Consider the following 72089-nt stretch of genomic DNA (forward strand, 5'->3'; position numbering starts at 1 on the left):
AGTAAGAGTTGGTGTTAAAAGATCAATCTGGTGATAATCAGATTATTATCCACTAATTTTCTATTAGTGTGTTTTAATTCACTTTCTTTGACACCATGACAGGCCTGTTTCCATTGCCCGCTCCTCTGCCGCTGCACTCCAGAGGTTTAAAGTCGTCCCACCTTGCTTGTAGTCTTTTGTGTCCGTCCGTGTAGCTCCGAGCTGAGCAGAGGACAATCAGAGGCCTCGGACAGCAGATCAAAGCAGCCGTCTCCCTGGAGAAGCTCCAAACAAAGACAGATATGGTGAGTGTGTGCGCTGTGATGTGGAGGCTGCAGTAATTAGAGCAGACAGCCCACCTAAAGGCACATTACACCTCACTTCCACCTCTTTTAACTTATGCAAAGAGAGACAGACACTGCAGGTAATTTAGTGTTTTTACAAAGAGCTGAGTGAGCACTTCAAACAGGACCACACACAGGCTGACAGGTACACACACACACACCTGCTGGGCATCTGCTGACATCTGCTGGACGAGAGAAGTACGACCTGAAGAAGCAGCAGTTTTAATGAAGTTAAAGTAGCAATACCACAGTTTAGAAGTAATACCTTCTTATAATTAGGGTAAAATTCTCCATAGAAATTAGATTTAAATAGTAAGTATATAAGTTTGAGCATTAAAATGTACTTCAACTACCAGATGATCAGCAATTTCAGGATATTGAATGCAACACTTTTAATGTAAATCTTAATGTGAATGTTGCAGCTGGTAAAAGTGGACCTGATTAATTCCCACTTTCCAGATTTTCCCAAGGCTTCACCACTTGACTCTTTTCTATCTCCTCCCTCTTCTGCTGAGGGTATGGTGTCACATTTATATAACCTTATTATCTCATTGCGCTCAGTTTCTTTACGCCGGCTAAGAACTCAGTGGGAAGACGACGTGGGGGAGATTTCTGAGGAGCAGTGGGGCCTGTCGGGTTCACACCTCATCTATCTGCGCGAGACATGGTCTGACCCAATGTAAAATTCTGCATCGCGTACACTTCACCAAAGTCAGGCTGTCTAAGATTTATGATGATGTTGATCCCATGTCTGACAGATGTCGTCAGGCACCTGCTACCTATATCCATATGTTGTGGTCGTGCCCCTCATTACACACTTATTGGTTGGAAGTTTTTAATTCCATTTCAATTTGTATCATTACTCCATTTGAACCAACAGTACTATCTGCACTGTTTGGGGTTTTGCCCCCTAATCTATCTATTCCAAAACACAAAGCGGATTTTGTGGCATTTGTTACTCTATTGGCCCGGCGTCTGATATTAATGAGGTGGAAATCATCCTCCCCCCCTCTCCCACTCTTCTTGGATCAAAGATATACTCAATTTTGTCAAAGTGGAGAAAATACGATGTACAATAAATGGTTCGCTTGCTAAATTTGATAAAACTTGGGGACCTTTCTTTGCACATGTGGACAGTTTGGTGTTTCCTACTATCCCAGAGTGACTGCTGCATCTGTATACCTTTTGGTTTATTTATCTACCTGCGGTGGGTGTGAAAGGTTACTTATTTATTTATTTAAGGTTTCTTTTACTAGGTGGGTGTATGTCTGACTTTAAGTAACTTTGGATGACCAACGCATATGTTCTACTATTTTGTTTTTTTGCGTTTGTGTATTATGACACTGTTCAATCATTGCTCTTGACTTTCTTGTACAGGTCCAGATTTTATGCTGACTTGTTTTATCTTATCACTTAATGCTGGTGCTGGAGCTGTACCTGTCTACTTGTTACCATGTCTTAAAATTCAATAAACAAATCTGTGAAAAAAAGAAAGTGGACCTGATTTCAATTACTTTAGTTACTCCTGGACAACCCGAACTCTCCCTTCAATCTGTAATGTTGCTTCAGAATTTATAATTTGGTTCATATTTTGTATTTACAAATTGAATCTAAAATTACTTCTAAGTGTAAAAGTGGCACAAACTGGTAAAAAATTAAATACAACTTCCTTATTGGACTTCAGAGCTGAACTTGAGTAAATGTGCGTCATAACATTTCACAAATGTTACCCAGATATGTCTGGATATGGATAAGTAAGATAAGATATGGAATGGTAAGGGGTTAATAGTTTTAAATTCACAACATGATAAAAGGACTTCTCAAAATTATAAATAGTTGGGAAAAGAACACATAACTATGATAAATAAAGGAAGAAAGACAGAACAAAGTAAGGGGATTAAAAACAAACATATAAATATAAACAAGGACCAAGACTTCAGCAGACTTTCTGTGTGGAAAGAAGGAGACCCTTTTCACTGCAGTTTTTCTGCCTTAAAAAAACCCCACAAATGTCATTGATCAGATTATTGATGGCTGTCATTGGCCATGCAGCTGCACTCTGATTCACCTCCTGACCACCATAATGTCTCTTTTCTAAAACTAGAAATAAAATGGAGCTCAGTTTAAAGAGACTGTCGATTAGATTTGTTGATCTGTTTGGATAAAAAGATCAACAACAACAAGACTTTATTTCACCATGATCATGTAGACAGAGTTATATTGTTCATGACAATAAGCACATTAATATTTGTGTCTTGTGTAACATTAAAAAACAGAAGGACACAGGGGTAAAGAAGGAGCAGAACTCATAGTTTTAAAAACTCAACACTGCCCCCATGTGTCCACTTAATAAAATTACAAGTTTTTAAAGCTTCACCTCCTCGTAATATAAAACGTCTCGTTTTCAGTATATTTATGTATATCTATAATGCTGTGTTGATTTGTTCCACTATTTGTTAGGTGTGTGCGTATATTTTCTGTTCTACTCTGGTCAAGGAAGCTTTATTGATTATTTTTATAAAGTTAATATAATTAAAGAATTGATTTATTCCGTTCAATGTCCTGACTAAACTAAAGGTTTTTCTGTTTTGTTATTTCAAATCATTCATTCATCATTTAATTCTGATTTAAGACATTATAATCATCACTGCACATCTGCACTTTTCTTTAAGCGCTGGGAAGTCCCCATTTTTGTAGTCCAGAACATATTGTAGTTCTATTCCTGATTCCCCCCCCAGAGCTGCGGTCTCACAAATGACCAGCAGGTGGCACCATATTATAAATTAACACTGTGAAGGTGCTGTACTGTAAATGTGACGCTGACTCATATGTGTGCATTTCATTCAGTGTCTGATATAAGAATTACTGTATGAAACTTTTTTTCCATGAAATCAAATCAAATCAAATTAATTTGTCTCCAAGAGGTCATTGTGGAGGATTACAAAGTACATGAGTGACAGAACACAGGAAATACACGTTTAAAATGTAGCACTGCTGATTAAAAGTTACAATAGACAAATATTAGTACTGCACTTTACACAGTTAAAATAATGACACATCATTAGGCTACAGTGGATGGATGAGGTGCAGGGCCAAAGACAGATTTGACAGCAGCTTGCTGTCACAGGGGTGCCTTCGTGTCTTCTTATATCACTATTCAAAGAGCACCTCAAACTCCGGCCCAGGAACCATCCTATCCTTACATGAATCCATTTTTAAAGTTGTTAATATCATCTAAAGATGCTTAAAGAACAGCGGGGTGTTTCAGGATTTCAGGCAGTGATGTGGTGTCTCCGTGAAATACACATGAATCCAGTCTTACTTTAATGGTGTCTAACTCTCTGAAGAAGTCTGAGAGGACATGTCCTCTGACCTGTAACCCTCCTCTGTGCGCCTCCTTTACACGCGGCATGTATAAAGTGATACCTGATGTTCGACCCCTGCAGGGCGGAGTGACATCACAGCCAATTAATCCAGCATTAATAAAGCATCAGTCAGCTGGGACGTGGCGGTAAAGTGCTGCTAATTGTTGAGCTGATGAACATTTAATAACGTCACCTTTGATACTTGTTGAACTTATTAACTTTTAATCCCTGACCTCCTGCATGATTAATAAACTCTGTCTGATCCTCTTTAACACCAGGCCCGGCGCTGCCTCTGACAGATGGACGGCCCAACTGCTGCCAACTGCTTTCCATGCAATATTCAGAATGTATGTGACACACACACACACACACACACACACACACGTGCCCATCACTCATATTAGCAGTCAGACAAAGGGGGAGTCACACCGCCACACAAGCTGAACAGGAAGTCTTTCAGTTGGTCAGAAACACAGAAAGTGATTAACATGAGAAAAGCAGGCAGGTACAATAGAGTGAGAACTAATTAAAGTTCATGTTTTAGACGTTAAACTGCGTCTCTGAGGAGCAGGCATGAAACTAAATAAAGTCTGGACTATCTCCCAGGATATTTGTAGCGATTTGTTTTGATTAGTTGATTATGAATTATATGAAAATAAAGTGCGTCTTCTGGTTACACACGACCAAAAACTGCTCTACCTGTGTGTATTTTAGTACATCTCTCTCCTTTGAACATCACGTCAACTTCATCGCCAAAACTGCCTTCTTCCATCCATAGCATTCTTTATGGCACATCCTCCAAAATCCTCAACAAACTGCAATACATCCAAAACTCTGCCGCCCGTCTGCTCACCCACTCTCGCACCAGAGACCACATCGCCCCTGTCCTACGGCGCCTCCACTGGCTTCCCATCAAATTCAGAATCCTACTAATCACCTACAAGGCCCTTCACAATCTTGCCCCCTCCTACCTCGCTGACCTCCTTCTCCAATACACCCCCACCCGCAACCTAAGATCTACCCATGCCAACCTCCTCACCCCTCTCACCCGAACCAAACACCGGACCTGGGGGGACAGCGCCTTTTACAGTGCTGCCCCCTCCCTCTGGAACTCTCTCCCCCAACACCTCAGACACTCTCCTTCACTCCCGTCCTTTAAAACCACATTCAAATCCCACCTTTTTCAATCTGTTTTCAATCTATGATCTATTTCTTTTTAACTTTCTCTTACCTTTATATACATCTTTTATTTAACTTATGTTCTTAATGTATTTGCTATTGTTGCTTCTGTTCTTTCGTTCATGTAAAGTGCCTTTGAGCACCTTTAAAAGCGCTATATAAATAAAATGTATTATTATTATTATTATTATTATTATTATTACATGAAAGTAAGTAAATCCTGATTAAGATTTAATTAAACTTTATCTCAACCAAAACATCCTCACTTTAACTGCTAAATGCTGAATTATGTCAGACTGGACTATCACATCATACACAAGCGGCAGTAAAAATAAATACTATTATTACAGTAATGAAAGTGCATATAAAGATATTTGAAGGAGCTAAATACATGGTACTGATAAAAGAGGAGATGTAACTGAAAGCTGTCACTGAAACTGAAAGCAGAGGCGGGGGAACACCCTCCTGATCGCCGGTCAATCACAGGGCTGACACAGACAACCTTTCACGCTCACACTCACACCTACGTGCAGTTTTAGAGTCACCAATGAACCTAATGAGCATGTCTTTGGACTGTGGGAGGAAGCCGGAAGGGAACCCACGCATGCACAGGGAGAACATGCAAACTCCACACAGAAAGGCCCACCATGTCCAAAACCAGGATTCGAAGCAGTGACGTTAACCACTTCACCGTCGGCCCTCATTTACACTCATAGGTGGAAGTATAATTGATGAAATATGCATTAAAGCTCCTGTGAGGAGTTTTTCAGCTGGTTATGAAACAGACTAAAATTAATTCTGATGACTCTATATGACCTACAGAAGCAAACCAGACCATAAGCGACAAGACTGATTCCTTCTTTATAGTTATTTTTCATGTCTCAGACCGCTGGCGGGGGGGTAGCTGTCAGACGAAGCGGTTAACTGCACGCTGCCTTTGTTTACATTTTCCAGGGCAAACATTTTAAATGAGTGATACATGTGACAGGATGAGATTTTTGTTAAAAACCTCCACTTAAGCATGAACAGGACAGAATCAGCAAAGAGATCAGAGGTGCAGCTTTGTCCACAGGGGGCGCCAAAATCAACACAAACCCAAAGTTCCTCACAGGAGCTTTAAAAACACTGAAGAGCAGTTTAAATTGCCCTTGTATTTGCTTTCATTGAAATAAGCAGGTGTCATGAACAATTACTTTTTCCAGTGGATAGAGAGTGGGGGATGGCACGCAGCAAGGGGCCGAGGTTGGAGTTGTACCCACGGCCGCTGCATGGAGAACTGTGGCCTCTGTACATGAACTGAAATATTACCAGCACAGGGTTTGCTTCAATATTTTATTACATTTTGTTGCCATGAAAGGTGTGGCTTAAGAGTCGTTGGAGCTCCTGATCATAAAAGTGTATAAAACTGCTGCTGATCTCAGAGGCTGTATAGATTAAGATCAGCTAATTAAAGGCTCCAAACAGACAAAGAGACACACACAGTTTGGAGCGGGAATAAACTGACTGACACTCAACAAGCTGCTCAACACAAAGACAAACACAACACAAAACACAGCAAACCTCCATGTTTCACAGCAGAGAGAGCGGAAATTCATCTAGCCTGCTCTGTTCTGTACTTACCATTAATGAGTCTTTGTATTTCATGCAGAGGCTAATCTCTGAGCTGACAGCTATAGCTCCTTTTTAAGTTAAGTACGTCATACATTTGTTTAAAAAAAGTAATGATAAGATGATAAAACACACACAATATATGTGTATATTCCATTTTTACTGGTGTTGATGTTTAGGTGCTAATTTTAACAGCTACGTCACATCGTATTCTTTCTTTCCTTCGTTTTGTGACGATGAGTGTGGGTTTAATAGTTTATTGAGCTTGAGAAGCACAAAAAATGTATCAAGGAGGAGAGGAAAATGTATTAATAGGAATATTGTATATTATATTTGTAACAATATCATAAAAAGTATGGTTTATATCTGATCGTGTTGGTTGTGAAACACCTTTTGTCTCATTTCTGATTCCTTAATTCTTGAATTCATCAGTAAAAAAATCAAATCAGGCCATTTTGAGATACTTACTACTTAATAAAAAGTATATTTGCCTCTAAGATGTGGTTGACTCGAAGTATAAAGATCCAGAAATGGAATAAACACAGATTTGTACTTAAGAGAATGTACTTATTTTGACTGCGCCGATGGATTTTTTAATACCTAAATTATCACCTGACACTTTAAAGTATCCTCAAAGCCTTGTCAGTTATGTCACTGCACTCTATAAACCTCCTTCCTCTCTTTGACCCCCACATACATCCAGCACAGCCTCCCGTCTTCGTCCCCTCCTCGTCTTTTGTCCTCCTTTCCCTCCAGAATTCCTGGCCAGAGGCTGGAGCTGCTCCCTCTGGGCTGTCGTCCATCTGTCGGCCGCCGGAGCCTCCTCCACCAGCAGATGTGCTCTCCTTCTCCCTCGACCTGAGCCCCGGAGGAGGTGGAGGGGTGACCTACACCAGAGGAGAGTCTGCATTGACACGAGAGGAGACAATAAGAGGGAACAATGGTATGGATGAACACCAGGGAGGCGGTGGGGGGAAGCAGTGGCTGACTGAGCGTCTCCATGCAAACAAACCCTTCAGTCCTCTGTGAAAGGAGGGATTATATATACAGGAGAAAAGTCTGTGTGGTTATATAACTTAGAGAGCATAGAGAAACCTCATGACAGCAGGACTCATCAGTGGGAGGGAAAATTAAAACATATTGTGAATGAATAAATCAATAATCCTAACCTTCTCTCATATACGTGCATGCAAACTTCTCCAGTGTACATTACTTTTCTTGATCAATATCCACCTCAGAAAAGGGACAAGACACTCAGATCTTTGACCAAAACAAGGCTAAATAATACGACTTAGATAGCTGCTAGCTAATGCGACAATAAATGCTGTTAGCTTTGCATATGTTGGCCTTTTCCTGCTTTGGTTTGCTATAGGAAGAGAAGAAACACAATGTTTTGGCAACGTATCTGCTTCAGCTCACTTTGCATTGTTTATCTTTATAATCCTCTTATCTGAAAAGTCTTCAGGCGGGAAACCAGAAATCCTGTGATAAGAAATTCCTCCTGACAGCAGAGCAAAGCACTGAGACACTATATTAAGCTAGCTCTGTCATTGTAGTCGCAGAAGCAGTTCAATATTTGAGAGATAGCTGTACTGTCTATCTTGCTGAGAGAGAGATAAGAAGTATCTCTGTCTCTGAGCTGAATGTGAAGATACATCCAGCAAGGGAATAGCTTAGCTTGGCTTACAGAGCAGAAACAAGGGGAAAACAGCTAGCATGGCTCTGTTCAAAGACCAACACGCAATCAAAATGATATGTCTAATTTCCTCAATAGTCTTAGTTCATTTTTTATTTCAAAGAGGTCTTATCAAAGACCAAAATGACTCCAGACACTAAAACACAACAAAACTTAAGACGAAGCAGTAGGCTGCTAAGCTAGGTAGCTAGTTCCATCATCCAATTCATATGGCTTTAAGTTCTACATAATACACAGGTTTGGCATGGCATGATTATTAAGAAGGCAACGCTTGAGATAGCACTTGTACATAAACTAATATTCGATTTGTTAAATACTGACTGAATAGCAGTCAGTCATAATAAACCTGATTAAACTCGCCTTATAGCTACTGGATAAAAAGTTAGATTAAAGGTTGAAGGGGAATTTGAATGAGAGGGGGACCAAGAGCATTTGCCAGCTAGCAGATAAAACATGGTGCAGGCTGGAGCTAGCAAGAAATCTTCCAGCGTCTCAAAGTAAGACCAATACTTTCCAGGTTTACATACTAAATATAATGTGATTAATTAATCTTGTGCTGGTAGGCAAACGCTTTTAACTTTGGATAGGAAGCTAGGCTAGCTGTTCTCCCTGCTCCTATGCTTGTAACATTAGCTTATAACATGCTAGCTGTAGCTTCTTTTTTACTGTACCGTAATAAGGGTGACTTCTGATTCATGCTAAGAGACTTTTCAGATATTTTCAAGAACTGAGTTGATGCACAAATGTTAGCAAAATATTTAGAGTATGTTATTTTTAACCTGTGAAAGGGGCATGCTAGTTGTTCCCCTAGTAGCTGTCATGTTTGGCTAATCACCAGCTAGCCTTAGCCTAGCTTATTTTTTACTGTAGAGACGCGAAAGTGATACCATCATCTCTAATTCTTCACAAGAAATAAGCACATTTTTCAAAATTGAAAAGTTAAATCAAGACTATTCATCTCAACATCTCTAATCTGGTATTCAAAATGTTTTAACTGCAGTTTATTCACTCATCTTTTTATCACGTAAAGCTAAGAGGGCTACTTTCATGGACCAAACGTTGATCGCTGTGTGTAATAGCAGTGGCTCGTGTTTGTGGCAAATGTACAACTTTTTGGCTCGTATGTCTGGTGTCTCATAGTCACAGTTAGTTGCACACCTAGTGCAACTAACTGCACTGCACTGTTTTAGTTGCACTTCACACTCGAGAAAGGTCATAAATAGAAGACATCATTACACACTGCTGTGGAATGAAGTTGTTCTTGTGAGCGAGCTTGTGAGGTTACAGGAATTACCCGGCTGTATGGTGTCCTCGGTTTGTGTTACTAAACTGTCTCCTCTGCCCTCGTGACAGTCTGGGTGCTCTGTAATGCAGCTGCCTCTGAGTCTGCATTAATGACCTGTTTGAACTAGTGTCAATGTTAATGCAGCTGCGACAATTCATTTACAGATAAGACGAATGCAAATGCACGAGTAAGTGTGCAATCAACTGCTCATTGCCCTTTCTCCAATCAGGACCTTCAGGTTGAGTTTGAGGTTGTCTGACAGTTGTCCATTGTTAATGAGAAGGTCCTTACTCGACTTACAAAACTCTACTGGGCTACATTTGTGTGTTTGCGTGTGTGCGTGTGTGTGTGTGTGTGTGTGTAAAACCCTTCCTCCTGTGCAGCTACACCCTCTACAAACAGCTGAAGATGGAGGGACTTTTTGGAGGGAAAACAGCACAAAGTATTGAGGCCAGTGGTGGGGACGTATCAATTATCAGTATCCTAATCACAGCGAACAACAATCCAACAAAACAAACTGCCTGCAGATAAACTGTTTAAGCCATATAAAGACAGATAGGAGTGGGTGTGACAATATTACAGTGAATTAATGAACTTTGGAGCACTTTTTATTGCAGCATGTACCTAAGTCTGAACGGCGGTAATGGTTTTATTACTGTTTGCAGTTTGTTTGAAAGCCTTGAGGCTGGTTGGTAAAAATATCCTACCACTTGATAAGTTGCAGTTTCTAAACCACACATAACCTTCTTATACTTCAAAATTTCTTGATATGTTTCTGCACCTTCTGAAAAAGTCCTGAAGATGAAATTCGGTTTCGTTACGAGTCACAGTGAACAAGTCAATTCTGCTTTAATTCTGGTCTTCGTTGCATAATTTTAAAGCATTTAAATGCAGTTTAAAAGCATGTTACTTAACCAGCGGGCTCACATTGAATTAAAGTCGTAATCCTTTCTGCAAGGACGACAGTTACAAGGTTTTATGCAAAAACAAAGAAATAAAATACAGAAAGAATTCAGTCACAGGTAAAACAGTACAAAAAAATTAAACTTGAGTATGGTAGACACTTCTTTAGGGTTTACAAAAATATCAAAGGCTGCAACTAATGATTATTGCCATTCTCTGTTAGCCTTATGCTATTTTTCTTCCGAGTTATTGTGTTAACTAAAACAAAGCAAAGCAAATTCTCGGTGTAAAGACAGCAACATGATCTCTCTGAAATATGTTTGCAGAGGTATAAAAAAGTTTGCTCGGAGCGGTTTTATGAATAATCTACTAATGACTCAGCTGACTTATAGACGGAGAAGATGGCCAACCAACCCTTGAATACAACGCAAAATGATGAGCATGGATAAGGAAATCTAGCAAGAGCAGAAGCATAAAAGAACAGTAGCTTGACACCTGTTTTGTATTTTATGGTGTCTTTTAAGCATCATTAGTTTGTGAATCTTGACACCTTTTTATGTGTGCTGGTGTGAGCTTGTGTAAAGAGGAAATCAGGGGGCTGTGGGGGTTCAGTGCGCGTGTGGTGGGAAAAGAAGGTGTCGGGAGGTTTTATTCGAGGTGAGTCGCCGTCTCTCTCTCCACCTTTTGTCTCCTCTTTTGAGATGTGGGGTGGGGAGCCCGGAGTCGGAGGCCCGCGCTCATGGCTCTCCAGGGAAGTTCATTAAGCTTCATTTACATTCGTGATGCCAATCAAACAGATACTTTACCTGAACAAAGCCTGTTGCGGTGAACAGTGGTTTTTCCACAGGCCAAAGGTCAGTACACCCCAGTGTTAACAACTCCGGGTTGGCTAAAAATGATACTGAAAGAGCTTCTCGTTGGAATGCTAAGGTGCTGTTGTTGTGTTAAAGTGGGTGCTGCCTGCCTGATAAGATAACAGACTCAGGATTACACATAACTGCACATTCAGCATTGTAAGTACAGTAAGGGCTGCACTTCAGAGACATGCACTTTGAAGGAATTTAAAGAGGAATCAAACAGAAACTTTGCAGAACAACAAACACAAACCTCAAATGAAGCTAAAGGCAGAGAGCTGAGGTGTGTCCACTGGCAACATCTCTCTGGTTTTGTCAGTTGGACTGCCTCTCGATCTGGTTGAACTAGTTACAGGCAAGTGCGTGTTTTCTGGTCAGCAAATTTGGATTGTACTCTACAAACACGAGTTTTTTTCTCTGTTTGCTGAGTGAGTTTACACTTAAGCCCCTGGGACCAGAGAATATGACATGAGTGCTTGATTAAAGGTATTAAGTATTCCACAAATGCTCTGAAACTGAACTGTTAGATGCAACTTATAAGATTGCTTCTTCATATTAATTTATATTACATGCTTTTAGTTTAAGGATACCAGAGAAGCAGTGTTTCTGTCTTTGAATCAAGACCTTATTCTGACACTTTTTTTTTTACCTTGTTTCCGAGACTTAAGCTGCAATTTCTCTCACGTAGGAGACAGGAAGTGAAATTTGATGTACCAAAGAAGAACTAAAACCACTTTAAAATGTGTCTACTTCCACACCAACTCATACATAAAACCACAAATGCAAACTACAAACATTTACATCTAAACACATTCAGCCACAGCAAGCATATTGTACTACAGTTACACAGGGGTGGACAGCATCGGAGTAAATGTACTTAAGTAAATTTTTTGAGTATCTGTACTTTACTTGAGTATTATTTTTCGGGGAAACGTATTACTCACTGCTTTTGCTCTGACGGTGCTCTGTGGTTTGTCTAAGTGGTATTTCCATACCTGTACCTCGCACGTCTCTATGGTTGAACGCAAACGCAGAGCAAACGTCACTCAGATCAGGCCGTTTATTTAGTGGTGGTCATCGTGGCTTTGGCTGACATTTTGGTTGTTCCCATTATTGAGCTGCAAATCTGGAAATCTGCAGCATTTGAGTTTAAAAATATAAATGATGTTTTCTAAATAAACATAACGTAGCAGAATGTCCACCCATGTGTTCTTGACTGCATTTTTTAAAAAGAAGTTTGAATACTTTAACTCAAGTTATAATTTGACTGAGCAACTTTCACTTGTATTGGAGTAATATTTGAGTATCTATATTTTGACTCAAGTATGAATTTGTGTACTTTGTCCACCACTACAGTTACATCTCATTACATAATGTTGGGCCATCTGTTGTCCTTACTGTGTCTCACATTTAGTTATATTTATTTATTTGTATTTGATACAATTAAAGACAGGGGAGAATGTGTGGCATATGGGTCCAAACTACTAACACTTTGTGCGGAAGGCTTATGAGCTTAATAAGCATGAAATAAAATGAAGCAATACTCTTTTATTTTTGCATATATAATTCAGTTAAACATCAATTTAGATGATTTTCCTGTGTTTTAAATTGGTGTTGTTTTTATTCTTGGTTATACATACTTGGAAAGCAGCCATTTTGTCATTTCAAGGAGATTTTGCCTTTTTTTCCTCCAAATCTCCTGTTTGCAAACTATGTTCCCCCCACATAATTAAACAGAAATTGTGTGATAAAATATGCTATATTTGGCATTAAAAAAGTAACTATTTCTGACGCATTAATTGCTTATAGTAAGGGCTCATAGCTGAAAGTCTGGGAACAAAAGATATTTGAGAAGAAAGATGAACATTTTAAAGGATTGTGTCACATCCTTCTTCTTCTCCCCCATCCGGTGGAAGGACAACAGCGGAGACTAGTAACGCGCTCTGATTGGTCGACCTGATGTAACAATCGCGCTGATTGGCTGAGAGATTGCCGCTCCGAAGCTTCTATTTTGAACATAAATACGAGCAGCTCCAGTGTCCTTTTCTCAGAAACCAGGGGCTGTCAGAGAGGGAGTACGCTGTGCTGCAGCTCTCCGACAGGAACAACAACTATGATACTTTAGTACCTTAGCAAGACTGAATGAAAGTTTCACTCCACACGGAACCGCAGACTCACTTCCAGCCGGTGTTTGGGAGCGTATCTTTGGAAATGTTGCCTTAAATTGTTGCTACTTGTTAGCTTCCGGGTTAGCTAGAAGTTTGGACCGTCTTGCTAATTGTCACCTTCCGACCCGAAATTCAAACAAAATCGAACAAAAGCAATATCAGCTGCAGGATTTATACAAATTGGACAGCTAAAGATGGAGTCGGTCAATGGTTTTGGTAACACAAGTCCTGTTAACATCGGTTTGAAAAGAAGGCCCGACGGCATCCCGGGACTTTCCTCGCTCTCTCTGCCCGAGCTGAGCACGAAGAACGCGCACTGCAAGAATCTGTTCTCCCCTGGACCCGCGACCGTGCTGTCCCCTGTCACCAACTTGGCTCTCGACATGGACAATTTAGTTGTGCTCGGAAGGTATTAATCTTGTGCCTCGTGTGTTATTTCTTCTATTTATTTGTACTGAATTAAACTGCTACTAAATGCAAGCCGGAGACGACACTTGATGTATTCCAGACATTTCCAAGCATGCCAAGTCTTGTTTACGGTGCATGTAATTGATTTCCCACTTTTATCTTTTTCCCACACAGCCAATGTGATACCCCGAAAAGGAGAAAGCATGCACCCCTGGAGAAGGTTCCCTCCTTTGCTTCTGACGTCTCATCTGATGCTGGTGAGACCCCCTAAAAAGCTATTGTTTGTGCTAATTGATGCTAGTAGAATTGATGCCTGCGGGCCCAGTGTTAATCTATATCTGCATCTCATATAATAGTCAATTCTCCTTTATTTTAGACATGCTGTGTGTTTGAATATTTCCCGATTTGAAATACTGTTTTATCCGCTTTGTGATATTTTGTTTGTGTTTGTTCGACCCAAAAAGCATAAGAAATAAGACTTTTTAACACAACAATCATTTGAAATTTAATCAGTGATAAAAAAAGTATTCTTTACTTGCAGTCCTATCTATTTTTAAACATTAATATTAAACTTTTTTTTGTAATCAATTCAACTCTGAACTTGCTGCAATGTTCCTGTTAAATGTGAAGAATCCACCAGCCACAGCTCTAGTCCAATGGTATTCAGCTGGTTGTTCATCATGCACTGTACCACCTGATGCTTGTATTGATCTGCGACACAAATCTCTTCCTTCAGGCCTCGGTATGGATCTCCCCAGCCCCATGGATGAAATGGAGGACACGTAAGTTGCACTGTCTTTCTCATGTCTGTTCTAATCAATCAGCCTGCGAGATGTGCCCCTCTGCTTACCCCATTGGACCCCCTTCTCCACCCCCACCCTGCGCTTGGGCTCAGCTGAGGCAAGCACAATCTCATCTGTAGGATTATTATCCCAACCGTTGGCTTTAAAGCAACGGCTTCACTCATTTTGTTCTGAGAAGATTAGCTACCAGGGGCTAGTAAGCTTAACTTTCTTTAAGTTATGACGTGAAAAAGACTTTGTGTTGGCTACATAACCTGATTGCAGCCCCGCTTTGTTATCTTAACAAGTTTGTCAGCATATCATCAGCTGTCTAATCTTGGGTGGCCCCTTTTCTTAATTCTTAGTTGGGTTTGTCTCTGCAAACATCTGCCGCTGTCTGATGTGCGAGTTCCTTTACAGCAGCATTTGGTCCTGAAGACCTCATTCACCTCCTTTACAGCTGCTCCGTTGCTAGGAGTTTCAGATTGGGGGGAGGACGTGCCCTGCGCTTGGGTTTAATGATAGCCCACCCCCTCTGGGTTTTGGCACACTCTTCCTATGCACTGTTATTTCAATAGGAAAAGGGGGGCTGGAGTTTTTCTCTGCGTCAGGGCCATTGAAATGAGGGCACCCCTAGAGAACAACTGCCCCCCCTTCTTGTGGTCTGCATTGAGTGAGACACGCTCTCTCCTCGACAGACAAAGGGCTCTTGCAGAAAAGAGGTTGGCGGCGTTGGCTCCAGCAGGCATATGGTAGATTAGCTGATCTCTGCATCCCTTCTCCTGCCCCCCCCCCTCCCTCCGCCCCCCCTCTTGAGCTGCACACTGAGCCCTCAACCTCATTTAGCATACAGGTGGGCATTACTCCAAATGCAAAGACAACCTCTTGCCTCTGTGCATTCACCCAACTTCCTCTTTTCCAACCGTTCCTCTCGCTTTCTCAATAGAGCTCCAGGTTCTTTGTCTTTGTAGTTTATGAGCACAAGGTGTTCTCGGAAAGGCGACGTCGCCTTCCAGCTTCTTTTCTTTGCAGGTTTTAGTATAAAGACATTTTACTTTTATCAGGGCTAAATAAGATTCAACTGAAGTAAACGGTTTGCAAAAAATCGCATTACAACTTCCCATTCTTTCCCAGCACTTTGTTAGAATATCTTTTGTATTTTACATAATTTGTCATGTCTTCTGTTACAGATTTGAAAGAGCCATCCAACAGTCGAGCAGAGTTTTCAACGAGTAAGTTCCGTTCTTGTCAGTAATCTGAAATCATTACCAGGGCTTCGGTTATTGTTGCTCTCCAAGGAGTAATTCACTCCACCAACCGGTCTGCCTGATTTGATTTGTATTGACTGCAACGTCTTTCTCTGCCTTCTGTCAATTACAGGAAGATGCCGATTCGAAGAAACAACTCGCTACCGGTGAGCAGATTTCTCTTTTTTTAAATGGCCAGATATTATGCAGATGTTCGTGGCAGACAGGTGCTGTGAGAATGTGTCCTGTTGTATGCTAACTTGAGCCATCGAGCAGGCCAGAAAAGCTCTAGAACTAAATTTCTTTTGTTCGTTTTCTGATCTTTTTTACTTTAAACTACGTGAAATATTTTGGGATATGATTATTTAAGTATTTGCTTTCAAGCCTCATTAAATTTGTAGCTCACTTTGTGCAAGAAGATTTTGTCCTGATTTTGTTCACATGTTAAGTGTTCAAACATCCTCCATTGTGAAAACCTACCACAGTGCTGCTTGTTCATAGTTACTGAGCCTCTGCCTTCCTCTCACCCTCCCTCAGGTCCAGCTCCTGAGCTTCAGTCCATCTATGAAAGGACAGGAAACAGATTCCCACCGTTACGGAATATTCGGCCAACAACCCTCGCAAATACCCGCCTCCTCTGGCTCCCAACGTGAGAACAAGGAGAACCTGCCCGAGGTTAGTTCTTCACTTGTTCTCGTTTAGAACATCTAGATTGTTTAGCACCGAAGATGGAACTTAAATAATGCTCGAAAATCTGATTTGTTGCCGTGGTAAAGGCATCGCATCATTTTGCTTACTTTTGTAACACTTACAGCAAATGTTAGAACAATTTTGGTAAAAGGAGATCAACTCCACCGTAGGATGTTAGTTCAGACAGTCAATGCCAGCGGAAAATATTGTATAGCAGCAGATTATTAGCCATTAAGTTTGAAGAAATTGGGAAAGGTTTTTATTTTCTTTTTTTAAATAGAGACATTGGATGCTTTGAATGACTTCTGTAAAGCTGTTGGGCACTGATTAACTTTCGACATGTTCCTCTTTTTATCAGGAGGGCTTTGAATTCAAGAAACCAACCAAGCCGGCATCGCGGTGCCGCATTCGCTCCTTCAACGGCGGCCATTCAAAGGACGCGTTTGCCCGCCGCCCCAGCTCAGCCCCCGCCCTCATGGTGTGTGAACACAAAACACCCAGCCAGTCTTGGTGCACAAAGTTTTCACCTGTCCTCAGAAAGATGCTAACGCTTTTTTATCTATTCCCTCTTTTTCAGTTTTCTTCACCTCCCCCGATCCAGCAGCTCGACTTTCAGGACTCCAGCCCCATGTTCCTCAGACGCTCCTCCCTCACTTCCTCTCTGAACGACGACGATGACGACGGCTTCCTGGAAGTGCTCGATGACAACATGGAGGTGAGGCCCTGTCGCTTACATAGACGAGTTGAATTGCATGCCAATGAAAAATATCGAGTTGAGTCCTTGTCTTGGGAGAGTTCAGAAGATCAGACTTGATGAAATCGCGACATTATTTGACTTACCTGTACGACACTCGTCTGACACCGCCTTCTTATCTTACAGAACGACTCTGGGATGCCGATGGGAATGGCCAGCCTGCTCCACGCCCCGCTGGTGTCTGACCGCATAGGAGAAGACTCTGTAAGTCTAAATGAACAGGCTGAAATGTTTACATTTGCTCTTATTAAAATGTGTACCTACCAAAAAGAGTCTTTAAAATTCAAAGAGGGTATTGAGTTTTATATTTTGTGTCCTTCAGCCTGTGACTCGCTGCCGGCCGCGCAGTCTGTTTCGCTCCCCCTCCATGCCCAGCCCAGTGTCTCGCCCCTCAGCGAAGCGTCCTGACTGCCCTGGAGACGAAAACACGCCTGTCAGAGTGAAGCGGCGACGCAGCCTGGCAGGGACGCAGGTCACCACCCTGGAACAAAACGCAGAATCCCCAAGACCGGTGAGTCCCTGCTGCCTAGTACACCCATCAGTATTTATCAAACCCACTGTGCTACCTCGTATAATCATCAAGCAGGACTGTTGGAAGAAAGGTCTTAAGCTTGACCTTAAGTTTGACCTTCCACACTTGAATAGAAACCTGTCTTAAGTCTCTCCTCTTCTTCCCCCAGAGCTGCTCGCTGCTGCAGAGGTCCAAGTCCTTCTGCCAGGCCGACATTGAGAAGGTGCTGGACGGTGAGGACGGCTCGAATGAGCTTATCGGAGATTTCACCAAGGTAAGAGAGGCTGCTGTGTTTCTTACACTCATAACTGAATTGTTCTAATTTGCTCTTCTAACACAATCTCTTTCTATGTCTCTTTAGCCTTTCGTGCTACCCACAGTGGACGGCAAACATCAAGACCTCAAGTACATTAACCAGGAAGTGGTGAGTAGAGGCACTTTGTTGGATTTCTTTTGCTGTTTTTTATAACCCGTTCTTGGTCTTTTTCATACAAGTAGTGAAAAAAAACATGATGAACATGCTCCCCAAAATAAGTATATTAAAATATCGCCATTACAGTCTGAATGCTGCGCGTTAACTTGCATGCAAACAGGCATCTGTTGTCGGACTGTTTTGTACTTGTGCTATGGACCTCACGCTGTGTCCTTAATAAAGTCTTATTATTATTATTATTATTATTATTATTATTATTATTACTCAGTTAAGTCCAACCTGTAAAAACAAACAGCTGTGCAAATAAATGAACTGGAAGTCCCTTTTAAAAGTTCACGTTGAGCCCTTTTTGCTAACCTGAATACTCAACTGTGTTCTGTGTTCCTCAGATGGTTGCAGCTCTGTCCGGCCAGTTTAACCAGCTAGTGGAGCGAGTCATCGTCCTCGACTGCCGCTACCCCTACGAGTTCGAGGGAGGACACATCAAGGTGAGCGGGAACCTCCAAACATGTTTGTCTTTCAAAGGTTCAAATATAAAATGACCATTTTCCTTCAGAAGTCTGTAGAGGTTTACATTTTAAACCATTTTAAGATCTTAGTATTGACACTGAGCACAAGAGAGCAAAGGTTTCGTGTTCACTTCTTGACTTTGTAAACTAAGTGGTTGTGTTCTTCTGTCCCCTCAGGGAGCTCTGAACCTGCATCAGGAAGACCAGGTGGAAGATTACCTCCTCAAAACACCCGTCATCCCGTCCTGCCCGGAGAAACGCGTCGTCATCATCTTCCACTGCGAGTTCTCGTCGGAGCGCGGCCCTCGCATGTGCCGCTTCGTCAGGAAGCAAGACCGCGCCATGAACGAGTATCCCAAACTCCACTACCCCGAGCTCTACATCCTCAAGGGCGGATACAAAGACTTCTTTCCTCATTTCCAGGTATGTTGTGCTTCAAGATTCCTTTTTCTCTGACATCTGGGCTTTAAAAAAACACCGTAAACTTCGTACACAAGGTCTCTGTTTCGATCTTATCAGTTAATTGTTGACCTACAATTACTGGCCGTTATATTGGGAGACGGTGCTGGTTTGTTTATAGCTGTTTTATCGAGAAGTTTCTGATCCTACAAGTAACACTTGTTTACCGACGCTATTAAGCAACAGCTAGCTTTTATTAGCTTTCTCTAAACTTGTCGTCTTTGGTCTGTGATGGCTCATTCAGGGCCGTGAGTTGAGATGATTTTAAACTTTTTTTAAAGAGGTTATTTTGTCACAGCCTACATCCCGCTCTGTATCAGACATTGAGCGAGTATTTCTCCCACATAGTAGTTTTTAATAACACATTTAATGGCTCTTCAGTGGTTTGAACTCGTCTCCTTCTCTTCCTGCGCAGTCACAATGTGAACCTCAGTCCTACCGGCCCATGCACCACGAGGACTTCAAAGACGACCTGAGGACGTTCCGCCTCAAGAGTCGCACCTGGGCCGGCGAGCGCAGCAAGAGAGACATGTACAGTCGACTGAAGAAGCTGTGAGCTCCTCCTCCTCGTCCTCCTTAAACTGCCTCCAAAAACACACCACCTCTCCCCCCCGAACAGACTGAGTACAATCTCCTCTCAGAGCCTGAGGCCTCCCCGCCCACGAGGAAATACCTTTCGGGATTGCGCCAACACATGGGGATTTTACAAAGTCTCACTCAACTATAGCAAAGTTATTTATGCAAATTTTAAAGAGGGAAGATGTGAGATGAACGCTTGACCTTCAGATTTCATGAAGCAATGTGCTCGTTTAAAACCACTTGGACCTACCTGCCTGTTTTACCTTTCTTATGACACTGGCATGTACAGAAGAAATCACTGCCACATTGCAATAACACAACCAAACCACACTGCCAAGTCTGTTTCAGTCTCCTCTCTGTATATTTTGATTTTCCCATCCTTATTTAAGCACTTAATTTAAATATCTTGAAATGGTGCTGTGCTTTTTTTTATATTGTTTTTGATATTTTTTTTCATTGAATTGTTTACCCCCATGTTATGGATTGATTTGCTCCCAGCATGCCTTTCTCTAGGCGTCCCAACATGCAAATTGTAAAGTACAAACTAAATGCAGAGCTTTTATTTTTGTCTTCCTTCCTGATCAGTTGCAGTACTTGGTAACTCTTTTTTCTGGGTAAGAAGATACCAAAGCAAACCAACTACCTGTTAACTTTGCAGTGAGATTTTTTTCTGATGCTGCAGGTCAGCAAGTGAGAGGATTTTTGATTCAAGAAAAGTGTTTTCTTTGTTTTGCCTAATTTTGGGAGAGCTGATTTCTTCCCCTCTGCTCATGTTGTCAGTTTCTAATGAATTGGGTGGTTTGGATATTTTCAGGCTCGTGGGGGAGCTGCTGAAATAAAGAGCCAGTGTGTGTTCAAATGTGATGTAAAGCATCTTCTTTTCAAAAGGCCACATTTTGTTTTTGTGCTGCAAATGTGTTCGAAGGTTTTCATACTGTTGACAACAAAGTGCCATGTTTCTCTACAGATATTTGACAGGTAATTTATTGGTGCTACTTACCGTCTCAAATTTTAATGTAATCTATGACGAGCAGCTTTGTTAGAATATTTAGTTAAATATATAATTTGATAAAGATACTGTGACTCAGTAAGAACACAAATTCTAAGTAAAAAAGACCTCAAGCTATGCTTTGAATACCACCTTTAATATCTTCTAAATGGATATTCTCATATTTTCATATGTTTCACATGTTTGGGTGTTTATTGTTCGAAGTGAAAACTGCATAATTCCGTGTTTTTCCAGAATCACATTTTTAAAAATGTCTCCTCCAAAATGGGCCGTTCAGAACAGCTGCAGCGTTCTACGTAGAACCTTGCTTTCGCTGAAATCGATCAATCGTCATTCACCTCAGGCTGCCTTCTTGCACTTGCTTGTAGTCAAGAATTCAACTCACCATTCCGATACCTCCTGGCGACTCTGGCTCGTACATGTAAGGTCGAATAACCGATCCTAGAGCAGCCATGTTTTCTACAACTTTGGAGTGATGGTGCAGTGCGGCCGCTCCCCCACGTGGGATCGCACACGTTACTGTCGGCCAATCGTGGCTAAGGTCTGACCTTTGAATGGCAAAACGGCTTGTTGTAAACTTAACCAACGTAATTCAAAAACACATTAGAATAACAGAAAATTGATTGCATAGCTAAAATATGTCCCCTTTAAGTACTTTCTACAAGACACTGATCATCACTAAAACAAAGTACAATAGGTTCACCAACAATGTCGGCTTCATCTCCCTTTCATCAGCAGAAAACGAGGTTTGTTGGGTTGATTTGTTCACTTTGCATATGGAGTAAAACCTGTGCTGGATTTTGCATGAACACTTATTTGCTTCACAGTGCTCTACAGTTTAACTCTCAAATTCCAAAATGTGTCCAAAGCATGCATACTTTCTGCTTTTTTATGTGTAAATTAGGTTAATGCAATAGAACTCCTTAGCATTCATTTCACCAGATTAAATAAGGATAAACTAGTGTGTATTTTTATGTGGGAAATGGGAAGACAAAGGTTTTTATAACTCCTTAAAGTTGTAATCTCATAAGTTTCTCTTTGGCGGCTCCTGTGGCGATAAACGGTAATTGCGGGAGCACACTTCCCAGATATCCAGACAGTGCTGCATGTGTGACGTCACGGTTGGCTCCGGATTCCTCTGGCTGACGGTCGCTTTCCTTTTCAGACTGTTTGCTTCATCTGAGCGTCGAGTTTGTGTCTGAGATCGGAAGAGCACCTGCTTAGCTCCGCCTACCCTCTCTGGCAGACCAAACGCGTCACTAACTGGGCGCCACTTGTGATTTTTTTCACACCAGACAGCCAGTCTGTAATACTGCAAATGGAAAGGCTTTCATGAGTGGGCCATAGGCTCAATCACTGTTGTGTTAGCTCATTCAGCGAGAGATAGAGACTTAAACAAACAAAAACACCAAATGTTCTGACCCGAGCCTCTCCAATGGGATGCTTTTCCACTTTTCTCTAACATAAACATAAATGCATTAATGCTTGTGTACTGGTGGTTGCACAAAATAAGCAGTGTAAACTTTCTGAGCGAGCATTTTGTCTCTTTGGGAACTTTTTGGGAAGCTTTTCTCAGTTTTTGGACATTTGGACAATAGTTAGTGGCAGCATATTTTACTTATCCATGATCAAGAAACTTTTGGGTGTATTTCAAAGTCATCAGCCCACTGACTGTAAACCTGCTAACAGGTTCCCTCAGTGTGCAGGGATTCAGTCAAAGCAAACTCTCCTCAGCTGAACTCTAAGAATAGCACATCTGCCGTTTTTGTTTGGTCTTCTCTCCTGCATGTGGCGGGGACACATGTTTCCCTCACACAGAGCTGTTCCTGTTTTTCAAATCTTCCCTCTCTAGCGACCTTGGGAGTGGCCTTCCTGCTGCAGCACGTGCCCCGACACACACACACATACATTCCTGTATGCTGAGGGAGTGACTGTGTGAAAGCAGCGCCTGGCAGCTGGCCACTCCCCTGACGTGTCCTGACAGGAGCTCAACAGTCACGGGAGGGAAAAAAATCAGAGCCACCATGTGCTGTAAACACGTGACCGATCTGGCGGAGAGGTCACAAAAGCGCAACTCCCTCCCTTCTGGCGCTTCACCAAAGTTTGAAATCAGGCAGTTTCCCAGCGGCCATGTGGGTATGGGAAAGAGAGGGCGAGCCTTTGTTTGCATTCCACCGATTGAGGTCAAAAGACAAATTTACAGCCAGCAGTTTGTAGCTGACACAAGCGTCTGTTCGCTGTCTGCGACTCCAACTGAAGATACTCGAGTTCCTTCCTCACTTCTCTAAAAAGCATCCGGATACATTACAGATTTTCTTTGAAAGTTTTCAGCACATCAGATAAAGCTCACACGTGCAGCACGACACTGGAAGTCATGTGTCAAAGTTATAGCGTCAACGTGAAAGACAAAATGACATGTTTGTGTTGGAAAACAGATGTTTTGTCAGACTGACGGAGGACTTGCTCTACATGTTTTCTCTGACACTGAGCCAGACTCATTTTTTTCTGAAGCTGGCTAACTGCTTTTGTGTGTCAAAGAGAAAACTCTCCAGATACTGACTTCACCCTTAACCCTTTCTATCCTCAACTTTATACAGCAAGAGAGCACTTAGGTTTGTACATTATTTGTATTGTATTAAGTGTAAAAGGGCTGCACAACACAATACAGCAACAATTTACAAAACACTGTTCAGAATAAAAAAGTTTGTCCCTGTCTGTTCTGCCAAACCTGCTAAAATATTACCCAGCAGACTTTACTGTCACTTCAGTCGATGCCTCTTTGCAGAGTTTGACAATAACATGGACTATTCCGCATATGATGACTTACACAATGAAATAATTGCAACGTTATTCGAGATAAAAGCAATAGAACAGAGAGGAAACAAACCGATTTGTCGACACGTCATTTGCTTAAATATGGTAACAAGGATGAGAAATGTGCTTTATGTGACGTTTAAAGAAGAAGACTAACTGTCTTTGAAGAATGAATCCAAAACAGAAAAACTCTAAATATGTGTGAAAAAGAGGAAGACAAATCAGCAGAGCCACATTTTTTGTTTCAGAGATCTTTACATGTATTTGTCAATGGGTGTGTTCCATTCATATCAAGCTGCCACCTTTGTCTAAGCGGGACGAGTAATTGGCCGGCTTCTGAGGTTTGGAGGGGCCTCGCACCTTTACACGAGGCATACATAATGCAACACTTGCAGGAGCCTTTTCATTTTCCACTTCAACAGTTGGTTTTAAAATGTAGATGAGTCCTTTGCTCGTCCCCCCGCGAAAGAAAACCAAGCCAGGTTTTTTTACACCCATCCAATTAGGAGCTGGAGACGCCACAAAGAGGAACAGCAACTTGAACTGCTGTCCTGAAGATTAACAATGTGTGCTTTCTGAGTGGCTTGTTGTGTTAGATATGCTTTGTTCTTTAGATGCTGTAGTTTTTAAAAGACGGAGATCTTAAATCAGTATATATAAAATACAATAAAGGAGGTGTTTTGGTGCTAAATTTGAAAGCTGGCTGTCTTAAAAGTTGTTGACTAGCTTGACTGGACCATGTCGCGTCTGACTAATAAATTTGACAGGTTTAGAACAGTTGAACAGTTTGACATTGCTGGAAAGTTAGTCAAGATGATTGCTGTCACGCTCATGTCTGTATGCTAAGTAAAAAGCTGCAGTTGGTTAGCTAAAGTTAGCTTTAAGACAAGATATAGATTAACAGGCATCATCTATATCTAGCTTGGAATCTGTAAAAAGAGCAATTATGTGTAAATTCAAGGTGTTTATAGGCAGTGTTTGTAACTTTAAAACAAAACCAAGTGGCTGTTTCTGCTGTTTCCAGTTTGTATGCTAAGCCAAGCTAAGTTAAGCTAGGCTATTGAGCTGTTAGCTTCATATTTACCTTCCCTATCCCTCTTGACAGAAAATATAGGTCACAATATCTTTTACTGTGTAAGATATTTTATAACACAATTCTGCCTCTCAAATTAGTGTTTATTGTTTATTTCACCTGTATGGAAAGATGTCACCACCTCTCTAGTCTCCCTCCGCTTTTAGCATCTTAGCATCTTTAGCGTTTTGGCTAAACACTTGGCTTGTTCTGTTTCTCTGATTTGTTCAGTCTTACTGTTCATATCTCACTTCTTTCTGTCAAAATGGGAAGCTGCTTTTTTAAAATAATCTCTGACAAACCAAGTGTTAGCCTGCCCAACACCAAGCTACAAACAGAGAAAGTTAGCGATTAGCTGGTGGACATAGTGGAGCATTTAGCAGCTAAAGAAGTAGATATTTCTAGGAGAAATAGGATAAATAATAGGAGACCAAAAAGGTGTTAAAATGAGCATGAACATTGGATTTATAATAGTTAGCTGGCCTCAAAAACAACTCAGATTGAATGCTAATGTTGCTACATATCTGCTTAATGCATTTGCTAATATGTTAGCCACAGCAACTGTAAAAGGGTTGTGTTTACAGCTGGTTAATTGGCACCTAAGTAGCCAGAATTACACAAATTACTACTGTTGCTTTATTACAGTTGAATTGTACTTCTTTAGGTTTATGAATATGAAAGAGACCAGTTAAAAAAAGTTAAAGTCTCTGCACGAAACTGCCAGAAAGGTTGCTACCACTGGTGCTAATAAGTGTTAGCAGTCGGGATCTTTTGTCCTTCAACAATTGGAAATGCAAGATTACAAATTCTTCTGTCTTCCTGTCTGTCAGAGTCATTACAGCAACAACAACAGCAGGCTTCTCATGCATCTTACAGCACCCCGCAGAGCTGCCTTAAAAACTACCCCACCCTTCCTATCACCATCTCTACATCTCTTTTTTGCCCTGTTTCACACCCCACCCCGGGGTAGCAGCTGCAACAAGGTGCCCTCACACAAAGCTGCAGCCTGGGTGTCACCTTTTAAACCCCTGTTTGCTCTGACCCGTTGACATTGACAGTAAACTGACGAACCGGTCTGTAAAACAAGGTGGTAACAACCTGGCAAAGACTGAAGCACAGAGCACACTGAGGTTTCAAAGGAAGGGTGGGGGGTTGTGGTTTTTCAAGGTGAGCTTCCTTCTTTAATGTTTTTGAAGATAACTTGTGCAGTGAGTTTTCAGGGAAGCTTGAGATGATTTCACCATAAGATAATCATGTTTTTATGTCCCCCCTGCTGAGAGTGCAAACTAGACAGAAACATATTTCGCTCACCAGCTTCCTTTATTTTAAACTCGCAGGTCTCGCTGTCATTGGGCCGTATGGTCGGCTGATACATCCTGTTGTTGTTCCTATTCAGCTGGTTTGTTTCAGAGGGAACAATGACTCACAGATCAGAACCGCTGAAACTCGTCAGACTTTTCTTGTGGTGTTTGTGACACGAGCGGCTGCACAGCCTGCCTTTACTTTGAAAATGTAGGCCCCATAATGAAAATGTAACCTTTCAAATGCATGAAACTGCACTGAACCTCAAATGCAGAATATATATATATATCTCACCATACATATATAAGAGCAGATCCAAGGGCTGCGCAGGAGAGAATAAATTAAAAGACACATAAAATGAAATAATACAGGTAATAAAGACAGGTTGGCAGGACAGTTCACAGTGAAAATCAGTAGTGGATTGCATGTAAGTAAATTATAATTTAATTAATTAAATGTTTGATTAGTTGGAAAATTAATTGTCACAAAGCTGAGTTACTTTTATAGAGCTAAATGATTCTTGTAGCACAGCAAAGCTTCAAACATATGACGGCACGATGACAGTACACGTCCCAAAAGGATATAAAGTCCTTAAAAAAGCACAACCTTACATATCTGCAGCAGCAAAGTGCAACACACACATTAACAGAGCAGATATTTTAATCACACATCATATTCTTGTAGAACACTTACTTTTAATACATATAAATGCTTATGTACTTTTACTATAGCAAAGTTTTAGAAGTATTTTTGTAATGCATTCTGCAACGTATATTCATATCCACTAAATGATCTGGGTACGTCTTCCCCCACTGATTAAATCTGGCTTCACTTTCACATTGAGTTTTCTCACTAATGTTGGCTAATTATTACCTGCAGGGATCCCGCTCAGCTGCTCCTTTACTATTGAAGAGAAATGCCTGTAAAGTGATCTGCGCTAATGATTACACAGAGTGTGGGTGTTGAGAAATGATTTCCCTCCACACCGTTTCAGATGAAATGTTAATATAACAAGATGGTTTGAAGGAATCAATTAACACTTTGGTAAATTATTTCCTTTCTTGCAGAGAGAAGGATGATATGATACACCGTCGTGTCTATGCAGGAAGCTATACAATCAGCAGGTGGTTAGCTGTTAGCCTAGCTTAGCACAAAGACTGGAAAAAGAGGGAAACAGCTAGCCAGGGCTCTGTCTGCAGGTGCAAAATCTAAAATACAGCGTGTCATTTTAACACTTTGTTTACTTTGAATATCTTAAATGTTCTCCCTAAATATGTGCAAACTTTTACCTGCTGGTGGCGCTGGATGAAAGGTGGAAAATGCTGGGGACCATGAATGAACGCGTCAACAAATTATGATGGCAATTGATGCATAAGATATTTTGCTCTGGACCAAAACGGTGGACAGAAAAGTTGATTTCCATCCCTTCAGCCATCCTAGCAAAGCTGAAACACCTCTCAAACTTTATGCACTTATGTGTTGCTGTTCTCACCAGGTTCTAACAGCTTTAACAATCACCCATGCTGAGCAGAAAGTCAGAAAAGGAAGGTTTTGATCCCAAAGAAAAAGTACCACAACAATCACATCCTCAGGTCCGGTTACGGTGGAGCAGGTCTGTGCAGGGCAGAGGGTGAGGAGGTTAACAGGGCAGTGGAGTGAATGTGGACAAAGCGGGGTGAATGTTTTCTTTCATTCTTCTCCCTCCACCGCTTCTTCAAACACACACACACACACACACACACACACACACACACACACTGACAGGGGCCTCTCTGAGTAAAGAAGCGTGACCAGCAGCAGCTGTTGGATTAACAGCTGCCCACACTGTTTGTCTGCTGAGACCCCCGAAACACTGATCTATGATCCCAACCAACTTCTCCTCACAGCCTCCTCCTGTCTCTCAATCCTGTCTTCATCCACACCACGCTACACTGTCTGGTCATTGTAGTTTTTGTAATAGCTTTTGGTATTTTGGTTCAGTCCTTTTCAATTAACATTCATCTGATTGCTCATTGATTAATTAAGTCATTTTTTTCAGCAAATTCACTGATTAAAGTGTCTTAAATTCACATTTACATGGCATTCAATGATAATGAATTAAATATCTTTGTGTTTGGGACCCAGAGACCTAAAAAAAATACTATTTTCTGACATTTTATTTGATTTAATTATCAATTGATCAAATGGATTATTGAAACAGTATGTTCCTATCTTTACCTTCTTAAAGTTCCTACAAATAAAGGTCAACCAACATTAAGCGTTAGACGTCTAACTATAGTTTTATTTGTTAATAATAATAATAATATAATATAATATAATATAATATAATATAATATAATATAATATAATATAATATAATATAATACCACAGCCATCAGACTTTTTAATTCTTTGGTAAATAGTACATGAGATGCCAGACAAATTAATTTTCCTTTGGGGATCAATAAAGTTATAATATAATATAATATAAGATAATATAATATAATATGCGAGCGCCATCTGGTGGTTCAAACAATGCATAGCAACGGTAACCGAGAACGGTCAGCTGACCAACGCGGAAGTGAGTAATCATTAGAAGCCTGACTCTGCATTGTAAACTGTTTTCCACACTTAACAACATGGTTCGTTGTTTTCTGATCCACACCGTCTGTCCCGTCAGTGCTCTCGGTCCCGGGGAGAGTCGGGTGCTTTACTCCCGGGTTTTCGGTCCAGATGAAGGCATCTTTTCCGAACAGAACCGGGAGCTCGGCCCGGAGGAGAGACGACTCCTGCAGATGGAGAAGGTAGCTGTGGTAGCGAGGTGGGTCGGGTTTAAGGTCAAGTGTTTGAATTGACTTAATTCTCTTTTACTGTGTCAAAAAGTATTATTGAGCTTTTTTTTCATCAACACTTACAAAACTGTCCTGAATATTCTTTATTAAAATATAGAGATGTACTGTATATGTTACTTATACACAACTGTTTTTAACTATTGTCACACAAAATATCCAGATAGAAAGATACAGATATCAATGTTGCATAATGCCTCTCGGGGATACTACAAATAAGAGTTAGTAATTGCCATAATCTTAGTTACATCTAAGATAAAGGAAAGATTAACTGTTTCCAGCAGGTGATGACTGGTTCCCTTCCTTCTTTCTATGTTTCTAACCCTCCCACACTGATCCTCTGTGACTCAGGCAGGTCCGCAGCGCCGTCTCTCTGTCCCGGGAGGCTTCAGGTCGTCCTCTGGTGGAGACGGTGCCCGGCGAGGAGGCTCTGGCCCTGCAGGAGGCCGACAGTGGTGTGGCGCGTTTAAGAGCTGGAGACCCCTTCTCTGAGGGGATGAGCGCTCTGTGGCTCGGAGTTCAGAGTCTGGGCTTCACTCTGGTCTGTGAGTCCCACGAGAACCTGCTGCTGGCAGAGGGGACTCTGAGGAACCTGACCCGACACTGTCTGGAGCACCTGCACATGCTGGGGCAGGGCAGTGAGGTGAGAACCAAAACACACCAAAAGAGGATCTAGATTGGATCAGGTCTACTTTTAGAACTTTATGTGAATAAAACTTTAAATGAGAGAAAGTTTTTAACACCCAAACATCTTATAATCCTAAAAAACACATGCAATCACAAGCAGTACCTAGCGTTGGAAGTAAAGTGAGAACAAAGATCAGGCTAAAAATGTCACTGTCCCTTATGTTGCCCTTAACTGTTAATCTTGGAAGTCATCTTCAGTCTTGTTGTGATTAGCACGTCACATCTTAGGGAACCCAGCTCGACTGAGGACAGATGAAATCATCCGTTTTAAACTTGTCGGATTTCTTTCCTTCTGGACATCAGTGCATCAACATCAGAGGTGTGAGCTGAAAGAAAAGAAAACATCTTTACTTTCTTATTGAGCTTCAGAAGCAAAATTACATGAAATAATTAAGATAGCAAAACATGAGATCTTCAGGATTCAAAGTCTTTGTGGCTTATATTTTTCTCAACCTTATTTCAATCATTTATTGTTAAAGACCCCCTCCAGTAAAAATCAATTTAACCTTGTGAACATCTCCATGTGGTGTTCTTCATGAGCTACAAGACATATCAGGGACAACATGAGCAGTCATCTCCATGGCTGGGCCTGTCTGCTTTTAAACTGCAGTGTACCAAGGACAGGCTGAACAACACGTTTTCACATTGGCAGGATTGAGACGTCACAAACCTTAGGAGCCAATCCCGTTAATGGACGGGGTGACTCTATAAATATTATAATGTGTAACCTATGGCAACCACTTTGGGGATGCGCGAGCCAGCTGTAACCATCATCGTCATTTTTGCAAACTCACTACTGACTACTAACGTTAACGTTACTACTACTAATTCCTTCATTTCAAGCAGCTAAGTTTCAACAAGTTGCCACTAAACGACGGCAGAGACATGTTTTGTTATGACGGAGGGGGCAGTTGGAAATGTGCATAGTGGGCGGGGCCTATGCAGGATTTTTTAGTGAGAGAGAAGGAGGAGATGCCTAGGAAGGATTTTTACAAGGTAATTAAATGTTTTTCAAGCAGAGCATTTTATATGTCTTAAAGCATGTCTGGAGCTGGTCTTTAACAAGATGGCTGCCTGTCTGTGTTTGACTCGATGTTGGCCAGTTAGTGAAGCAGGGCCTCTGTAACTGTTATTTGAGACACGATGGGCCTCATGCAAAAAGCGATATACGAACAATTTTCTCTTATTTTTGATCTTATCCAGGATTTTTTTCTTATATTGTTCTTACAAATCGTCTCTTAGGTAAGAGAAAAGTTTACGATTGGTGGAGGCACTCTTACCAAGATAAGAAAGAAAAAGTGTTTGTCCAATGTGCAGAAATAAGTTTTAAAACTGAGAAACATAAAAAATGCATCATATAATCAAATTTAGATTATTATATGTTTTTAGGGGAATCATGATGATTGGATTATTTAATCTTTGGGCTAAAGAGATACTATTGGTCAATTGATCCCAATTAAGACAATTAAAACCATCTGTATGCATCTGTGCTTTCTGCTTCTGAATGGCTAACATGCTGCTGTTCGATGCTTTGGCCATCCAGGCCTTACGCAGAGAGCGCACTTTGAACGATCGCACAGATCTAACATGAGACGGATGAATGGCTGCTGAGCAGTTTCAGATTCCATCTTCATGTCATACAGCTTCTTTTTATTTCAGTAACCGTGCGTCCCTCGGCTGTAACACAGTTCTCAGTTTCCTTCTGTTTGGCGGCACCTAATGGTGATAAAAGGGAATTGCGGGCGCACACGTCCCACTTTAAACAGATGCTCACGGGTGGCTCCCGTTGTCATGGTGCTAACTCTTGATTTGCCATAGGCTCAATCACCACTGTGTTGCCTCATTCAGTGATAGATAGTGACTTAACATTTATTTACATGAAAATCTTCAAAATTATATCTTTAAGTTGATTTAAAAGTACTTTGATTTCAAAACTGCTGGTGACTGGGAACCAGGAAATATGCAAGCTCTGGTTTTATTTAATATGGCAGATATATCTGCCTCAATATCTTCAGCCAATCATAATCTTTATCTCATTATCTTTGAAAACATTTGTGGCCAGGGATAATGCTGATCCCTGAACATGATCGCACACAGACTGTAGCTTCCTTTGACTCCCACATACACTGTCCTGCTGCTGGAAATACTAGCTAGAGCACCAGAAAGGGCTTAATCCACCGCTGAAAATAGTCCCCATTAGACACACTTTTACTCCTGTTTGAGGCAGGTCTGCTGGACTGGAAAAGGTTTCTCTGCTGCGGTGTCAGGCAGAGTTCCTGCCTGATGCAAAAATAGTTATATTTTATTCAAATGAAAGCTTTCGTGTCAAGACAAGTTTAAAGATCTCATTAGACTCGAGTCAGTCCAGTGAACAGAACTGTTGCAGTGTGGAGCATTGATACTCAAATGTTCAACAGCAAAATCTCATTTCAGGCTGAAAAAAAGGGAACAAGATTGCAGCCGTACTGATTGTGTTTACGTCTGTTAAAGACTGCGATCGTTAAAATACACTCCTCTTTCAGGTCCTGCTGAGGAGCAACCGTGTGGACGTTCTGCTCAGCCGCCTCCTTCCTCACGGGCAGCTCCTCTTCCTCAACCACCGCTTCGCCCAGAGCCTAGAGAAGGAGGTAGTAGCTTACATGGCCAAGTGAACCCGCCGCGGCCTGACTTCCTGGCTGTGAAGTGCTAGCTTTCAAACATACAGGTCGACTGTTGTTTGCCTTTGCTGACATTTTTTGCGGCGGTAGAAGAAGAATGCAGCGCTGGCAGCTGCTGCCTCAGATTGCATGAGGCGGTAAACACATAGAGTGGTAAATATCTCCCACAGCCACTCTGCTAGCTGTGACTGTTTACTGCGTGGGAGGCTTCAGTTCAAATCCTGTTTGTCAAATTGAAGAGTGGAAAGCAAAATGTGGCAGATTAGAGAGTGGAGCTGAAGAGGCCGGCTCAGACCTCCAAAAGACGGCCATTTATCTGATTCACCGCGCTGGAAATGTCACAGAGCGACCTTGAGGAACTGAACTCGACCTTTTTTTGTGTTGTTTGAGATTTCTGGGAGTGTAAATGAATCATAAAGTGCTTTGTTGCCTCGGTGTGACTTTTAATGCTCCCGAGGAGTAGGAGGACATCAGGATTTGAGGTTTTTGTGCGGCACAAGGTATGAATCATCTCATGGCAACAAACGGCAAAAATGCAGCAAACAAAGACGAGAGTCAGACCTGGTTAATGTCAGTTTGAACCAGAAATGTCACAAAATGTGGACAAAAGGAAGAAGTGACGTGACATATTATGAAACAACAATGACGGATGAGCAGAGACGTTGGCATGCAGAACACAGAAACCGGGAAGCGATGACAAAAACATTCAAAAAAACAAACATATTCCTGATCCGCCGACTGCGGCCCCCTCCTGTGAAGCCAGACTCTCCTGCTCCTCCCCCCGGCCTCATAAAAAGCCTCTTAAACCCCAGTTTGTGTGATAGCAACCAAAACCAGAGCGGTGTTTCTCCAGCGAGGGGAGGGCGGGAGAGATCTGTCTACATGCCAACGTCAGTTCCTTTGATCTTCTCTTCTTTTCTGCATCAGAAAATAAAACGTTTTTTCAGCTCATACCCAAGGCGTATTCTTTGAAACTTTGCAATCAAGGACACACAGTGAGCTTTCCTGAAACGAGGCATCGGGGAGATCACATTAAAATGATAAAACAAACAGGATTTAGAGGTTGCGTACATCTTGTGGGGATAAAAACAGACTCGACGTCAGCTGGATTAAACACCTGAAAAGTAAATATCACAACAGAATTAAAGAAGTAACCAGTAAGTTCCTCTGTAAGACCAGCAGGGGGCAATGAATGTTGTTGATCTGAGTGTCAGAGTGCAGTCAAGGACACTGGTTTGCTTTCCACCAGACTTAGCGTGTTGACGCAGGTTTTTCAGACCCGGGAAGACCTGCTTATAAATGCCGATTGTCTCTTTTCCCATTGCCAGTGAAGTATACTGCTGTCGGTCTCTTTTCTGCTGCGTCACCGCCTGACGTAACAAACACGCCGGAGACGGGGTTAGTAAACAATGAAGATGTTACGGTGGTTAGGTCTTTATTGTATCTATTACTCATTCAGTCTGTTTATCGAACTCGGCGCCGACAAATTTGGAACGAGACGGGCTGAATCTGTAGCTGAGATGACGAGGAGTCGCAGAAGTTACCGATGGAGCATAGCATCGCGCCGGAGAGGGGGCGGAGATTAGCGTGTCGACAGGTTTTGTGTTCCCATCAATGTCGATTGGAGCCGAGGCGATAATCACCCGGGTCCACTGCAGAGTCAGTAGAGTGCCGATTGTAGCCTTTCCCACTAAGCAAAAAAAAACGTGCATTAGCGGGTGTTAGTGGGTTTTTTGACCAGTGGGAGAGGGGCTTCACTTCAAGTTGGTGTATTTCACCTACATATAAAAAGGCCCTCAGCTGGAACCTTCTAAAATATAAACATGGATTTATTTTACACTTTGCTGCCAAAAGTTTGTGGACATCCCAACTTTAACTTTTGTGTGTTTTATTCATTTGCTTATTCTAACAATGACAGTGCACAGCATCTTAGCTTTACCAGAGTTAGCTATGAGCTAGTTTACATGTGAGGGCAAATCGATCATTATGTCCATGTCTTATTTTTTTATTATTTTTTTAACATGATGTTTTTTGGCTTTTGCCTTAATGTGTAGGACAGCTGAAGAGAGACAGGAAATGTGGGGAGTAGATAGTGGGCGATGACACGCACCAAATGATCACAGACCGGGGGTCGAGCCTGCGATCAGTGCACTGAGGACTGTAGCCTCGCTCTACCAACTGAGCTAAACCAGCGCCCCCATTTTTGAAATCGTCAAAACAAAAAACTAAACAAAACAGAAAACAAGTGGAGTGATGGGATACAACTATACAGAGTACAAAGAGTGTGCATTCTGGAGCTGCAGCCTTCAACCACACAGGGCCTCAAACCCCCGGTACACAGAAACAATACAAACATTCGACAAATACATAAAACTAACTTAGCATCGAGAGCCAAAGTGTCTCGATGAGGCTCGATTCACTTACAAAAACAAACTGATTACAAACTACAAACAGAGTGAAATAGATTCTCCATCCAGACTGGAGCCACACAGGGACTCAAACCCGAGCACATGCACACAGAAGTAATGCAAAAATTCTACTGATACATAAAACAAATCAGTATACTGACTGATTGTCTTACAGGTGCAATGTACAAGATCCAACTTTCTTATTTAATCAAGTATTCCTCCTGATGAAGTCTCATGGAGAAAATCCTTCATTCATCTTAAGGGTGACATAAAGAAGGGCAATCAGGAATTTCTTAGTTCTGGCCCATTTTTTGGGGCTTTTTTAAGTATTTATTTATTTATTTATTTATTTATAGGACAGAAGACAGACAGGAAATCGAGTCGAGCCTGCGGCCTCTGTGTCGACGCTTGTAGCCTCTGTGTACAGGGGCGTCTGCACTTCCCACTGAGCTAAACCAGCACCCTGAGTGTTTGAACTCGACTCCAGAGGGAACATTTACTGATGTTGGGGTGGCTGCGGTTGGTGGTTCGATCCCCAGCTTCCTCAGTCTACATGTCGAGGTGTTCTCGGGCAAGACACTGAACCTCAAACTGCTCCCGGTGGCAAGTCTTCACTCTACCTTAAATTATATCACAGACCATAATATGCCTCTAAATTTGTGGCCAAACCTTTCATTTGTCCCGTTTCATTGTGACTTACTCCCTTCCACAGAGCTACGTCCATGTTTGGTCTGTAAGACCTGGACCGACCCGCTCAGATCCCAACACCTTTGATGAAGTGAAGGCCGAGTGTGAGCCGGGTCTTATCGGCCAACGTTAGTGAGCAAACATGAATAAATCAGAGCCTGGGAGTTACTTCAGGCTCCTGTAGTAGAGACTTTCCTCACTGTGAGATCTGTCCACTGCTCTCCTTCATTAGGGTGCTCTACTGTAGCTGTCAGTGCTCTGCTCTAACACCTGCTGCTGCACAGCTCACCTGGATGTTAGGATGTCAGTGCTGCTGCCCCACCTCCACCCAGCATCCACCTGTAGAGACTTTGTCTATCAATACCTTTTAGTTATTTTAGCAGATTAATGTTTTTGGAACGACGTGTTCAAAACTCTCCGGATGTAATGTCTCGGTGTCTGCATATGTTTGGCCATGAGGTGCATCTCACTTTAAGGGGAATAATGGAAACTTATCACACTACACTTGGTGTTTTAATTTAATCCTTTATTTATATATTATATAAGCCTTTTATTCAACGTATAGAAAAACACTATCAGTTTTTGTCAAACACAAAAGTCTTTGCAGCATTCGAAGATTTTTTTTAAGGATTCGAGTCATTTTAAAACACAACAGAACTTCAAAAAAACTTTCCTTAAAACTTAAAATTTCCTATAATCAAGATTTTATGGGACAAAAAGTTAATGTCTTTAGTTTTTGAATTAAAACACCAAACTTAAAATGATATTAAAAACCAGGTAATCCTTCTTGTAGCTAACCACTCGTACATACTGCCCCCAAAATGCTCCATAATAGGGATGTCAGTGATTAACCACCATCCATCCATCCATTATCTTCCTCTTATCCGGGGCCGGGTCGCGGTGGCAGCCTACTCAGTAAGGTGACCCAAGCGTCCCTATCCCCAGCAACATTTTCCAGTTCCTCCTGGGGGATTCCGAGGCGCTCCCAGGCCAGACGGGATATATAATCCCTCCAGCGAGCTCTGGGTCTGCCCCGGGGTCTGCTCGCAGTTGGACGTGCCCGGAAAACCTCCAAATGGAGGCGCCCAGAGCAGGTGCCCCATGTACAGATGCGACGGTCCTCGGCGCACTGATGGCAGGCTCGACTCCCGCTCTGCCGCTCATGTGGTGCATGTCATCCCCCACTCTCTAATCCCCACATTTCCTGCCTCCAGCTGTCCTGTAAATATAAAGGTAACAAACAAATAAAATATTATTGACCGGTTACACATGTCAGTCCACACATACACACTCAGCTCCCCTCCAGCGCTAAAAGTGTGCAACACTAGCTTACGTTAGCTTGAAAATATAGCTCGCTAACGTCAGTAAACGAGCGGTTGTGTGTCGAAGTCTGTTCCCCCGACACATGGAGGAGGGATCGAGAGTTATATCATATTATTGTTGTCTCATTCATGGTCTGATTAACAGTCAGGCATCTTGTATTTTACTTAATTTTGCTTCTTTTTTTTGTACAAAATTAGTCGATCAGTTTCCTGTTAATGCGCGTCGGTCTGCCGATAGCAAAATGACATCCCAACTCAAAAACATCACAACTACAGGAAAGATGATCATGAGAGTTCCTTATTTTATCATTTACTTCTGTCCAAACATATTTTCCTGAGTCATGTTTTTAAGAGGTGATTATTTTGATACTGACATTTGGAGTGTAAAAAATAGCACCATAGCATTTATTCCAATCAGTCCACAACCCTAACATCTAATAGAGTTCAGAGTCCATAGAGTTCAGTGTTTTCAGATGGATGTTTTACTCTCACTGTGCAGAATGAGATCTTTGCAGAGTTCCACACCAGAAGAATATTTCACATTAATGTGCTGCAGGGGGAAACGTTTCTCTTCACTCGCTGTAATTAAAGCGAAACCAGACCTGACACCACTTATTATTCAAAGCAGAGCACTTTTATTTGTCCAACAACATGCCTGGAGGGGATCTGTGAATTTTTGAACGGCTTCCTTCAACTCAAATGAGCTGAGCAGACAAACGACGGCACAGTCAGGACTCCAAATAGTTTGAATAAACACGTTTAGCACTCGTGAACTCCGGGGAAAGTTGTGTCTGCGTTTATAATTTTGAAACACGACATTAAGTTTAGCAAAGTTGCCCTCTTTAGCTCAGCACATCCAGTTACTCTGCTCCATTAACATCACTGTATTAAACTTTCACAACTTGCAGTGTCAGGGCTGTCACACTCCTCCACTAGGGGGCAGTGTGTAGTCAGACATGCTGGTATCTGCAGCCTCCCCTGCTGATAACAGGAGACAGTTAAGTGACACCAGAGCAGAAACACAATCAGGGATTCTGCTGCTGCTGCTGCGGCGGCTTTGAAACAATTTAAAACGAGCTGGTAGACATCAAACAAACAGCGGCGAGAAGATTGTTTTCATGTGTGTCAAACCGGGCTGTAATTACTACTTATTAGTGATGCACAGGCGCAGGAAGTTGATCTTTGCCTGCAAACAGCTGCTTGATGAAATGCACGAGTTAATGTCAAGTAGAGATTAAAATGACTGCTGCACATTTCCTGTACGTTTCTGAGCATGTTTCGCTTTTATCCTCTGAGATTGTGAGGCGCATTTATCACAGCGCAGCCTGGTTTGTGAGGCAGGATTATCAGGAAGGACATGTTACGTATCAAAGTGTAAATATGAACATGAGTGCAGGAGATGGGTGGAAAAGTATAACTGCACAAGGTAATCACATGGCTGTAAGATGCATGTCTTTGAAAGGCGGCCTCTCTGGGGTCAAACTTAAAGGATTAAATGCTATGAAGTGTTTCTGAACTAAGTGCTACTGAAGCGCCCAAGAATCTGCGCGTTTTTTTCTCCCAGCCAAACACTGCAGGTGATTACTCCCTGATTAGAACGAGGCACAGGCTCGTCTGTGAAATCAGCCGCTTTAATGTGAGCTTGAAATGAAAACCTGAACACTCTCGGGCTTCAATAGCACTTACAGAGGGAATAAATTGAAGACCATTAACTGAAGTACGTAAAATTCTCATAGCAAAAACAATCTTGTACCATTAACCAACTTTGTAAAGTGGTTTTTTTAGCGAGTGCAACATCGAGAGAAAAACAACTGCACGGAAAGTCGGGTGAGTTTCTCGAGGGGACGCAGAGGTCACACTGTGCAAGGCGGCCGTGCCGGCAGATCAGAGGCAGAATCTGGGCTCCTAGTTTGAACATGTGCTGGAGTTCACCGAGTCAAGAGGGAAGGCCTTACAGAGCAAGGCATACTTAAATCGCAGCTGTCCTCCACACATTTTACACTGAACCTGCGATCTACGTCTTCTGCAACTGCTTTGCAACCAGACATGGTCAAAAACAGTTGATGTTTAGTGTGGCAATTTTATATCGATACGCAAAAGCAATCTTTATTATAGAACCAGCTCATACTCAGAGCAGCTGCAGTCATGTTTTAAGACATTAAATGCTCTGCTTCAAATAATAAATTGTGTCTGATATGTTTTTTTGTTTAATTACCTTGTTAAACTCCTCCCAAAGCATCTCCTCCTTCTCGTTCATTAAAAACTCTCCAATCTGCACAGACCCTCTCGCTATGCAAATGTCCAACCACCCCCCCCTCACCACAAAAACAAAACACGCCTCTGCCGTCGTTTAGTGGCACCTTGTTGAAACTTAGCTAGCTAGAAATGTAGTAATTAGCAGTAGTAACGTTAGTAGTCAGTAGTGAGTTTGCAAAGATTACGATGGCGGTTACAGCCAGTGTTGTGACCAAGCCATCTTTGCTCAAGTCCCAAGTAAGTCTTCAGTCATTTTTTCTTGGGCAAGTCAAGTCAAGTCAAGTCACAGGTTATGTAAAGTCAAGTCGAGTCCTTTTTTTACACCCAAGATCCAGCACTCTTACCTGTAGTATCCGGTCTTTATAAAGAGAAAACACAAGGTGTTAGCAGCCCGTCTAATAATGATATTATTGGCCAATTTATATAACCTGTTCAAAAAGTATGACAGTGAATTGTATCTGTTTTATCTTGGCACAGACGCAGCCATGATGATGGTCTGCTCTGAGACCGTACTCCGTAGTAACGAATACGACTGATGAGGGTTCTCTTTGGGGGCTTTGATGTTGCGTGTTGCCATAGCGAGGAGTTTGACTGACAGCCAGTCCTCCAATCATGACAATCACATACCGGGGAGCTTTTTGAGTCGTCCAATCGTGATTCTCAGTTTGCGCTGCGTACAGACTTGACAACATTGAATTTTATCATTCAATATTTTACAACATTCAAACTTATGAACACATGCAAGTCATCCGAGTCAGCCTCAAGTCCAAATCAAGTCTCGAGTCATTTATTTTTTGCCAAGTCAGGCCGCAAGTCATCGAAACAGTGACTCTAGTCGACTCGAGTCTAAGTCCCCACGTCTCAAGTCTCTGGTTACAGCTGGCTCGCGCATCCCCGAAGTGGTTGCCATAGGTTACACATTATAATATTTATAGAGTCACCCCGTCCGTTAATGGGATTGGCTCCTTAGGTTTGTGACGTCTCAAACCTGCCAATGTGAACACATGTTGTTCAGCCTGTCCTTGGTACACTGCAGTTTAACAGCAGACAGGCCCAGCCTCGGAGATGACTGCTGACGTTGTCCCTGCTATGTCTGTTAGCACCTCATGGTGATGTTAACAAGGTACAAGGTTAAAGGCTTGATTTTCACTGGAGGGGGTCTTTAAGGTAATATAGCAAAGACAAACTAAGCTGCATAACTTTTTATGCTCTATAGCTGCATTATGAAAATACCTGTAATTGAGACAAAGTTTGCATTAACAGCAAATTAGGTCTTCTTGTAACATAACTTTACATAAAGAAGGGAATATATTTGATCTTGAAACTCGGCATACCCCAAAATGTTTATAATCGCTATAACAGCAGCCTTTTATCTCTCGCAGGTCACAAATAGGAGGTTGACGGACATTGCACGTTATTTCCGGATGCTGTTCTCCTGGTTATGGTTCTGATGTGGGGTTGAAGTCAGGTGAAGCAGCACATACAGGGTGAAAGTCCACTATGGCTGGTGATCGGAGGTGATGGATGGGCAAAACCAACACGGGACTTTTGTCCAAAAAAGTTAGAACGTAGAACATCGTATCATGAATCAGGTATCGGCTGCACGGTGGTGCAGTGGTTAGCGTAGCCTCGCAGCTAGAAGGTTCCTTCTTCGGATCCTGGATCAGACGTAGCGGGCCTTTCTGCGTGGAGATGTTCTCCCCGTGCATGCGTGGGTTCTGCTTCCTCCCACAGTCCAAAGACATGCTCGTTAGGTTCATTGGTGACTCTAAAAGTGTGAAAGTTCCAGGTTGTGTCAGTCCAGGGTGTGCCCCACCTCCTGCCAATGACGACTGGGATAGGCTCCAGCTCCCCCGCGACCCCGAACAGGATAAGCGGTGTAGATGATGGATGGATGGAATCAGGTTTCGTGAAAATACTGATTGTTGGGCTTCTTGCCATTCCCCAGTTCACCACCCCTTCTTGCTTTTGTTGTGTGCATCAACCTTCCCCTCCCGCTCCTCCTCTCCTCGTATCCTCTGATCTTCTGAGCAGGCTGACCAGACCAGAGCTGACATTGTCACAGCTCATCTCAGTCACTCACACGCTCAATCTTTGCCTCCTTCCTCTCCCTTTGTTCTCTCCCTCCCACCAGCCCGAAGCTCCAACAAAAAGATTTTCTCATTGAATTTAGAGAGCGCCCATTGAATATGCCAACTCCTGAGTTTGAGGATTTTCCTCTTAATATTTTTTCTCCTGCCTCATTAGACGTCTCCCTGACTATTGTATGGCTCATGGCGAGAGCACTGTGGAGAAAATGGGCTCGGCTCCAGCCAGGGATACAGTATGAATTTCAATGCCAGTTGACGACTTATTCACTTTAGCCTCTGTCAGGGCATGCGGCGTGAAATACCTGAACGCCACGGCTCCCATTCATATACATTAGGCATCATTGCTATTCCCTTTCATGCGTACAGCCCCAGAATTTCAAATATTCCTCTCACAGGAAGCAGAGAGTTTCTACTTTAGAGGAGGCTGAAGAATGCTCAGTGATAACAGCTAAACGCCTCTAATATTACATGCCACTACAGATCTTTATGATCTGCACATTTCTGCATTCTTCCTGCCTGTGTGGGAGGAGATTACATGTTTGCAGCACAGTATGTAGGCGCTAACATGCTAAGCTCCAGTGAATGGCTTTGATGTAATAATCACACCTTTTCTGTGTCCTTCTTAGTCGCTAATCTCTAAATTATAGCAGGAAGTCTCTTAAAGGGATGGTTCAGATTGTTGATGATTTACTGAACAATACAGAGTTTATTACCTACAGTAGATGGCGGTCAGAACAGCTCCTGTTTGGAGACACCAGCTGAGGTACTGATACAGAAGCTAAGCTAAGTACAGCTCTGCTTAAAGAATTAATATCAGTTATGTTTAACGCTTTAATTTGAATGTTTTCATGGCTTTATCTTGCCATCAGACAGCCCTTTCCTTTGTAACTATATATATATATATATTAGTTCAGTGTTCTCCAACATGAACATTCCAGCTTTATTTTATTGTCTTTTATTTGTTGTCTCTTCTATGAATTGGAGACCTGAACAGCTGATCTGATACTGTGTGCTGCAGGAATACAGAACACATTGTGTGTCCGAAACCGCATACTAACGTACTGCCTACATACTCAAACAGTATGTACTGCATACTGCCTACTAACCTGACTATTAGGATGCCGTTCGCTTCATACTCAGAGCCGTCTTCTCTGTATCACGTGACTTAATCGTTTATGTATGTCCAGTTTGATCTCCGGTCCATCTCCGCCATAGTGGAAGCTGAATAGCCGCAATGCATTTTGGGGCGGTTGAGTTCAACCAGTGAGCTCCCGTCTCATACTCAAATATCCGGGCCGATCTAGTATACATCCGGGCATTTCTCGCACACACAAAATCGCAAACTATGAGATGGGAACGCATGACATACTCAATTTTACGTCACGGTTAGTATGATTAGTATGATAGTATGCGGTTTCCGACACACCGACAGACTGTATAAAAAGATGGCCGACATGATAGCTCCCTAAAAATGAAGCCAAACCCTCTCTATCGCCCCCTGCTGACTGGCTGCAGTATAGGTCATAAAGCCCGCCTCCTCCATGTTAACAGATGGGACATGAGTCAAACTATAAAATCAAAATACACGCCAAATACATTTTTCTCAAACATGGTTTCTGTCATTATAGTTAGTTCTTATCATGCTGATTTATGTCCAAGCGTTCATTTTTCTGACAAGTTTATTTTTAATTAGTTATTTGACGCTGTAAAAAATGATGATTGACAGCTCTGTTGACAAATGGGGCTCCTGCAGCGTTCTGTTCCCTTGTAGCAGAGTAGAGGAGGAACAGCAAGAGGAGACCTAGCTCACGCTAACGCTACAGTCATTAAACTTTCCATAAGCGTGAATATCTGCTTCAGACAGACACAAGAAGCGGTCTGCTGCAGACTGAGCCCACCTGAGGGCTCCAACACGGCAAGGCCACAAGTAAAGTGTGTTTTGGGTGGAGGAAGGGGTGGGACGTCAATACTGCGGCTCCACCAGCCGATCTCTACTGCACAGTCTCTGGATACAGATGAGCAAGATGGCAGCGCCTGATTTGAGGATTTTTTTTGGCTTCATGTTTTGTACAAAAGGAGGTGGAATAGGTCGTATAGCTTACACTTAAAGTGATGCTACATTTTTAAGGTGGCACCTTTTCAACCTGCACATTTTTTTTGCTGCACAACCAGCGTTCAGGGGTACATAGCTTAACTTTGGTGTTGGTACTCCAAACAGGGCCGCGCTGACCGACATCTACTGTAGATAATAAACTGTGTATTGCAGGAACCTCATATAACCCCACTCCAAAAAAATCTGAATTCTCTCTTTAAACGACCTCCCAAACACACAAACACTCACACACAAACACACATGCAGAGAGAGAATTGCTTTTCCTCTCCACTCTATCAAGCATCAGAAGAGAGATGTTCTCTCTTAGCATCTCAAATCGCGTTAGATTTCCAATTTCAAGCCATTTACTTCATGTTTTTCAGCCCCTGAAAAATGTCTTTTTCACATTTCAGCCAATCTGCATGAGGCGCCTGCTGTCTAAAGGTATAGCCTGTCAGTGTGAGACTATCACCGCACTTCAAACGACTCAATTATTTGAAAATATAAGTCAATTATTTCTTAATTAAGCTCCCCGTGCGGTGCGATTCCTCTGAAGGTTTGCTGTTGTTGCTCATTATGAACGAGAAGGCAGCTCTGTCTGCGGGGAAACCGTCGACTTCACGTAAACACACGAAAACACTTTTATATCTCTGATTTTCTGCTTTCTTTTGGGCTCTTTTTAAAAAAATTTTCCCCTTCAAATTGATTTGCTGATCTGTAAATAAGCTCAGTGATAAAGAAGTCTAGACTGAAAAAGGCCACATGCTCCTGATGCTCTGATAGCAGCTCAGAGGGGATTATAAGGCAAACAGAGTCCCGGCTTATTATTTTACACCATTATTTAAATCACAGCGAGACACGTCGACACGTTCACACTCCTGTCTGTTACCCTCCTTAACTATAGGCTCATTATTAAAGCATATGCACATCTTTATCATGCAGGAAACCTTCTGCTTCTGCGATTGGTCAGTAATTGAAATTTTTAACAGTTATTAAAGTAATTCCTGCGGAGGTTACGGCTTGTTTGCGGTGAAACACATCATCTGAGATCGTAATCTTTACAGCTCTGAGCAAATGTGATCATATCCAGAACAGAGCACCGGCTGTAAAACGTTACGAGCTCCTCGATAAATTTACATCCGAGAACGGCTGACTCTTTTATGGTGAAATTACAGTCAGACTGTGAGTCGCTGTATTTTACTCAGGCCTGGAGGGGTTTAATGGGTCATACCCCTTTATCACACCAACACGCCCACACTTCTCCTCCCTGCTTCGCTATGTGACATTCAAAACCGTGGAGGATGGGAGTCAGGCGAATTCAAACAAGTCTGTGGCTTCAAAGGATGGTATTCTAACTATTTGCAACAGGTTAAGCTTTAAATATAATATCGTAAATTACACTAAATATTAGGGCTGTCGATTGATTTTAAAGAAATTGACAAATTAATCACACAATTTGCTGTGATTAATCGCTATGAATCACTTTTTTCTTCTTAAAGTATCTAGCTTCCGTATCGTGACGTATTTCCGAGTGAAACAGGACGTGCAGGTGGGACATATCATTAGAGGGATTTGATTTGATCGTTGAGAAGTGGGCGTAGACAGACGTTCTCCACAGCGCAGTAGCTAGCTAACTGACCGAGCGTTCTTGGTGCTCTGCAGCTAAATGTTGCAGATTGATTGGTTGAAATTGTTTGCTGCTAACTTACGTAAGCACGCGTGAAATTTAGTTTTACCGGAAGAAAAAATTACATATTTTGATATAAGAATACGAAGAAATGGATTTTCAGTTTGTTTTTTGGCCAATATTGTCAAATAGATGCACAATATTACCGGGGATGTGATCTAAAAGGATTAAAATGACATTTTTCATTTCATTTCACCTGACTGAAGCTTGTAATAATGGATATTTAAATGTAAAATCAGGAATTAATGTAGAATCAACACAAAAGAAATATATTGAAGTTAAAATACTTTTGTTTAAAAGCATCTTTTTAACTTTGAAAGGCAGATTTCTTCTGTACTAAAAGAAACAATAACAAAACCCAGGCCTTTAAGTGCCAGTGGAATTCAAAGCCAACATTGTCCTTATCCATCTTTAGCCAGGATGGTTCGGTGTGGCGGTTGTCACAGCACTGCTGCGGCGAGCGAGCTGCCCGATTGGCTGCTGTCCTCTTCCTGTCCGCTGCCACAGGCCAGCCCCGCCCTCCCGCCCGCCCCTGACTGCCTGAGCAGTGCTGCTGCGCACGGGACAAGAGGAGAGAGAGCAACTCGGAGCTGTTAGCAGAGGAGCCGCAAACTGCTATCACTATGAGCAGCATACATGGGAATGAATTACAGTAGAAAACATTTCACTGGTCTGAAAAAGACGCAATTTGTCACGAGTCGATTTTTAGAAAAAAGTCGCCTAGAAGAGAGAGAGAGTCGCTAAATTGGCAACACAATTGCCACAAGAAGGAAACACAGCTGCGTTAACAGCGTCATTAAATATTCCAAATTAATCGCAAAAATTAACACGTTAATTTTGACAGCACTACTAAATATATAAAAAACGCTGAGAATGAGGGTATTTTCAAAGATGTGATTGGCTATCAGAGGGTCATGATGCCAAATCAAAGGATTCAGGAAGTGACATGTCTGTGCAGGTTGATCCTTTCAAAATAACATTTCATTAGTTGACATCGATAAAGAGAATTACAATCACAGTCAGAAATCACAATTTAATTTTTTTAAGGACTAGCACATTTTGAAAATGCTGTCGGTTTCGAACAGACTTAAAGCTGTGCTGATTGATTTTCGGCCACTAGGGGGCAGAAGAACTCAGACACAAGCTCATAGGCAAACATCCATCCATCCATTATCTCTATTATCCTGTTAAGGGTTGCGGGGGCGGAAGGGGGGGCTGGAGCCGATCCCAGCTGCCTTATGGCGAGAATAGACAAACAGACAAAGGTGGTAATACACGAGTCAACTTTTACATCAACATCAACAGACAGCATAAACATGTTACAGTCGCAACTACAGCGTTACCATAGCAACTCCTGGTACAATTTTAGCTAGCTCAAACGATCTTATACAAATCTGCTCCCTGACATATTTCACGGCAATAAACCACCTCAAATGTGTTTTTAGTTTATATTCAATTATTTCTACCTGACAGGTGCTCTCCACACATTCACTCACCAGAGTCATGTTTTATCAGTACATGGTCCTTCTTCTCAGTCCACTGCGCTTGGGTGGCCGCCATTGTTCAGAAAATTTGCAGGCCAGAGAGGTCACATGACCCAAAATCTGGGTTGTGATTGGAGCATTTTTGATGTTATTCTGTATGACCACAGGAGGTCGTGTGAGGTCGACCTTTTTCAATATAAAAGTGTACAGTCAATATTGAACATTGTCTGTTGATGCTGATGTAAAAGTTGATACGTGTATCACCACCTTAACACATCATTTTAAATGTGTAATATTAAGTAAGCATAAAGTAGCCTATTGACCATTGTGCAGACACAGAGCATCATTAGCAGTCATTACCTCCACCAAGCAGTCATTTTCTGGGCCTGTTTGTGTGCCTGCTTGTTAGCAGTATTACAGAAGAACTACCGGGCCAAGAAAAAATCCATTCTATTTTGTAACACATCCAACTCACAAATAAGGAACAATATTCATTAAATGTAACACTGCATAGCAGAGTGAGGAAACAACGAAATATAACAGCCACCTCAAACAACACTGTGAATCAACGACAGCAGCTTAGTAAGAAATACAGCTTTTCCAAGTCAATCTCCGTGCCCTGAAAGTTTGGAGTAGTATTTGTGTCCATCTGATGATTGTCAGTGCGATCTGTCTTTTGTAGCTCAGGTTTGGTCACCGCCAACTCCAGAGAACAAACCATCTGGTAGCAAGTGAAGTCCCTCAGACATCAGTCAACATGGAGTCATCAGTGGCGTTTGCTAGACGCAGATCAAAGAAATATGTAGATTGAAGGATTTGTATTCCTGTAATGTGATTGTACAGCTTTAGTAGGCTCATTTATGCATCCATTGGTTACAATGATGTGCTGTTGATGTTTTAAAGTTTTAATTTAAAACATCATAAAAGTAAAAGTGCTGTTAAACCAAGTTTAGTGATAAATCCCTTTGAAATCACACCTTAAAATACTGTCTTATGTTAGGCTGAAAATCAACAGTATTTAGCAAGGGTCAGCAGAGGCGCAGCTTTAGAGTTTTATTCAGTCACATGCTGAGAACCTCTACCCGCCAATTCTTGGATTAACACCTGCAAGTTTCACTTCACGTTTGATCACTTTTCTGATCTTCAGGCTGCTGCCACGCTGAGTTAATTTGTGTAAATAAATCATTCAATTTGCACCTCCTTAGAATACAAATATTATGCATTATGTGTCTCTAGCCCTTTGCCCTAACGCTTGTTTATTACAGTCTATTAACATCTTCAAATTCCACCACGCAGTGCTTATGGCACGTGAGAGCCCAGGGTGGGGAAACACAGTGCAAAAGTGCCTCATTATGCCTGCTTTCCAAATTAAATGGAGAAGATGTATTATTCATTTGTGGAGAATCCCTCGGCTGTTAGCGAGGCCCAGCAGGAAAACAGGAAGTGAGGTTTTTCTTTCCGACAGCCACTTAGCAAATGGTTGAAAGACCGTGTTCTGGACCCAGGAGAAACAATGCAGCTCGCTCACATGAATTACAGGATGTCTAGGAGGCCTTTTTCAAAATGAGATGCATCATTTTTATGCATAATGATAGCATCTTTCCTGTGACCATACACAGTTGTTTTTTCTACTTAATTCAAGTATGATTCCATGAAAAACTGCTCAATTCAGTCTGTATCCTCTGTAGTCTGCCTTTCTTGTCATAGCAAGTCAACATCCTATTTACTCAAATCACACGTTGGCCATTTTCCTCTGAAGTCTCGCTCAGGGTGATGCTGCTGTGTTCCAGGTTTTGATTCGTATAAATGTAAGAAATCTGACAAATTACTTTAAGATCACTGCTTCCTGATTGATCAGCAACTGATAAGTAAATGGATTGTGAAGATTTAGAGTGATATAGGGCCATATTTCAAGATATTACAACATACTTGATAAGCTGTTAGTTAACAACAGCTAATGTTAGCATTCAGCCACTTTCTTGCTAACATTACTGTTTGATAATGTTACATGATATGAAAGGTCCAGTGTGTTTCACTTCCAGGCTTGTATGTTCATAAATGTTTAGAGATTAATTAAGACCTTTTCTGAAACACTATCAAACAGAAATGCTAGCTAGGAAGTGTTTGAAAGCTAACATTAGCTGTTGCCTAGAGCTAGCTAATGGGCTATCTATGTTGTTTAACCTTGAAAAAAGCCTGATGTCCTTGATTTTCACTATCCATTGTCTTATCAGTTGCGGATCAATCGTAAAGTGGCAAAATGATATGATTTGTAAGACTTCCTACATTTCTATGACTTGAAAACTGGAACACAGCAGTACAAACATTATAATTAATATGTGAATTTCAGAGCAATGCAGCCTTATTTTGCCTCAGCCGGTATATCTTTTGCAGTCCCCAGCATCCCACAATCTATTGTGCACAGGTAAGTTGTTAAATGGAGCATTCTAGAGATCGTAATCAAATCGTAAAGCTGAGATATAAAACAAGACCACATATATCCGGAGTTTGGTTACATTTGGTGATCTGTCACTGGCAAATATATCAACTTAACAAGAGCAATGAAAGAGCCACTGCAGGGTGTAAATAATGGAAATCCAGGTAGAAAATGCACTGTTTGCTCGTGTTTGCTCCTGAATGTGTTATTAAGAGTGTATCACAGAAAAAAGGAGGCGACATGGACTCATTTACCATTAATATAATGCATTATTGATTACATGTCACAGCTCATACTTTAAACGTGTGTGTGGATATTTCGACGACACAAGTTAACAAGATGAGCCTGAATGCGTCATTCATTTTGCTGTCTGGAGTCAGATGGTCTCATTTTGTATTCAGGTCCCCTTGTGGGCCACTTTATATACACATGAAGGAAGGTAGTTATCAGCACATCATGCATCAATGAGAAAAGGCAAACACAGCACACCTCCATTTCACACATACAACCTTTGATCCTACCTGGATTTTTCCAGATGAACGTTGGACAAATGGGATTTAAATTTCCGTTGTAAAGCTTTGACTTTACTCTCCAGACTCTCAGACTCTTTGATACACTGTGTTTTCTCTATGTATTGTTGTTCATATATTCTTATCGGATTATTAATTGTTTTTGGATGTTAATTCCATGAACAATTTGCATGGTTAACCGCACCTGCCATTACATTCATCCAATTCTTAGCTAAGATTACAGTGAGCTAGCTAACTACCATTACCATTAGCTAGCTTACTACCATCACCTTTAGTTAACTACCATCACCGTTAGCTAGCTACCTAAGCTGGGAATTTATGCCTTTCCAATAGTATCACCCTGAAAGTGATAATGTAAGCTAAGAAGTGGTTGAATGTTTACATTAGCTGTTGTCTAAAGGAAGCTAAAGGGTTATCAGATATGTTGTTCTAACTTCGGTAATGTTAACTAGGATGTGGTTAAATGCTAATGTTAGCTGATGTCTAAGGGAAGCTAAAGGGTGATCAAATATGTTGTATTAACTTGAAATATCAGTAGGCCTAATGTTAGCTAGAAAGTGGTTGAATTCTAACGTTAGCTGTTATCTAAAGGAAGCTAAAGGCTTATCAAATATGTTGTTTTTAATTGAAGTATTGGTAATGTTACCTAGGAAGTAGTTGACTGCTAACGTTGTTGTCTAAAGGAAGCTAAAGGCTTATCAAATATGTTGTTTTAACTTGAAATATCAGTAATGTTAGCTAGGAAGTGGTTGAATGCTAACGTTAGCTGTTATCTAAAGGAAGCTAAAGGGTTATCAAATATGTTGTTTTAAATTGAAGTATTGGTAATGTTACCTAGGAAGTAGTTGACTGCTAACGTTGTTGTCTAAAGGAAGCTAAAGGCTTATCAAATATGTTGTTTTAACTTGAAATATCAGTAATGTTAGCTAGGAAGTGGTTGAATGCTAACGTTAGCTGTTATCTAAAGGAAGCTAAAGGCTTATCAAATATGTTGTTTTAAATTGAAGTATTAGTAATGTTAGCTAGGCAGTGGTTAACCCTTTGGCATTAACTAATTGGTTGTTTTAATTTGAAATATTGCCTGATATTTTTTATTTTCCAGCTGTTGAAATGATGATTGACTTACAACATGAATATAACATAACTTCATTATAACAGCATGTGAGCTTCCCACCCCGAGCGCCACATCAGAGGAAAATTTTGTTGGTGTTGGAGTGCTAAATCTATAAATGTAGGTTTAGTTTCCTTTTTTATTTTTCAAACAACAGAACCAAATAGGATTGAAACATTGTGATTATTAATCTACAACATACACAGCCACAAATATATGAACAATACATGTGTGTGGCATAGAAAAGCATTGCAAATTATTATTTGTGTGGGTTTTACATAAATAAACTCCAGTTCAACTCTTGACAATAAGACTAATTCCCTTCCAGTGCGTGTGATCCGCTGCAGACTGTGGTTGCACAGCCAATCCTCCTTTGTGCATAGTAATACAGTTTTAAAGAGGGTATTGCAATTAGAGAGGCGGAAACTGGGTCACTTGTGACACCGGGGATGTGCAGCAGAAAGCACTCTGAGCTTGTCATGTCATCTCTCACTAAGCTGTAGTCATTCAGAAGACCCCCCACCCCTCGCCATGTCAGTCGTGCAGTTCTGGCAGGTTGAATCCACTCTAAAAGCAGGCCCATTTTTCCCCTTACTGGCCATAACCTTTCACAGTGAGAGCCTCCAATATGTTGTCTGACAGCTGTCATGTTTTATGCCACCCAACGACTGCATGTATTTACAGAGATTAGAGCTCTGTCCAAGCTTTGATAGCAATTCTCATCAAAGCAACGTGAAACATTTTGAAACAGCAGCCTGTAGAGGTTTCAAGTATCAGTGCTGCTTTTAAATTTCTGTCATGAATTTAAAGTCTGGTTATTTGAGGATACACAGTTGAAGCCCCATTCATCTGCAGCCGCAGTTTAATAATTACCTGTGTGCGTGTTTGTGTGGGCGGGTTGCTGCATTTTTTGTCAGCCATGCGATAATTATTGCTTTGAAAATATCTTTGAAAATAGCTGCAAACGTATCTGAACACATCACACGTTTGAGTAATGCCATTTTCAGTGCAAGGCAGGCTGGCCAGAGTCCAGGCCTTCATGATTCAGAGTACAATTTATTCCAAGTCAACAATGTGAATGGGTGTAAGGGGTGTATCCAGGAGTTATAGAGCCAGTGATTTCTACCAGGGAGAATCTCTGGAAACCCATCCATATTCCTTTCATATCTACACCAACATAATTCAACAAATGTGATACATCCGTGATTGTCTACCTTCTAGAAATCAAACAAATGTCTTCATGTTATTCACTGAGGAATAATTGGCTTCATGTTTAATAGAACATATGGAAATTGGACCAGTTTGATCCTGCTAATTATCACACAAAACCATACCTAGCTAGAAGTCCCCTGCTCAACATTTCTCCACGTCTTTGCCAAGTTTAGTCTCGCTGAAATATTTCAACCTTTGTATTTAAAACAGAAAGGGGTCCTCCTTTTTCAGTTTGGGTCTCCTGGGATTTAGAAGATGAATCCCTTTTGCCTGGCCCCAATTAACTTTTTCACATCCCAGTATTTTGTAACTTTAGTCGTCCTGATCCAACACTTTTACTTCTGATCCTGCTTCAGGTTATACAGGGGTCCTCCTACTACACCAGGGGTGGGCAACCCTGCTCCTGGAGGGCCACTGTCCTGCATGTTTTAGGTTTCTCTGCACTCTAACACACCTGATTTGAATGATCTGCTCGTTATCAACCAACTGAAGCGTCTCAGGGGATTGGTAACGAGCGAAACATTAGAATCAGGTGTGTCAGAGTGCGGAGAAACCTAAAACATGCTGGAAGGTGGCCCTCCAGGAGCAGGGTTGCCCACCCCTGTTCTACACGTTAGAGTCTGTTTGGAGTGAGTCACAGGCCTAAAAAGTTGTCCCTGATCCACCTTATTTAATCTGGTCCAATCAGAGTTTTGTTACTATCGTTTTGTTTTGATCCATCCCTTTTACTCTGGATGCATTTTCAGATATAACATGGGTCAAGTTTTGGTCTGTTTGAAGTAAAGACTTCTTATCCCTTCTGTCTGTCCCAACTAATCTTAGCTGTCTTTCCCCAACTTCAGATCCTAATTCAGGTTTTAAGTTGTACTTTTTGCTTTGTGTGTTGAAGAAGATGACTCAGGAGTAAAATGTTCCCTACATCCTGCACGGTTCCACTTTAATTCTTGTCATTGATCCTGGTTCTTTGACCTTTGACCTACCCAGTTCCCTCTTGGTCCCCCTTTGTTTTGTAAAACTCTTCCAATCCCAGCTCTTTGACTTTTTTCAGGCGTAAAAAGAGTCCTTTTTCCATCCATCAGGGTCTGTGGAAATAGAGTGTCAAATATCTTCGGCTCCTATCCCCAATTCCTTACTTTTAATCCTGATCCTGTTTGGGAATTGCACAGCTCCTTCCTCTCTGAATGGCACCTTCTAACAATCAGGCTCTAAACTGGGCCTATATTTCACTCGTTTTCTGAATTTTGCTGGTATAAATTGCATATCATTACCCTCTCCTCAAACAGCTGAGTCCTTCGACTGTCTGCTTTGTCTGTCACGTGCCGATCCTGAAAGACACATTAATGCTGCATTCCACACAATTTGAAAGTTGGGTTTTTCCGACCTCCAACTAGAAAAATTGCTATGGAACGCCAATCAAACTCGGAGTTCTTACTTTACTCGGAGCAGATTCATCTTCCCCGACTTCACAGTTCAGAAATTGGAAATTTCTACTGGGAAGTTCTCGAGTTCCCAGATGTTTCTGATGCATTTTCATTCTCTCCAACCAAACTGACTGAGCTCCTTGTAAAGATGTCCATTTAAACGCTCATCGCTCTTTACTCTCCGTCCTAATGAGAAACATTTCTGTCCTCAGCTTTCAGACTGTTCCAGCTCATTACAGCAGCTTTCAGAGCTGCACCTGCCTCAAGTTTGACGTCTTTTCAAACCCGAGCTTCCTGTTTGCTGACTCACTCTCAGAGAGAACCAGCAGTCGCCACACTGAAACGTGATTTCCTGACAGGTCCCACTGTTTCAAATCAAAAATACCTTTCAATGCTTTTGACGATGTGTTAAAAAGTCTTCAATTATTGACAATAACAGGCAAATTCCCATTTTTAAATGTTTTAACTGATTCAGTTTGTTGATGCTCTTTCTTCAAATTTGCGTTCAGTCGGCTCACATGCAACTTTTAACTCGAATGCCTTTAAACCTTTTGTTTCATAGTATGACTTTATTAGAAAAGATTTTGATTTTTATTAAAATTTTGTTTGATATTTCAAAGCGAATATTTGCAAATGTATTGTATTGTGTGGATTGTGAATGAGTTCAAACTTGGAGAGATATTTGTGGAGAATAAAGGATAAAAAATGAACAGAAAAAGCATCATCTTTTTGAGAGATATTTCTCAAAAACAGGATACTTGATACTGTTTTATTTTTATCAGAGGGTTAAGAGCTTTGATTTGCACAGGGAATTCAAAATGTTCCTGTCAACTCACCAGTCTAATCAGCTTCAATCAGCAAGTTGTGTGACAGCAATGACTTAAATCTCACCCTCCATCATGAGATGCGTCAGACTTGCTGTATTTGCTCATTTTAAGAACTATAATCATGCTGTAATTCTTCAATGCCTCAGAAGAAGCCTCATATAATAACACAAGAAATAAATACCTCTCATCTCTTGAGTGTCCTCTGGTATTAAGCAAGCGCTTTACAAAACAACAAAAACAAGAAATACCAGATTAAAGTGGAATTAAATAATTAAATGAGATTAAAAATAAAGCAGTGACAAAGGAGCATAATTGCACTAAAACACAGACACTTCAAGGGGCTGTGGTTCTTTAAGAAAGAGAGCTGACCTGAGCTCCTGAGTCGAGAGGCCCTCGTTTTTAGCCTCAACCTTTGAACTATTACAGACCTCTACTGGTGGATCTTGTATGGGGTTAATAGGTCAAAGGTTAAGGAACATTGTGTTGGTATAGGCAACCAAATGTCCATCTTCTCCTGCATAAATCACGCCAGACCGACAATTGACTAAAAGGCTATTATGTGCACGTATAGGCTTTAGTTGTGGAGGATAAATGGATGCAGACATAAGAAGGTAGTTGGGTCCTGAAAGTAAAGTTGAAAGTAAAATCGACAAAGAGAAAAACTGAACATAAAGTAGAATATTCAGATGAAATGACTGCAATTTCATTCACTCTGCTCTGGCAGAGAGAATCAAACACATTATAATATACTCAGACTCAAATGCAGCCTGGGTAGACTCACACATACTTCTTCAAGATGAAGAGAGGACAATCTTTTAGAAATATTGTAATATTTGTAGTGAATTATAAGTCAATGGATGCACAGTTTTCATACCAGCTACTATGCCGTTCAGGGGAATGAAACAGTAGATCAACTTGCCTGAAAATAGATTAAAAGCAAATGGTAGCAATACCAATATATAAGACAGAAACCAAATCTTTCATTTGGAATAAAATTATAACACAGTGCCAAAGGTTATTGAATGGCGATATTAAAGGTTTTTTTGTATCAGATCCTGCAGTAAGAATAAAATTATTGGTCGGATTAGACAGGGACATTCTGAACTAAATAATAATGGGTTTCAGCCTGGTTGTTGCTGACAGACAGTGATATTTGTAGTCAGTGGAGGCTGTGATTCATGTCATTCTTATTTGTTCTAAATATCTAAATAAAAGGGTAAATGTTAAAGATAAAAACTGGAACATAAAGGGGTTTCAAACATGGGCCTTAAAGTATATTCACAAAAAAAAAATTCTTTAAATTCGGTTTTAAAACATGGCTTCACCACCAGACACAGGAGTGATAAAATATAATGTTGTGTTTTTTTAATATATATTACGTTACTTTTTTAATCAGTTGAATTTCTAACATCAGCGCTTTAAAACATAGAAGAAGAAGAAGAAGAAGAAAACGTGCTTATGATTGGCTGTCGCGCACGCACCCTCGCACGTGATTGGCTCTGTTGAACGCTCGTTTGTTGCCATGGCTGCCTGTCCCATAGGTGCGTCAAAAGTTTGACTGAAATTACGTTAAGTTGAAGTAAACCGTTTCCCCTGGCGGTTTAGTTAGAAAAAAATGGATTTCACACCTATCTGTCACCTCTGTTGGATAAACTGGGATGTAAACAATGATGTAGCGGGGAGGACGGAGCGAAGGTGGCGTCTTTGGATTCTGCTTCCGGAGTCATCAGCTGAGGGTTGAGAAGCTCTGAAGAGAGACTGCATTGTGATGCCTTCTGTGTGGATATAACTCTTTAGGCTAATCAAACGGCTGTAAAGGAAGGAATCTCCGCCCAAACCGGATGGATGAATCTGCTTGACTCCATGAGGTGAGCTGATAATTACACCTGTTAGCTAACAGATTTAATGCTTGCAGAGTCATGCTAATTAGCACTAATTTAAACATGGCGTGTCCACTGCTGGGGCCCTGGGCTAAGTAGACGGTTGTGCAATTAATATCTTGCAATATAATTGAATTAGGATTATTAAGACCTCTGGCCAGCATTTAACTAGCTAATAGACCACACATTAAAGTGTTCCAACTCATTAAAATCATAATATTTATTACATTGGGAGGGTCACAGTTACTCTGCATATGCATGACCTCTTTCTGATTCAGCTGCTATAAATGATTTAACTTAAAACCTGTTTTTAGGTTCCTTTTTAGATAGCTTAATCATGAACAAAAACTACAATTCAATTGTTTAAATGAGATGGATTGAAACAAAATACAAAAAAACAGTTAATGTGCAGATAACATTTCAGTAATAAGCATGCATAAAACTACAGTTGAAAAATATGCTTTGTTTTTAATTTAGTTTATTTTCTTCGGGGTAAGAACATAAAACAGGCCCGACCAGGTAACATAGAAAGAAGACGCATACATTGACCAAAGAATGATCAGGGTTTTTGCTGTTTAAACAGGAGCTTGAAGCAGTGCTACTTCACCAGCAGCACCTAACCCACGTTTTTAAATCATGTGTTGCCTGAACAGTCTGAGGGGTTTTGAAGGGTCTACACTTGTAGCTCTTTTCTCTGGAAGCCCTCCAAACCTTGAGGGCCCTGACTTGAGCACCTGTAGGCATGTGCAGGTCTCTTGAGAAAACTGAGATAAATAGTAGGCTTGATCGGTGAATGAATTGAACGTTGTGTTGTAGCATTGCCGTTGTGCCTGAAGTTCTAAAACGTATCCATTTCCTGGACCTCATGCTGTTGTGTGCAGCCTCAAGCACAGCTTCAGCATTCTGATGTATTCCACAGTAGTCGGTACACCTCATTTCTCCATCTTCCATCAATCCCTGCGACACGTGCCATCAGTTGACCCTCCTTCATGCGACTGGGGGCTGCAATTAGCCAACAAAAGTTAATCTCAATCCATTTCAATTTCACCTTTTGTAGCGACGATTGAGAACACAAGGGGTTAATTATCCCCCTGGAGTATTGATTGGTGTTTCTCGCTGGCCTGTTAATTAGGGTGACTGATTTGGCACCAGGGTTGGAGTGAGAGATAAGTGATAAGCGGGAGTGGAGAGGAGCGGGGAGTGATTCCTCGCCGCTGCTCAACAATTTCAACCGTCGTCTGTCACTTCCATCTTTCTCTCCGCTCCTCTTCCTCACATGGATCGGTCTCTGCTTTTAGCTGGACATGTAATGGCACGCTTCTTATTCCCTCCTATTTATGCTTGACGAATCCGGCTTGATGGAGACATTTCCTGCCACTCACATGCCTGAAACGTTTGCATATCACATACTATTTACCTCTGACAAGCAGATGCACGGCGATAGTTTGTTTCTTATGTATTTTTCATGATGTGCTGCTTGCAGAAAATGGCAGAAAGGGTTATTTTTCTCCTCAGTGAAAGAAGAAACCTCTTCAAGCTGTCTTCTTGTCATGTCTCATTGATGCGGGCATGATATGGAATGAATAAAACCCAGCCGCAGAGACGCGTAGATCCTTTTTGTGGGAGCTTTTCCATGAGCGCCGGGCGCCGCTCACTGCTTGGCTATGCTCGGCTACACAGGTGACAGTGAGGCTTAGCTGTGAGAGCGAGGCAGGCAGAGCTGCGAGGCAGGCCTAATTGAAATCCCCTCCTAATGTGAGACAGAGGAGATGGAGCTGTAAAAGGGCCTGTAATTACTGAGGCCACTAATGAGAGATAATTAGGTCATATGGCGATGTCTCTACCCGGCCTGTGCTGCGAGCGTGGTCAGGAATAAAAAGGTGGGCAAACTATAAAATCCTGTTTCTCATCACTATTATGTACCCTCATTTCAAATGATTAGTTAATTAGTAATAATAAGTAATCATGTTTTAGAAAGGCCCCTTTTGTTATCGCCAATGGAGCGAATGCTGACAATGCCACACACAAAAGCTGCCGGGGCCACACGAAGAGCCCCAGATAAGAAATATAAAGTCATATATTTTTATTATGTTTTCAAATACTTTTAATTAAATGTTATTATTTCTGTCCTGTTTACATTTTTGCTCATCTGTCCGTGTATAGTTTTACATCCTCTCTTGTTGGGGGATAAAAAACGAGTTGATCTTGAATGCTGGTTTTTAATGGTTGAAGAAATACGAAGTAAAAGTTGCAGCATGAAGTACGGAAGTTTTAATTCATCAGCAAAATGCTCTTGATTAATACACTCATTATACAGGAGATTGACACTTCAGTGTTTTAGCTGGAACTAACGAGCATTTTTATCATCATTTAATGTTCCGCTTTTTTCAGAATTAATCATTTTGTCCATAAAATCTCAGAAAAAGTGAAAAGAAAGTTTCTCAGAATTCGAGGCCACATTTTAACAGGCCCAGCTTTTTCAGACCAACGCTCCAAAAATGAAAAAAAAAGTAAATTAAAAATAATGTTAAAGGAGAAAATCTGTCATGTGTACACATACATATATATCCGGCTGTAAACAGCATTTTTTGTGGTCTGTTTGCTTCAAAACCGTCATTTGTTGATTATTTAATCAGCTAATTGTATTTTAATTATTTTTTATATTGCAACTAGGGATCGACCGATTATCGGCGCCGATATTCGATGCCGATATTCGACATTTTGATGCATATCGGTATCGGCCGATAAGGGTGCAGAGTGCTCACACACACGGCGGAGAGGAGAAAAAGTTCATTTCTTTGCACATTTTATTTAACTTTGTTTTATTTACATTATAAAACTTCAGGAAGTTATTTATTTATTTATTTAAATTTTCAGTTAACTTTATAAGAGATGCTGCTGACCCTGGGAACTCCCTGCGCGTTTTGTTTGTTTGTTTAATAAACATATGCTTAAAGGCATTTAAACAAAGTTAAGTATTTTTTATTTTGACGCCAATATTTTCACTTTTACTGCAAATGAATATCGGCTCCATATATCGGTTATTGGCCTCCTTGACTACTAATAATCGGTATCGGCCCTGAAAAAACCATATCGCTCTATCTCTAATTGTAACATGGATTACACGCGCTAAATTTGTAGAATTATGTAGTGGAGTGAAACGTGTTTATGTCTGAAATGTTGTCACATAGACGTATAAAGTGGCATTAAAAGAGAAAAGTACATGCACTGCTCTTGTCTTTGTTGCACCTCTGCTGGTTTGTTGCATTAGCTGCTTTCCTGAGGTCCTCATGTTAAATCTGTCAGCACTGCTCTGCAACATGCATGATTTAAATAAGGGCTGTGGTTATTTTAATCAACTTACAATGCTGAAAATGTAATTCACTTCTTTTTAACTTTCTCTGAAAATTTCAGTGAATTTGAGCAAACCTGCGTACGCGTAGCACTCTTCTAATCACGTTCACACATTCATACCAAGGCCTCATAATGAAGCAGTTTGATGTACATCTGTGTTTTTTATCTGCATTTATTCATCTCTTTGCTCTTTAAAGCCCTCTTTAATGGCAGTATTTTGTCAATTGCTCTCGTATATAGATTTCAGATTTAACTACGATTATGGGAAAGCTAAAGCAGACTGCTGCGTGTTGAACGTGACGGTTGTGTGGCTGCTTATCAGAGATGCTGCTGGTCACGGTCAGAGAGGCGTGTGTCTGTAAAGCTGCTGTGCATGAATGAATGATTCCCACACACATCCTTTTAAAACAGCCTTTGATTCACCACAGTCTCTCCACAGCTGTGTATTGATGTTGCGATTCATGTTTCTCTGGGTGCTCAGGGAAACATTTGTACATTCTTTGGTTTACTGTCTCTTTTTCAGGGCTAACGCGGAAGTCGATATTTCTGGGGTTTGTTTTGTGTGCAGTGCTCAGTTTGTGGAAAACATTGATTTGTTCTTTGGTATTTTTCTTTCAGCTTAGCTCTGTGTTAAGGGATGAAAAGTTTCTCCGTAGCTTATATGTAGCTCAGAGTTTAGTGCATGCACGATGTGGTGTGTGTGTGTGACTGAGCTCGCAGACACACACACACGCTCTGCCATGTGTCTTTTTATCGGAGGAGCTAAAGTGGAGGAGTCATGGGCTCGCGTTTGGAAAGCTCTAATGGGCTTCTTCAGAGCTCTTCAGGATAATGACCTCTTCAGCTCGCCCACCGTTAAAGTGATCTCCAGTTAATTGGTCAGGAACCTCAATCATGTCAACGTTTTCCCCCATCTGACCCGGCTCTCCTTTTATCCATTAGCAGTGCTTCTGTTCCACACTGTTCGGGGCGTCTTCAGAGAAAATGATCTGCAGGGTTGGAGTTGTCAGAGTGTTTACAGTCTTTCCCACTGTTGAAGGAAAATTAAGTGGTCGAAAGAGACCAGCTTTGCTTGATCATCCAGGATTTCAAGAAACATGATAGGAAAGAGGCTAAAAACATGGCACTTTTTGGAACCGCAACTTATCGTAATTAAAAAATGTATATGTAATTTTTTATTTAATCATTATCTTATCGTTATCTTTGGTCAAAAATGCTCTTCACAACTTTCTTTCCGAAACAATGACAGTCAAACTTACAGTCAAAATCATTAGGGATGCTGACCTATCGTTTAACAATTGCAATTGCGATGTGCGACAGTCCCATCGCAGGAAGTGCAACAGTCCCATCGCAGGATGTGCAACAGTCCCATCGCAGGACGTGCAACAGTCCCATCGCAGGACGTGCAACAGTCCCATCGCAGGATGTGCAACAGTCCCATCGCAGGACGTGCAACAGTCCCTTCAGCAGGACGTGCAACAGTCCCATCGCAGGACGCGCAACAGTCCCATCGCAGGAAGTGCAACAGTCCCTTCAGCAGGACGCGCAACAGTCCCATCGCAGGATGTGCAACAGTCCCATCGCAGGACGCGCAACAGTCCCATCGCAGGACGTGCAACAGTCCCTTCAGCAGGACGTGCAACAGTCCCATCGCAGGACGCGCAACAGTCCCATCGCAGGACGTGCAACAGTCCCTTCAGCAGGACGTGCAACAGTCCCATCGCAGGACGCGCAACAGTCCCATCGCAGGACGCGCAACAGTCCCTTCAGCAGGACGTGCAACAGTCCCATCGCAGGACGTGCAACAGTCCCATCGCAGGATGTGCAACAGTCCCATCGCAGGACGTGCGATTGTGAGGCAAATGAAGTGAAACACGTCAAGCTGCTACTTTATTGTTGCTCCATCTGATATCACATGAGTGCAGCTCTTCACCAGAGCACAGAGTGAACTGACCGCTGTGCATCTGTGTGTCACCTGCCTGTAAACTGTAAACAATCACGCGTTTCACGCTGCTGAGACGTGTCGCTCCACCTGAACTCTCTCTACTTCTTCATGCGGGTGTCAGAGTGGCTGAACAAAGTGTGCTAAAAGTAGGAGAGGGGTTTGGTTTTGTTAGAAGAAAATGGACTTAAAAGTCCTAAATGCTAATTGTTTATACAGATATAAAAACACACTGTGTTTATCTGGTATAATTTCCTGTATTTTTTAAAATCTCAATAAATATTGCCAACAAAAAATTAGCGCCAATGTCAGTTTTCTTCCAATATCCTGCAGCCCTATTTAACAGTAATTAAAACAATAAGCAGCGATCCAAACCTGTTTGGAATTTGGGAAAACGTGTTTATTTATTTTGGCTGATACCTTTCCTCATTGACATTATCCCTGATGTCACCAAGGAACTACGTGTGTTACTAACTGGCTAAGAACGCTGATCTCACACGCTGCTGGGGTTGCAACACAACCTATAACTGGAGGACTGTATGCTATGAAGATTACTATATAGTACAGTATAAAATTAGGGCTGTGTATCTGGAGCCCTGTTCTGCCTGTTCTGCAGGCACTTATTTGTGCTCACTCCAACTGTACTTACTTCTTCCTGTCTCAGATGTTGTTGTCACATTGGTGTGTAAGAACAACACTTTATTATGAATTAAAAATCAATACTTCAAAATAAAAAACACAGTACCGCTACACTGAGGTGTATCAAAATTTTCTGACACCCTTTTATAAAGAATTAATTTTTAGTATTTTTTTTATATACATTTGACATAAAATGTATCAAAGAATCCAGTTTCAGTCATTGGTGTTTGAAGGATGAAAAACTGGGAGGTTAATTTATAACCTGGAAAAATAACTACACACCTGCTCTGTGCATTAGATGACGTCCCACTGAGCCGTGTTTCCTCTTTGATAAGAGTCTCAAAGATTTGTTGCTTAGGTTGCTCCTCTGTTGGTCAGTCTCAAGATCTAAGGAAAGGAGGCCGAGGAGTTCAGTGTTATCACAGCTGATTTCCAAAACAATGAGGATATCAACAAGCTTGTTGAAATGAAAGTCAGACTTTTCCTTTGCCAGTTCTCTCTCTCTCTGGTCCTTGAGCGGTCTCATATCGGTGATGGGCAGCAGCGAAAACAGCCGAGGACATTCTCCTCACTGCCTCAGAGTCTAACACTTGTTTGATGTGGCTCAGATGGACCAGTTTGCTTCAGACTGAGACGAGGGGGGGCTCACTCGCTCACGGCCTTGGCACAACAAAAACCTTCCTGTGGGTCCCGGCTTGCTCTGTGACAAATAGACGGTGGCATCTGCGGGCTGGAGGCCTCGGCGACACGGCGACTGGGGACAGCGGCTGGCGGGACGGGATGAATATTCATCACAGGGCGCTTTTTCACCCCATCAGCTCCTCGCCGGCTGTTCCCTGCCCTCCGATAGAGACGGAGAGGCAGAAGAACGCGGCGGAGACAATGTGACAATGATGTGCGATGAGAGTCGGGGCCAAGGAGGAAGTGGAGCAGATTGAGGGAAGGAGAGGGCTCGGATATGAAAGATGCTCTGACCAGACGAGAGACACAACACGGGCGGAAGGATGGAGAGAAAAGAGAGAGACTGAGGGAGGGGAGAGGATAGCTTTGGAAAGATAACAAGACAGCGGTGGAGGGAGGGAAAAGGTGTAGGTGGTCTGAGGAAAAATGGTGTGTACGGTGGAGGCTCGGAGAGGAAATGAGGAGACGAGGGGCGAGAGGGATTGCTTCGGAAAGACGAGTAAATGAAAGCGGAGTGAGGCGGCGAAGGATGTGGGAAAATGAAGAGCAGAAAAAGATGACTTGAGAGTGACAAGTAGACAGTATGAGAGGGGAGAAAGGTGTGGAAGTTTGACGTCAGTGTGATTTATCCATGTGGATGAAGACAGAAGCCGACCCCTCTCCTCCACCTCCTTCTCCTCCTCCTGCTCCTCCTCGCTCCTCCCGGCTGCTCTCTTACCTGTGGACAGGCGGCTGGTCCAGGGATAAGTAAACAAGGCTGTTGCTCGCAGATGGGGCCGTCTGAGATGGATGGCCTTGTCTCAGATACAAGCATGCATGCACGCACACACACACACATTACACGCGTATACGCTAACACTGTGCCAAAGTATGGCAGCATGGAAGGGAAAACAAATACTCACACGCGGACAGACTCATTGGAAAAATCAATTTAGGCAAAATGGATGTGGTGTTTCGGTGTTGGGCATGGCGACATACAGAGGCGGCACAAAGTACACACAGGCTCCACTCGAGGAGAAGTACTTGTATATAAAAAGACTCCAGTAGAAGTAGTGAAAAGTAGGTCATTTCTAGCAGCTGTGTGCTAAGCTAAATGAACCTCACTTCACATTATGAAGTTTATATAACTTAAACTGAAATTAGAAAAAAACAATATACTGAAAATAATGAACATTAACTTTGGTCCAATGTGCACATCAGTTAGATGAGGAATACCTCGCTGCTCTCAATTTGGTCAGACGTCATCGGCCATGTTGGTTGTTTCACCTTTATCCATGTAGCTACAGGTTCTCCCTGTCAGTCGCAGACGTCACATTCACTTGATGTCAAAGTTGAGTTTCCCTTTCTTGTTTTAATAGGTCTTTTTCTTGGTGTAATATGCACTGATGGATAGTTAAGTAATATCACACTCGAGGTTGTGATGTTGCTTTTGTACAACAGTTCTACAAGCGGCAAATAGGAGAACAAAATAAATAACAACAGATTACGCTTTGCAACCCCAACTCAACTAGTTTATCAATATAAAGGTATAATAAGATTTTCCTAGAAAAATAAAATATAGACTTTTACAAATATAATATAATATAAATCATCACTTCTGGGCCTCTGTACATGTGTGTTGGTGAGTGTGTGTGCAGACCCTTGTGAGACCCTTCACTCTGCATCTATTCTGTTGTTTTGCTTTACACGGGACGTTTTCAGGAGGGGCGCTGTTGTGGTTCCCTGAGCCAATCGCAGCGTAGAGGTGAGTGTGGGAGTGGTTCAGATTAGCAACTGGGCCCCATTCAGAGTGGCGAACATGGCGAAAGAGGGACGCAGAGTTAGCGTCCTTTCTGGTGGACAGGCAGGTGCCTCAAATCGGGTAGGACAAGCTAACCAGCGGTTAGCATGCTGGCACAAAGGTAACAGGCGATTAGCATGCTAGTGCAACGGTAACTGGCAGTTAGCATGCTAGTGCAAAGGTAACCGGCGGTTAGCATGATAGCGCAATGGTGACCGGCGGTTAGCATGCTAGCGCAAAGGTAACCGTGATGCTGTCGGTGTTAGCTCAGCAGGGTGGGCGTGTTTTTGCACGAGAGAGTGAGTGAGCTTCTGGTGACAAAGAGCCCAGGAGAAGGGGCCCAGTTTGAATGTGTGTACCTTTAACTGAAACTGGACAACCCAAACATTCTCCTTCTCTCTACGGCTACAGGTTCCCACAGATCAGCTGTTTTTATCATGTAACTTTATCTGTTTGTTTCAATTTACCATCAACCAGTGAAGCAAGAGTCTGCTGTGTGAGTCAGAGGTACCAGCTCACCACCAATGCCTCTTATCCAATCAGATTACTAGGTCGGAACTGACTGTTGTATAAACCTACGTAACCTTCTATGTACTGACACATCCATTGAGGTTTAAATCCGTCTCGATGTTTGGGAGGCAGCAAGCAATGATGCTAAATAAAAATAATCAAGAATCCCCCTCAAATACTGAAATAATAGGCCTGTTTTTAAAAAGAAAGGAAGCACATGTATTTGTGTTAAAAGGTGCGGAGTAAAAGTAAAAAGTTGTCAGAAAAATCCTCTTCTCTACTTAACAACAGCACAGTAGTGTTTGTACTTTGTTACTTCCTGTGTCAGGCCACAGAGGAGGAGGAGGAGGCAGCATTTGATTCAGTGTTTGCAGAGGTGAAGCAGGGACAGAAGCAGCAAGCACACCTGTGTCGCTCGCCTGCTGTGATCGACTGCGAGTGTGTGAGAGGCACAAATTAGATGGTAAACTCGACGGTGTGTTCCTGCCTGTGTGTGGCTGAGCACCTTGAGCGTGTGTCTGTACCGTGTGGTCGTCCTGTTTGCATGAGAAGCCTGTAATCTTCTCCGAGTGTGGGACGCAATAATAATGAGCAGGCAGCGAGCACCGGGTCCACGATCAGCGGCTCTAAATCACAAGAGGAAGTGAGCAGAAACAAATAAAAAAGTCGTCATCAGCCTTATATTTTTCATTTGTCAGCGAGGCACGGGCGTGACGGCGTCGCTCTCCCACATGAAAAGAAAAAAAAAAAGGTACAGCAGACCTTCTCACTCCGCCGTGTCACAGCCGGCTCTGCTCGACGGGGAAAAACAGGAGAGGGGAATTCATTATCTCTAATGTATTCTAATGCGTCCAAGTGCCAGGTTTCATCACCGCTGAAGAGTGTAACACAGCAGTTTGTTAGCATCAGTATGTATGAAAGTTTCTGTACAGCATCATCTCATCTACTGTAACTGTACAGCTGCTAAAAATACGTCTGTTCTGTTTGCAGCAGCCGACAGTTTACTGATGAGCGTGAGCTGATGGATGTTTCGCAGCTTCAACCAGCAAACTATAGAAGTGTGAGTTCAAGGAATTCAACAATGACTACACATGTGTGAATTCAACACCAACAGGAAACTCTACGTAACCGACTGCGCCACTTTGAGTTAAGCTCAAGTGTTGGTGGTTATATTTAGTCCAGCATGTGCAATCAAAGCAGAGACGGTAAATGTCAGCTAACAGCCGACATTTTCAACCAACTTCTGTCACAGCTGTGTTCAGCATGTGTGCGGGTAACTCCAGTTTGTCACAACTTGGAGGATTTCTGTTGGTTATAGTAACGATACACGCACTAAGGGCGCATTCACACCTACAGTCTGTTTGTTTGGTCCGAATCAAAGACCAAATTGTTCCAACGTTGCTTTTTGCCTCGAGTTTGGTTTGTGTTCACACGGCAGCTTTTACCAGCGGACCAAAAGTTTTGATGCGCGGGGAAACTGCTCTCTGATTGGTCAGAATTTCCACTGATCAGTGAAACTAAACATGATCGCGGACTTTAATGTTTTGGAGTTTTTTACTTTTAACCGACACTGTTCCACAGATCGATCAGTTCCACTCTCCTTTAGTTTTTCACTGAACACTTGGAACACCTCCGTGTTCTTGTGCGTTTCAACAAGCATTTGTGAAAGTGTTTGGTCAGCCCATATTTCTATTCCCTCATTGCTCCCCCGCGTCTGTCCTCTGCTCATCTCGCTGTGTGTCTCTGCAACTGTCAGCACTCGTAAACATCCTACAGTGCACAGTTTTATGGTTTGTTTCCTGTATTTGGTCCTATCTTAAGTCCGTTTGCGTTCTCACCAGAATCAAACTGGACCGTGGTTCGTTTGGAAACGGACCGAGACCCGTCTTTTCTAGCGGCCCATGGTCCGGTTGTTTGGTCCGCACCAAAGTTTAATTCCGGCGTTCACACCACCTAAATGAACAGCACCAAGGGGCCAAACGCTCCAGGGTTCGGTTCAATCAGGCGAAACAAGCCTGGTGAGAGCCCGCCCCAAGCTGCTGAGATTTGAAAAAGAGGTAAAAAGGAGTCGGACAGGATATATATACTGTATATTAGGGCGTTAAAGTTAATACGTTAATGCACATTCCCTTTAAAACCACCATATATTTTGCTGCGCGAATAACGCACATGCGATCTATTATTATGACCCTCTGTAGATTGGGTAATCAGGAAGCGATGCAGCTGTAATGTTGTGGAGAGCGAGCAGAAACAAACCTCTGTGAGTGTGTGCACGTTCAGCCCCAAAGCCCTGCTCGATGGTTCTCTCGACAAGACAAAAGTTATTTGTATTTACTGTCGATGTGAACGGAGTTACCACCGGAGTACATCGAGTTGAGCCACTTGCTGACACAAGCACACAGCTGATGCAGAGAGCCCAGGTTGTGAAACATGTCTGACAAACAAGTGATTAAACTTTGACTAAAATGATGTTATTTTTATCTCCTGCTGCAGACTCAATGACTTATTACTTATTACGGTCGACATGCCGTCTGTTGTTGTTCAGTTTGCCATGTTCTGCTGTCAGCATATTTTCTGAGCATGCAGAACCTTTGAGGTTAGTCTGTAGAATATTCTGGACAGTTTTTGTCTTTGTTTTGGAATGTTGCAGTAATAATAAACATACCATGTTTGGACGTCATTGTATGTAATTTTGTTTCACTTTTGCTGTCACTATTTTACTTTATTTTGACACAAATGGAAACGACAGACTAGCCTATATACACTTGTAAAATAAATCCAATTATTATTTAAAGTTTGGAAAGCAGAATATCTTTTTTTTTATACCGAGCACACGTCTAAACAATTCTCTGTTAGCAGCCAGTAGTGGCTAAGTGTGGGAGTTAGTCACGACAGTATGTCACTACATTTTCACAGTATCAAAGAACGTTAAGAGGAGCAGCTGTGCTCCACGCAGTATAATCAGTGTCATCAACCTGTCCACTCGCTTGCTGTGAATTCTCTGGACGACGACTCGTCTCTTCACACATGAGCCCAACGGGACGTTACACATACTTTGGGAGATTGCAGGAAAAAGCCTGTTCAAGGTCTGGACTCAAATAACTTTCTCTTAGAGATTAATCCGACCACTTCTCTTAACTGAGGAAAATAGTTAAAAACATCCAAACCAGTGAACGTCTCTATTTTAAGTATTTAAAGTGATTTTGGGCTCAGACCTGCAACAGAAGGTGTTACTTTATTTAAGAACTGAGTGAGAACTTCCCAAGAACTCACTTTATTATCATACAAAAAGCTTAAAGAATATTGTTTATAAACACATGTTGCAGCATTAATCCCCATTCCATCGTTATGCAAAATGAGCATTTACAGTAAACACATCGCAAAAGTCTGAACATGTTTGCAATAAATAAATTATATGTAGACATGCCGTACTTTCTCACAAAGAATGCGCATGTTTTACCTATGGGATGGAGCCCTGGGTATAATGGCTGTGCTTTTACAACAGTTAGATGTGATCAGATGAAGCCCAAGCAGCTAACAGCTACCTTCAGATTAATTGGTGTCAATTTAGTGGAAAAAAACCAAAACCGTTTTGTTGTGGATTCAGGAGGGACATGTTGCAAACACAGGTGTTGTGTAAAACGTACAGAACAGCTGATAGACATAGTAACTAGGGCTGTCAATCGATTAAAATATTTAATTGCAATTAATCACATGTTTGTTAACTTGAGATTAATTGCAAATTAATTGCACATTTTTTACCTGTTGTAAATTGACCTTTTAAAGAGATATTTTTTTAAGTTTTAAATCCTCTTATCAACATGGGAATGGACAAATATGCTTCCTTTATGCAAATGCATGTTTATTATTATTGCAACACTCCAAAACAAAGACAAATACTGTCCAGAATATTCTGCAGAATAACCTCAAAGGTTCTGCATGCTCAGAAAATATGCTGACAGCATAACATGGCAATCATCGCAAATATCAATTATTTCTGTGAGAAGCACTTCGCATGTAGACTGACTCAGTCTGGTTTACCCTCTTTCTAGATGCTCTTCCTTCCACAGTTTAATTGTACTCTCTTCTTCACCTTAATTCCCCCTTTAATTCTACTTTAATCTGGTCACTTTGCTTAAGTCCCCCAACACACCTGCACCTCTGCTCTCTGCACAGCTTCTGGACCCGCCCCCTCTTTCTGTCTCTCTCTCTGTCTGCTGTGTTGACTGTCCTCATAAGCAGTCGGTTTAAGTCACAAAAGTTCAATACTTTCTCTCGCGATTCAGTTCTTACAGCACGTGAGCCGTGTGTGCACGAGGGACGTTATTAATGACGTAGCGATCAAAGCGATCGATCGTTACCGAATGACATCTGCACCTTTTATAAGCTTTATGAACAGCGACAATCAATGCATTTACAGTAGGGACATACGGAGACACACAGTAGGAATGATTACATTGCGTTACAGAACGGCATATGATTGTGTGCAGACAGAGAGCGCCCTGATGTCCTGTCACTGTGTCAGTGCTCTTCCTCAACAAGGAGAGCGGGCGAACGACCAGCAAAATGTATGTAGTGGAAACACTGCCGGTGGTTACTCCGTTCACATCGATTGTAAATACTTTTGTCTTGTCCGTCTAGCAGGGCTTTGAGGCTGAATTTGCCATTTAAAAGTTTGTTTCTGCTCGCTATCCACAACATTGCGGCTGCATCGCTTCCTGATTTCTCAAACTACGGGGCGGGCGGAGGGTCATAATAATAGAACGCACGTGTGTTAATCGCACGTTAAAATAATTAGTAGCGTTAAAGGGAATGTGCATTAACGCGTTAACTTTGACAGCCCTTATAGAAACTCAAAGTTATAGCTAATATGCACGCTTTAATATTTGTTTATTCATCGCACTTCATATCATTATCTCAATATTGAACAATGTAATGAACTCACATGGTGCAGGCCTACTGCCGACACACATGGTTACTGAGTGCACAGACACACTGCATATGCACAAACACATCTGTAGTCCACCAGTTAGCTAATAATGCACATTGCAGTAACCTTGGTGACGGTAAATTTGTGTTTTATTGTGAGTCATAGTTTCCTCTGACAGAATCTCAGCCATTTTTTAAGAGTTGTTTGGAGACTGTTATTATGTCTGACCTCAGTTTGGCAGTAATTAGAGCCTTTGCAATGTTTTCTGTGTTTACCAGCAAACAACCAGCATGGACATAATCAGCTGCTAAAACTTTGCACTCACACATGCATTGCACATCCTGTTAGATAGTTTCGGTGGTAAAATAACTAGTTTCAACTTCACCAGGAGTTCAGCACAGTTTGTGCAAACATGCCCCTGCCCTGGCTGCTTTTCCCAATGACTGTTTTAGATTCTAACCCTGTTATATGGAGCAAACAGGAGCCAATATATCTGCAGCAAAAAGTGAAAACTGGTAGACTATATTTTGGAAACTGCAGCACAACATTTTCACACTGAATGCACCCTGATTTCTTTCTGAATCCCTTCCCCTGCCTTTGACTGTCGAGATAAGATGGACCCTCCCTCTTCCCAGCCCAAAGCCTTCATTTAAAATGGGCGTTCTGTCAGGGGAGATTTGTATGATTTGTGCAGGTATACGCTGTGATAGAAATCCCATCCCTCTAATCCAGAGCGAGTCAATTTAACAGCAAACCGGCTGCATTTTATCACACTCTTTTCCAGCGTGTTACGCAGGTATCTTTCTGTGTTACATCACATAACTGGTATTTCAGGACCCAGCGAGACGAGCGCTATGAGGTAAGATCCCAGTAACTACTGTCACTTTCACATTATCCCAAAAGAGTCTGACTCACTGAGCTCGATAATGAAATTCTGTACAATTTAAGTTCACGCGCTGTAAAGTCGGCCTCGATCAGCAATAAATCGATATAGACTCCCCCCCCCTCTTTAACTATACCCACATTACAGAGAGGAGAGACGGAGTATCTTTGAAGAGACGTGTTTATATATTATATATCGCTGATCGCTGCACATTTCATCATCACAGCTGGTGGTTTCATTTTTCATTCGTTTCTTCTCTCTGTTTTCCTCTTGAGCAAACCAGGAGAGAGACTGAATGTTCACACTGCAGCTAAATGTCGCCTGATTTAAACTCTCCGCTCTTATACTGCAACAATTATATGTGTTGTAATGTGTGGGATTTTATTTAATGAAACATTTTAGGAAATATCCTCATCCTTTTGTTGGACAGGAACCAAATAAGACGTTTGATATCAGTCTTTGTGCAAACATGAAACGGCAAGCAGAAAGTTATTTCTTGTTCATGTGTTTGTTAATGGAGTTCCCCCTTCCCGCCGTCAACTCTCGCACAAGAAAACAGCAACGAGCAGAAGTTGTAAACGCTGCTTTGTTGTTGTTGAATCAGGGAGATATGTGCCCCTCTGCATCTAATCACAGGCAGAGCTAATCTTCATCATCTCTGTTTGCCTGTCTGCTCGTGTGTGCGTGGCTGCTCGTCTCTCTCACGCTCTGTTAAGACAACTGACAAATATGCTGAAATGAAGCACGTAACATGAAAAATAACATCATTCTATGTCTAATCAATATAGTAGATCTGCAGACTTAAGCAGGAAAATTAAAGGGGTTAGCGCACCTGCTAGCTAGCTTAGCGTCGTGTGCTCCGTCTGGTGACTGGCAGGATTTTAAGTCCTGGGGGACAGAAAATGTTTTTTTTTGGATGCTAAATTAGTAGCCGCCACGAGTGCAGGAGGGGTCATCAATATTTTTTCCACTTCAAGTATTATTAAAGTTGCTTTATGTAACTTTCAGCGACACAGTCCGCCGTTGAGGGAACTGCAGTCAACCTTCTTGCACGCGCTCGCGCGGACACTTGCACGCATGAACGAGCATCCGGGGTTTTTGCCGAAGAGACACGAAACTGAGCATGCTCAGTCTCGCCAACAAATCATCACAAGCATTAGCCAGGCGGGGCAGGGCGGCTGGAGAGAGCTGGGATGAAGCTCTTGTGCTGTGAGAGAAAAAAACGCTGCACCCGGTGAGAGAACGCTGCACGCGGGTTTTGTTTCTATGACAACAAGAAGTTGTGGGTCTGTTTTGATCCCCAAAAGCAACTGAAGGTCTCCATGACTCTCATGCCCTGCCGATGTTGACTCTAGTTTTCCCCCCGACGTCGGTCACATTCCTGTTTGGTCAGACGGGCTTCACTAGATACAACTTCTTTTGTTTTTTATTCTTGTGTGTAGTTTGTGTTGGTGTGGGTGCTGTCGTTTGTTGGCATCATCCATCTCCATTTCACAGCCTGCGTTGTCTCGTGTTGCACACTGTTGACTGTAGTGGTGTAGAATGAGCTCTCGGCAGAGGTACTCACGAACGCGCAGATACGTCGCATCCTCGGAAAAGCCGTCCTGAGTGCTTAACATAAAAATCTGCCCACAGGCTGTTAGGGCCGATGGAGGAAGTTGGGGAAGGTCTCGATTCCTCTACTGTCCCTTCTCACATTGGCAATAAAAAATGATGTTTGATTGATGAATATATGTATGTTTGTAAAAGCCCCTTTAAGAATACAGACAAAATACCAACACTGGGTCCACCAGGGACCTCACTA

The 72089-nt window shown here is 41.9% G+C and overlaps 2 protein-coding genes across 3 annotated transcripts; both read left to right on the forward strand.

The window, feature by feature from the left end:
- The first annotated feature begins 13284 nt into the window (after positions 1-13284).
- Positions 13285-20598, forward strand: cdc25b (cell division cycle 25B). 2 transcript variants are annotated; one of them, XM_069661721.1, is made up of 15 exons: positions 13285-13790; positions 13964-14046; positions 14526-14571; positions 15762-15803; positions 15952-15985; positions 16356-16493; positions 16867-16986; positions 17086-17223; positions 17389-17466; positions 17585-17773; positions 17943-18047; positions 18135-18197; positions 18596-18694; positions 18893-19138; positions 19590-20598. In XM_069661721.1, exons 1-15 carry the CDS (start codon positions 13576-13578, stop codon positions 19728-19730), a joined length of 1737 nt encoding a protein of 578 aa, XP_069517822.1. In that variant the 5' UTR covers positions 13285-13575; the 3' UTR covers positions 19731-20598. The 2 variants fall into 2 exon arrangements, with proteins under 2 accessions (XP_069517822.1, XP_069517823.1); XM_069661722.1 differs by lacking the exon at positions 16867-16986.
- Positions 20599-28568: 7970 nt separating this feature from the next.
- On the forward strand, positions 28569-33073 carry ap5s1 (adaptor related protein complex 5 subunit sigma 1). Its single transcript, XM_069662350.1, has 3 exons — positions 28569-28750; positions 29130-29421; positions 31988-33073. The coding sequence occupies exons 1-3, from the start codon at positions 28569-28571 to the stop codon at positions 32114-32116; spliced, it is 603 nt and encodes a 200-aa protein (XP_069518451.1). The 3' UTR covers positions 32117-33073.
- Positions 33074-72089: the final 39016 nt, after the last annotated feature.

This window comes from Semicossyphus pulcher, unplaced genomic scaffold (genome assembly GCF_022749685.1).
Source record: "Semicossyphus pulcher isolate SPU_LCO1_2020_fin unplaced genomic scaffold, fSemPul1.0.p SCAF_14, whole genome shotgun sequence".
NCBI lineage: Eukaryota > Metazoa > Chordata > Actinopteri > Labriformes > Labridae > Semicossyphus > Semicossyphus pulcher.

Bases quoted from the DNA above. Each gene is read 5' to 3' on its own strand.
- cdc25b (XM_069661721.1), top strand. From the start codon at position 13,576: ATGGAGTCGGTCAATGGTTTTGGTAACACAAGTCCTGTTAACATCGGT. The intron at 17,467-17,584 runs GTAAGTCTAAAT...TGTGTCCTTCAG, and splicing joins ACCGCATAGGAGAAGACTCT to CCTGTGACTCGCTGCCGGCC. The intron at 18,048-18,134 runs GTAAGAGAGGCT...ATGTCTCTTTAG, and splicing joins TTATCGGAGATTTCACCAAG to CCTTTCGTGCTACCCACAGT.
- ap5s1 (XM_069662350.1), top strand. From the start codon at position 28,569: ATGGTTCGTTGTTTTCTGATCCACACCGTCTGTCCCGTCAGTGCTCTC. The intron at 28,751-29,129 runs GTGGGTCGGGTT...TCTGTGACTCAG, and splicing joins AAGGTAGCTGTGGTAGCGAG to GCAGGTCCGCAGCGCCGTCT. The intron at 29,422-31,987 runs GTGAGAACCAAA...CTCCTCTTTCAG, and splicing joins TGCTGGGGCAGGGCAGTGAG to GTCCTGCTGAGGAGCAACCG.